We start from the raw sequence: 72,089 nt of genomic DNA, 5'->3' as shown, positions 1-72,089 counted from the left end.
TGTGTTCACCTATGTATCCATTTTATGAATTATGTACGTTATTGTTTAAAATATTAATAAAAATACAAAGTTACTTCAAATAGCATTTAAGTTATGTTTTAAATCATATTATTTAAATACAAAGATTAAAGCTATCATTCTGCATTTTTCTGTTTTTCCTCTACTCTAATGCTTTCTTGTTCCATTTCATCAGTATTGCATAAATAATCAGATATGATTAAATTTCATTTGATAATGCTCAGTCTAGATAAGAGTGAGTAGATAAATATTTTAATTCGTAAACATTAGCTTAGTTTATTTAATCTTCTAAGTATGTTTTCTCCAGATGATGGAACTTACAAATGGGGGTTAGGACTTGGTCCATTAATAAGAGAGAATTGCTGTTCATGATGTTTGTATTTGCTTGAAAATGTTGTCTTTACTCCATTGACTATATAAGCCTATACACCATTACTTCTATTGCCTGTTACTAGACTGCTAGCATCAAGAATGCAATACCTAATGTAAGGTTAAGTTTTTTTAATATTTTTTAAAATATTATATGGACATAAATAAGAGTATGATTAAAAAAAACGCACTTCACTTTTTTTACCTGTTCTTTAAAGCTAAAACACAAATAACTGTTGTTGTGTCTTTCGGTTTTCCTGGTTAGGGGTTGCCACAGCAAATACATAATAGTTGTTTTTTTACTGCTGATCATCCCTCACCTGTAGCTAAGTATGTAGTAGTACAACCGAAACGCTCAGTTCACTAAATAATCATTTTTGATTGAGGTTATGAAAGCACCAATACTTTTTGGAAATGGATGCTAAACTCTCACATTATAGACAAACCTCAAGTTGAAGAATTAATTGATCATAATCGTAATGCTGTTTTGTGTATGTATATATTATATATATATATATATATATATATATATATATATATATATATATATATATATATATAATATGGGTCTACTTCACTTCACTGAAAGCTCATTTGACTGAAACTCATTTCGTTGAAAGGTATATTATAGTGTGATCTTGGAGTTAAATGTAGTTAGTCAAGTGTTTTTGTGTGTTTTACATTATGTAGGAGATGTTCGACATTTCAAAATGTCGATCATATGGTCTCTTCCTTAAGAAAGTCGGCATTTTGGAATGCCAAACATTTGAAGTAGATATATATATATATATATATATATATATATATATATATATATATATAGTCAGAACATCAAAGTATTAAAACTTCCTATGTTCTGATATCGAACAATATTCAGTGAATGCTAAGAATAGTGAAGCTGCGGATCAGCAAATTCTTTCCTCAGGAAAGAATTCAGTTGTCCGTTTCTGTGGCTTCACTATTCTTAGCGCTGTGGTGGAAAGTTAGTGGTTGGGTTCAGGTAAGTGTGCGATTGTTTGAACGTTAGGGTTAGGGCAGGTTAATTGAGTTAGGGTTAGGGTGCGGGTTAGGCATGTATGCGATAGTGACAGACTTTAGGGTTAGGAGTGGTTTAAGTGAGTTAGTGTTAGGGGGCGGGTTAGGTGAGTGTGCGATAGTGACGGACCTTAGGGTTAGGGTTTGGGTTAAAGTAAGTGGGTAGATAGTAGTGTATGTTTAGTTTAGTGTAGCGTTAGATGTAGGAATTTAAGTAAATGTGTGTGGTTGCTGTTTGTTACATGTGCTTGTGTTGTGTGTATGTGTTTCGGAGCAGCAAATTTTTTACATGGGAAAAAATTTGCTGTTCTGAATGTTCGATAATTTCATATTTAGATCTTTTGGGGCCGATGAAATAGCAATTGCTATTTTCATTTTTCGATAACATGATAAAAACACTATATATATGTATATATATATATATATATATATATATATATATATATATATATATATATCTATATATATATATATATATATATATATATATATATATATATATATATATATATAGATATATCTATGGGATCTGGACACATGCTCGACTAGCATATGTCCGAATCATAAAACATTGAACACACTTGCACGAAAGTGCTTAACATCGACAAGCGCTTCCGTGTATGTGTGCCCGTTTTGTAGCTCGGACTACAGTGTGGGTAAGGGAAAATTCCATTTTCCCCACTGCAGTGCGATCTCGGAGTGAGAATAATAAAGTGGGGGGTGTGGGGGGTGCAGGGGGGGCAAAGCCCCCCTGCAGAAATGTAGATTTTTTTTTTTTTTTGAACTACACATACACAGAAGTGCTTTTCGATGTTAAGCGCTTTTGTGTATGTGTGTTCGATGTTTTGTGATTCGGACATATGCTAGTTGAGCATGTTTCCTAGACCCATATACATATATATATATATATATATATATATATATATATATATATATATTACCCCATCCCAAAATGAAACTGAATACAGTTCAGGTTTCACTTAACAATGAACTGAAAGCCTTATTACTTAACCAAGCAATTAATCACAAGAATTTTAAAGTAAGTATCAAGAGAGATTTTATAAATTAGACTGAAATCTTTGAAATTCACAAAATGGTAAATTCCAGTAAGAAGATGTTTCAGAAATGTTATAGGTAGAGTATAGCCCAATATATCTGCTATTGCCTGCCCTTTATAAAAATCTGACAACATAATTCCCTTCCTGCCTCTACCCATTCATAGGCTATTGACAATAAGCACATAAGTATCATTTTGTAAAGTTTCCCCCATTAAAACTACTCACCAGGCTAAAAGAACATTTATATAATTGCTTAATACTGGGTGCATTTATACTAATTGCACTGATTTTAATGTCAAAGTAGTGATTTTTTTACTATAACTAGTTTACAGTTCTTGCTGGTGGCATAAGAAGATTTCCAGACTAGTTTGTTTTGTATCAAAATTTAAATACTTGGTAGTAAGTTCAATCAAACATTATTCTAAAGCTGAACTCCAAGCAGTTATAGTTACCCCTGCCTCCAGAGTCATTCCTGCTGGTATCATGGACCAGTACATCACACCTCTCCAAGGCCATCACAATACACATAATCCATCATATGCTGATGTTCTAAAGATTAACTTGCCTAAAACCTAATAGGGCTCCAAAACACAACACAGGCACAAAGCATATTCAACATATTCAGCCTTCCTCATCAAATAGCAAAAGGAGGCTCAAAGTCACAGATGCTGAGTCTATAAGGCAGGCATTGACCCGACCAAACATTCATGTTATAGGTGACTTCATTGTAAGACATGCAGATGTGCCTCTTACCAAGGAATGATTGTTAGTTGCTTGTCAGTCCAAGGATCCATCAGATCATGCACGTACTCAAGGCTTAAAAAAAAATACCAGCATGACTCTGTCATAGTTCATGCCAGTGTCAATGAAGTAAGGTGTACCTCCCTGGATTATATGTAGAGAGACATGATGGAGCTCTCAGATTATGTATTCAAGGCAGGCATGTGTCTGGCATTGAGTAGCATTCTGCTTTCTCCAAGGATGTTGCTATAATATGAGCAAAAAATAATTCACTTCAATAATTGGCTTAATTTTTGCTGTCAGTCAAAAGGGGTCAAGTATTTGTCAGCCTGGGAGGATATGACTGACAGACCATGCTGCTTTGCAAGGGTGACCTGCATCAATCCCCTTTAGGATTTTGATTATTGCCAAAGACATTGTCCACCCCATAGTGCATTTTTAGGAATGCCAACCTGATAAACCCAGCAACATAATAAAACAAGCAAAGGAAATTGCAAAGGTGTTACTGGTCAATGATAGGATTCTAAATGAGAAACTCCACTCCCTACAAGCTGCTTGTCACCCTGGAAGACATTAACACCTGTGTAGTTATTGGGACATGTTTTAATATAGCAGACAGCACTCTGGCTGTGCAAGGCTATAATACATTGCACATGTTTAGACCAGCTCCTGTGCAAGAGGGGAAAAAAGGTGGAGGCGTATTAGTCTATATTCAAAAGAGACTCACATTAAGGCTGGTAAAGCAGCTTGATGCACTAGAGCTTCTTCACATTGAAATAACAATCAGAAAGGTCCCATACCATATAGCAGCTAGCTATAGAACTCCATCAATGACAAAAGAAAGCCACAATGCCTATATACAGAAATAAGAACCACTCAGTATTAAACCCAGTACCATTTTCCTAGGTGATCTAAACTATCCAGTTACAGACTGGGAATGACAGAACTACAAAAATAAAATTGCCACTAATTCTAAGGACAACTACAAAGCATTCTATAGCTATGTCAAGAATCTCAGTGGCAACACACAGATCTGCTCTGAGTTACAGCACAAAGGCACGAAAATTACAGAACCAACTGATATTGCCAACATCCTGGCAGATAAGTTCAGCACTAACTTTACCCCCCTCACCCCCTATAGGGCCCATATCTATACAGGAAGAATGCAGAGTCCCTGTAATCACAATTAGGCAGATAAAAGCTGCACTCTCTAAAGCCAAAAACACAGCATCCATGGGACTGGTCAACATCCCAGGCTGCATTTTACATGAAGTTCAGAACAAACTGGCTCCCCACTTAAGCCCCATGTTCAATAATAGCCTCGCATCAGGCTTTGTGCCCACTGAATGGCACACAACAACAGTTATCCCACTCCACAAAGGGGGAGCCACCACTGATCCTGGGAACTATTGACCTATTAGCCTGACGAGCCTGGTCTGCAAGGCATGGAACGTATCATCATGGAACTCATAAACAAAGACAATGGTAACCTCCAAACTCTGGATCCCACCCAGTTCAGATTTGTGAAAGGCAGATCATGCCTCCTGAACCTGATCGACTTCTTTGAGACAGTCACCAAAGCCATAGATGAGGGTAAGGTGGTTCACACAGCCTATCTTGACCTCACCAAGGCTTTAGACACCATCCCTCATTCTGGAATTATAGCTAAACACACTAAACTAGATATAAATCCCTACATCACAAGATGGGTTGCCAAATGGCTCACTGACAGAACCCACACTGTAAAAGTTGCAGACTCCAAATCTGACCTCAAAGCAGTGACAAGTGGAGTACCACAGGGTTCCATCCTGGGACCTCTCCTGTTTGGTGTCTACTTCTCTGAAGTACAGGGTAACACAGAAGGCCTCTGGCTAACAAAGTTCACAGATGACTGCAAACTAGGAGCCATAGTCAAGTCCCCAAATGATGTGGACATCCTACAGAAGGGCCTCGCTGAGATAGATGCCTGGTGTCAGAGCCATGGCCTCAAGCTCAATGCCAAAAAGTGCAGTGTCATCCCCTTTTGTAAAAACTCTGTACCCATGAACTACCACATAGGCAGCAATCTACTTAACACCGAATGTGTGATAAGAGACCTTGTTACCCAGGTGGACAGTAGTCTCTCGTTTGATAGTCACATCACCACAGTAGTCAGGAAGTCCTTCTATGTGGTACACCTCATCATAAAAGGGTTCTCATCCAGGAAAAAAGAGGTCATTGTTCCCCTCTACTCGACACTCATTAGACCCATTACAGAGTACAACACCCCTTTTGGAATGTACCTCACAGGACATCTGCAGCAGCTGGAAATGCCACAGAAGTACCTCACAAAGAGGATTACTGGCTTCAAACAAATGCCCTACACTGACCGCCTCAAAAAACTCCAGCTTTACTCCGTAGCATATCGCCTACTCCGAGGTGATCTCTGCCTAACATATAAAGCTATGTCAAACCCAGAGCTGTTGGATATGCTACACCTAAAGAAATCCCAATCCCTCCGAGCTACATGCTCTAGTGACGTAAACCTTGTCACCGCAATAAACAGGACATGCTGGTGGGATAGATTCCTGTCCCAGAGGCTTGCTTTACTCTGGAACAGGCTACCCATCTATGTCAAGCAAAGTTCTTCATTAGCACTCTTCAAGAAAAATCTTGATGAGTGGATGGGAAATAGGAAATACACCCCGGGGATCACTTCTGTGTCTCTGCTCGACAGTGGCACAGGAAAATAACTTTCTTGGGTGGCGTAAGCCAGGGAACCTTGTTGGCTAGGCTTACATAGACCCTTGGGCCAATAGCTTAGTATCTTCCTATGAACCTATGAACCTATGAACCCATCACTACCATTAGTGCACAAGCCAGAGATTCCTGGACTTTGTCAATTTAAATGCCCTGGAACAATTAGTCAGAGTGCAAACTGTGGGGAATAATATCTTGGATGTTGTCTGCACTAATATGGGAGCATCTTGCACAATCCCTTGTATATCTTTATCAATTGTTAGGCCTGATCATAAAGCAGTCTCCTATCAAATAAAACTGAAACCAAAGATCCCTTCCACCCAAGGTACCTTTAGAAATTTCTTTAAGACAAACTATCTACTCCTAAGTGATACATTGGCAAGCTTCAAATCTCCACCAAATTCAGTTAACTCAACTGAATATGCAGAAATGTACACCACCACACTATACCAGCATGTAACAGCTGTACAGATGCAGCTGCACCCCATAGGAACAAGTGCAGGGCAAACCCCTAGAATAACCCTACATGGTGGAACCATAATATCAACAAACTTTATAATAAAAGGAAAAGAATTTTGACCAGAAATAATAACATTAATTCCCAGAATGTCAGAGCCCTTTTTACTGCAATAAACAAACAACTCAGGAGCTTAATAAAATACACGGAAGCCAAGTTTGAGTCTAAAATAACTACCCAAGCCAAAGACAATCACAAGGCATTTTTTAATTATGTTTGTAATATCAAAAGCAAAACACAGCAATGAGCTGAGCTGATTGTGAATGGCATTACCTACATTGAGGGTGAAGATATAGTGAACCTGCAGACTGACAAATTTAGCTCTAACTTTATCCCTCTCTCCTCTTTGTCTGTCCATCAAGATATACCTGAAACTGCCTCACCTCGAGTTATCACAGAAGATAAAGTCTTAAAAGTGCTATCAAAAGCTAAAAATACTGCATTGATGGGTTCTGACAATATCCTCGGATGCATCTTAAATAGCATGAAGCATGATTTAGCTACATTCCTAACAACATTGTTCAATCTCAGCCTTCATACAGGTTTTGTACCAAGTGAATGGAGAACAGTTGCAATCCTTCCCAAAGACCCTGGCAATTACAAACCCATAAATTTGACCAGCTTCATATGCAAAGGTATGGAAAGAATTAATCAATTAGGAAATAAAGAACCTCCGAATACTATAGCTGCCTCAGTTTGGATTTGTTAAGGGCAGGTCATGCTTTCTCATATTGGTGGATTTTTCTGAAAAGGTCATCAAAGCAATGGATGAATACAAAATAGTATGGACAGCTTAGCTCGATCTGGCCAAAGCTTTTGACACAATTCCCCATTAAGGCATAGTAGAAAAGCTAAATAAACTGGAAATAAACCTGTATGTCACCCAGTGGCTTGGCAGCTGACTCATTGATAGGACACAGATCAACAAAATATGGGACGTTACCCCTGCAAAGAGACTAGTCTCCAGTTGAGTCCCCCAGGGTTCTGTGCTGGGACCTCTCCTGTTTTCTGAAGAAAAAGCCAATTCCAAAGGGCTATGGTTGACTAATGACTGCAAGCTAGAAGCAGTCATTGCATCCCCAAATGAAATAGCCATCCTGCAGGAAATATAAATGGTGTCAAAATCATGATATGAAAATAAATGCCATAAAATGCATTAATACATCCTTTAGGAAGTTATCTAACCCAGGAAACTACCACATTGACAGTACGTCCCTAAGAGATGACACAGTTGTTTGAGATTTGGGAACATATGTGCACATTAAGCTAAATTATGGCCACCATGTGTCCATTGTTAGAAGAAATTGCTCGGCTTATAAACAAAGGGATTGTGTCTAGATCTAGGGATGTCATTGTCCCTCATTCCTCAGCCCTCATTAGGACAGTCATTGACTATAATGCTGCTTTTGGCATGTATCTTTCCAGACACATGGAACAATGGGAATGTCAACAGAAATACCTTACTAAAAAGATACAAGGCCTAAACAATTCAAAGCCCTGTCAATATGCTTGGTATCCTACAGACTGCTAAGAGGTGACATATATCTAGTATGCAAGACATCCACTGACTCAAGACTGATGGATTTGATGCACGTTAGCAAATCAAATGGCAGCAGAAATACTTGGTCTAGGGAAATTATCCTGTTTTGCATCATCAACAGAACAGTTTGAAGTGACAGGTATATCCTGCAATGGATAGCTTTGCTCTGGAACAGAGTCCCACTCCATGTAAAACAAACCTCATCCCTGTCCATATTCAAGAGCAACTTGGATCTATGGATGGAAAACAGAAAATTTACCCATAAATGGTCCCCTGCTTTACTAATGGATAGAGGCAGGTCCTAAATGTTTTACGCCATGCATTGATACCCTCAAATTATGTATGGTATGATCCCATTTATTATCATTAAGAGTAATATACAATTATCAACCATAGGATGGGTAAAGTCAATCTATCACTGATTAATAGGTTAATTTAAATGCCAAAACAGAAACTGGCTAGGCTCAAAATGGCCCACAAGGGTAGCTAGATTAATACGAACCTACGAACACATATGGAAGCAAGGAAGCAAGAAGGAAAGCAAGATAATAGAAAACATATACATGAATAAAATGATACTTTAAGTGACCATGAGGGTGAAAGTAATGGAAAAAACAACATACCTATGTTTACATATTCTTTACATGTGATTGTCATGTTTCTAATCTAGAAGACACATGTAACAACCCAACAACACTAAATAATGAGCACAATACTGACTCTGTCATTACTGCGTTAATGTCATATAGTTCCACAATATGTCCTCTGCTTTCTAGTGAGTCAGTCACTGTTTCACTGATTGCCATACCAGATGAAATGCATTGCATCTAAAAAAAACTCCAGGTATACTCTGTCACATATCGTCTACTCAGAGGCGATCTCTGCTTAACATGCAAGGCCATGTCAAACCCAGAGCTTCTGGACATGCTACACTTAAAGAAATCCCAATCCCTCAGAGCCACATGCTCCAGGGATCTAAACCTTGTCATCGCAATGAACAAAACATGCTGGAGGGATAGGTTCCTGACTCAGAGATTCCACACACTTTGGAGTAGACTGCCCATACATGTCAAGCAGAGCGCCTCTTTGGCCTTCTTCAAAAGGAACCTTGACGATTGGATGGGAGATAGGAATTTCTCCCCAGGGATCACATCAGTTGCCCTGCTAGACAGAGGTCCAGGGAAGTAAATATTGTGTGAAGAAATAGCCAGGGAATTGTTATAGCTAGGCTTGTATAGGCTTTAGGGCTGATAGCCTAGTACCAACCTATGAACCTATGAACCTATGAATTATTGAGAAGATTAACTATCTAGCAATGTGTGTTAAAAATATCACTGTCACACTGGAAGTGACACAAGGTCACAAGCTGAGCAGACATCAGAAATGAAGTTAAGTTAGGTTAAACATATTATTTGAGAATTCAGTGAATCATGCAATAAAGGCCAGCAAGATGTGTTAAAAAATACTGTGCATGAATCAATTTTTAGGACATTCAGTCAGGCCCTGTAGGTGGAACATTTGCTTGATATTCCATAAGCTTGGGATAGTGGTGTTGGCATGGAAGATAAACAATTGCTACTTAAATCTGACCTATTCAGAGGGATTGCCGATACAGAGCTCTTGTTCAGAAGGCAGATATAATAAGAAACCAAGATCTGTCAGAGTAAAGTTTTCATGACTGATAGAGCAAGACAGTATTTTTTTTTTTTTTTTTGCCATTTGAGTAAATGTATTCAGCTTGATGAAATGATGTTAATGATGTATGTAAATTGACCAGATGAAGTGTTTTGCCAGAGATCTTTTATTGTAACAAGAAAGGTACTATGCAGCAAAAACATAAGCTCTAATTTCATGCTTGCTGCAGAATTAATAGTAATATGAAAAGGAAGGCCACTCATTTTAGTACAGATGAAGAAAATAAGAATGAATTGTCTAAATGTATGCTAGTCCTTTCTGAATAAGTCACATTTGGACGTTTGCTTTTGGGCATTTCTGTTTTTCCTAAATGCATATTTCTTTTTCTTTCTTTTTCTTCATGATTGTATGAATCTCTTCTGATTCTATGTTAGTCTTTTACTTCATTACTAAGTAACCAAGACATTGAAAAGACTCACTGACTAGGTGTGTTTTTCCAAGGTATAATATAATTTGTTTTTTTTGGCTGAATAAACGATCAAAACAAATACAGTATCTCTTTCCTTAAATGTGAATGGGGTATATATTATTTCAAAACAAAAAAATTTATTATAGCAATAACTCACTGCTAGGTGTAGGTAATACTGGATTTACCCAGAGTTGGTGTGGTTTGATCATGAGGGAGAAACTCAAGTGACCAAACAAAGCCAACCATGGGTAACTCTATCATTACCCACACCCAGCCATGGGTTATTGCTATTATACAATAACATTATTTAAGGAAAAAAGTTACTTGCTTTTCTTAAATAATGTCCTTGTATAATGGTGCCATGCTGCTCTTCATGTTTTTTTACAAGTATCCTGGGGCTTTCTATAGGCATTGCGCATGTGTATGTGACTTTCATTCCCACAGTTATGCAGTACATCTGTTCTGTGTAAAGGAAGCAATGGGAAAAGGAAGATCTCCATTGTTTTGTTTTTTAATTTAAAAGAAGAAATTGGGTGACTTTCAACATACGGGAAAGACGTGACAGAGAAAATAAAAGAATAATCAGTTACCTGATTATCCTTTTATTTTTCTCTGTCCCATCTGTCTCATTCTTTTGAAGTCTCCATTTTTTAAAGTTTATTTAAAAAAAAAATAAAAATAAAAAATAGAGTTTTTGTAGCATATATTAATAGAAGAAAGTCCAGGCAGCCGGATTTTTTTCCATTGGTAAATGCTCGATTTACAACAAGCACGCTGGTTGGGTTGACCATTCGGTGTGCTCGTTTTGGAATGTTAATTGCCAATCATTGTATAATTAGATTTATAGAACAAGAAAAGAGTACATGTTTGTTAAGGAAACACATTTAGAAGATAAACAGATTGAACTGAAAATAAATATATATATATATATATATATATGGATTATTCAAATAATTAGAAACAATGCTGCAAAAATTCATGAGACATTGTAATTGTTGAATTCTCTTAACATAACATCTTTAGGTTATAGTAATTGACAAGTAATAATTGGTTCTGAATATGCCACATTCATTGAATATGAGCTAGTTTAAGTAGTTTACCTGCAGGATTGGAAGGCAAACATTGATGTGATATATGCCAAACTCATAATCCATCTGGAAAACAGTATTCATATATGAAATTTGTAGCTCAGTTATGTTTACCTATAGATTTGTTTCCTGTTTTATCAGGTAGAGTGTATAGCATGTATATTTTTATCTTGTGTAGTATCTGTATTCATATCATTTCATTAGCTCTTGACTATAGATAAGTAAGTAATTGTAAATACATGAGAAAGATGTACTCACATTTGAGATGCTACTGGTCAGTTTCTTGATACAATTAAAATAAGATCAAATAAAGATCATTAGAAAATAAGAACTTGGGATACCCATTTGGTTAAATGAGATGCCTTCAAAGAGACATTACTGAGTTATATGCAGACGTATGTTATAATTAAAAATAGCATTATATGAAGCTAGATTAAATCCTATATAAGCAGATGTTGGTAAGCAAATGAATTTTTATCCAATATGATAACTATTTACAGAGCTTGAAGGCTAAGCCTTTAGAAAAGAATATTCTTCTGCAACAGATTCAGACTAAGAAAGCAAGGCAATTTAAAAAAAATAGAGATTTCAGTTTTTGATAAAGTGGGGAAAAAACTAACATACCAGGTTTGGTCTAAATATTTTGGAGCTATATATATAATGCCAACTTATATTAATGATAAGTGGGGAAATTGGTCCTCAGATTCTTATTTCAGTCATGAAGGGATATGAAGACATTTTCAACATTTATATGATGAGAAATGGTTATTCAATTCAGTAATACTTCAGTGGTGGTTGAAAGACATACCCAATTAAATTTGCCTTAAACCAAGTTTTAATCTTACATTGAAAACATATTCAATAGATAATTACTGCACTCACAATTAGTAAAGCTCCTGATGATCTTGTTGCCTATATTATTGAATTTTATAAGATGTTCCTTGATGTCCTAAGTACTCATCCATAATATATATCCCAGTACATTGCAATTCTGTGGAAGAATATACCCAAGTCAATGAAAGTGACTGAGGTAGCAGTGATATGTAAATAGCGGAAGAAAGGAAATAAATCAAAGCATTTTAGACTTCCCCCAGGATTCAATAACATCTGCACTAAGTGTACACCGTTCTGAGTGAACAGACAACACAGATATAACTCACACCTTCCTCCTAATTTTAATTTTCTTACTGTTATTCTTGCAGTTTTAAATACTGACAGGGATTCGTAATGGTTACCACAAAGTTTAAACTACATGTACACCTAGTTTAATCTTTCTGAGTGACTAGAAAGCACAAAAAAATGTACTAAGAATGTTCTTGAATACATATTGTGTGCACTTAGTGTAGACTTTATTGAATATCTTCTTTCCTTCTGTTCTGCATTTAGATTACAGTAACTTAGCTAAAGCAATAAATAAATCCATAGTTGATTATTTTAAAAATATTGCTCTCAGCCAAATATGCATTGTGTCCAGGGTGACTAATGTATAACACTAATAAATATTTATAAGACATCATATTATTTATAGAATATACAACACATTTTTACTTTAACAACTATTGCTAAATGTGGTTTGCCTAAAGTATTTGGCTTCATGAATTGTAATTGTATCTTTCAGGTTTTGAATCCAATGATACAAAAGTTACCTACATGTTCATGGAATGCCAAACAGCACAGAATAGGTGAGACAGTGCATTAATGGATGGGAACACATTTTTCATAAACCTATAATTTGGTTGTTGGAATTTTTAAGACTAGGCACGGTAACATGGTTTAGATTGTTACTTGCCATAAAATCCAAAATAATTGTTTTAAAGAAATGGAAAAAACATTTTTTCTTTCTCTGTTTTTTTTCCAAGTTGTGGTTAGCACTGTTTAATATATTTATTCTGTATGGTATGTATAAAAACTTAATAAAAATAATAAACACTTAATGAAATAGTTGTATTGCTTATCACCAGGGTTCAACTAGATAATGCCATTGGTTAATAGTTTAAAATTAACTATGACCAGTTATTTAGGGATTTTTTTTAATTAGCCTTGAAGCAATGTGACAGCAAAGAGTGTGCAAGGGTATTGCTTTATAGACTGCCAAAGTAAATGACTAGATATGTACTCCACTGCAAGTCCAAGGTAACTTGAATTGTATTGATATTGTTTGCTTTATGTTCTTATTGCTGCCCATTACTACACAGAGAAAATAATAAGTTGGTTATTTTTACTTGCTAAGGAAGTTAAGCAGAAATGATCCTAAGAAATGATGCATGTTGCACCTTTTTGTGTGCTCTGCCATGTCTTTTTCAAGACATTGGGAACTGCCCTGTACAAGTGAATCTAAGCCTTGTACAATTTCTACAGTCCTGTGAGAAGTTTGGATGGATTACTGAAAAGTCTGCTTTTATTTTTATTATTAATTTGTGTGCCTAATGAATTATACACATAATTAATCTCAAATAATCCCATTTTTATTACAAACTAAAGCAAAATCAACTGAAGAATATTTCATTAAACAGAAGATTTTATGCAAGGAAAGCATGTGTATTTTTAAATATTGTACTCTGATAACTAAGGGGATAAATAGGGAAGTTAATTTAAATATTTGACTCAAAGATTTTATTGTTTTATTGATTAATATCTTCATTGATTATTCATCTATTGTATAAGTACATTTTTTATTGTGACATCACTTCCTCAGAAGATTGTTTAGCTGAGGGATTAGAAGTGATTTTATGGCTGAAGAAAAAAGGCTGCTTTGGATCACATCATAATTTTTGTTTTGTCCTTCATTGTTATCAATGAATAATATTGAAAACTGTCTTGATATCTAGGAATGAAGTCCAAGCTATAAATCAATTTGCTCCTTATGTTCTAACTTACAGCTTTGGGTGACTGACTGGCCTAAAAAAAGTACTGAATAACTTTGACATGGAAATAAGAAAAAATGTTTCATGCTTATCAAAGGACATATAAATATGAGTGTATACCAAGTTTATATATGCCTCACCCTCCACCAAAATTGACTAGAAGTATAGATCTGCTATCATGGGACTATACATATATATATATATATATATATATATATATATATATATATATATATATATATATCTTCTTCTTCTTTTTCTTTCAGCTGCTCCCATTAGGGGTCACCACAGCGGATCATCTGTTTACATTTCTTCCTGTCTTCTCCATCTTGCTCTGTCACACCAACCACCTGCATGTCCTCATAAACATTATCTTAGGCCTTCCACTTTTCTTCTTACTTGATAGCTCCATCCTTAGCATCCTTCTCCTAATATATCCAGCATCCCTCCTCAGCACATGTCCAAACCAATGCAATCTCATGTCTCTGGCATTGTCTCCAAACCGTCCAACTTGAACTGACCCTTTAATATACTTATTTCTAATCCTGTCTATCCTCATCACACCCACCCCAGTGCAAATCTTAACATCTTTAACTCTGCCACCTCCAGCACTGATTCCTTTCTTTTCGTCAGTGTGACTGTCTCCAACCCATATAACATAGCTGGTCTCACTACCATCTTGTAGATATTCTCTTTCACTCGTACTGGTACCCGTCTGTCACAAATCACCCTTGACACCCTTCTCCCACCACTCCACTCTGCCTGCACACTCTTCTTCACCTCTCTTCCTCACTCACTATTACTCTGAGCTGTTGATCCCAAGTACTTAAACTCATCCACCTTTACCAACTCTACTCCCTGCTTCCTCACCATTCCTCTGTCCTTCCTCTCATTCACACATGTATAGTCTTTCTTAGTCCTGCTCATTCCTCTCCTCTCGAGCATATCTCCACATCTCCAGGGTCTCCTCCACCTGTTCCCTACTCTCACTATAAATCACAATGTTGTCTGCAAACATCATAGTCCACTGGGACTCCTGTCTGATCTTGTCTGTCAAGCTATCCATCACCATTGCAAATAAGAAAGGGCTCAGAGCTGATCCTTGATATAATCCCACCTCTACCTTGAATGCATCTGTCACTCCTGCCACAGATCTCACCACTGTCACACTGTCCTTGTACATATCCTGTACCATTCTTACGTACTTCTTTGACACTCCCAATTTCATCATACATCAGCACAACTCCTCTCTAGGTACCCAGTCATATGCTTTTTCTATGTCTACAAAGACACAATGCAACTCCTTCTAATCTTCTCTATAATTCTGCATTGACATCCTCAGAGCAAACATTGCATCCATAGTGCTCTTTCCTGGCATGAAACCATACTGCTGCTCACAAATCATCACCTCCCTTCTTAACCTAGCTTCCAGTACTCTTTTCCATAACTTCATGCAGTGGCTGACCAATTTTATCCCTCTGTAATTACTACAGCTCTTCACATCACCCTTATTCTTAAAAATCAGTACCAATACACTTCTCCACTCCTCAGGCATCCTCTCCCTTTCCAAGATTCCATTAAACAGTCTGGTTAAAGACCCCACTGCCATCTCTCCTAAACACCTCCATGCAGTATGTCATCTGGACCAACAGTCTTCCCATTCTTCAGTCTCTTCATTGCTGTCCTTTCTTCCTCCTTGATAACATGTTGCACTACCTGATTCACTATCTCCACATCATCCAACCTTCTTTGTCCAACCTCTTCAGAGATATGAGGGTAAGTCTAAGATGACATCTTTGCTTAGTTTGGCAAAAGCATTTCAGAATAAATTAGAAATGGAAATCAAAACAGAAGTAGACAAAAGACAGATTGCAACTGAATCTGTCAAAAAATCAAATGAAAGTATATAAGAAAAGGATCAGACAAGAAAAAGTCCACGGGTATAGAGACAAGTATAAAGATCTCCTGGAGCAACATCATGTTGACCATGACTTGACATAGGAATGGTTAAGGAAAGGTGAATTGAAACCAAAAGATGAAAGGCTAATTAAGCCAGCTTAGGAGATTGGACTACTTACACGTTGGTTCCACCTCCATTGAAAATGTAAGAGAAAAAGATGCAGGTTCTGTAAAATGCAACAGGAAACAGTGCATATCTTGTTACGTTGCGTGATGCACATATGGCACAGAGCCTACATACTATGATAAACAATAATGTGGCAAGACAGTTATATTGGAGATTCTGCAAATGCTACAATATAGAACTAGTTAAGAATTATTAGAAACATAAACCAGAATGCATTATAAAGAATGATGATGTTTATATTATATTACATTGGATCACTCACTACCAGCAGTTCAAAAAACACATGCAAGAAAAATACTCCATAAAAAAGATGCAGGTAAACTATTATCTGCTAGGTTATTCAAACTTTATTCTAATAGTATGTGACAACGAAAGGCCTTAGCAGATTTTCTGTTCCTTCAGACTACCCAGATTTTCAATTTATAAACCACTGGCATTATTAGCACCTTCTCTATGATCTCTGTTTTATCTGAGGTGAAACAGTTTGAATCATGTCTTCAGAAGTTAAAGAAGTAAAAAAATATATAAGATAAGTAAATATTCAGACAAATGTAATCTGTCAGATCCATAATCATATCAACAATTGAAGAACCAATTTTATTTTTTTTTTACCTTTTATTTATTTAGCCTTTTCTGATTAGGTTAGTCCCACAAGGGTATTAGCCTCTTTTCAGGAGAGAAACTTCCCAAATTCCTTTTGATAGGTGCCATAAGATCTTTTACATCCACATGAGCTACCACCAAGTCAAGAAGATGGAGCCTCTGTTTGAATATGCATAAAACATGCATGCTGTGCACAAATGCAGTCTGATGTGAAAACCACACTCGGCCATCTCCAGTAATGTAAACATTAAAACCTACTCCAAAAGAAAAGCATTCTATGCAGAACAGTGCCATCTGACAGCTTAAATCAGTTATTAATAGTGCATTGTACTGACTCACTCAGAATACACAGAATGACATGTACAGGAAGATTTCAGGAGTGAGGCTGTCAACAGACAGACAGCGTTTCCCATGGATAAAAGTCACAGCATACTTATTTCAGTTGAATTTCCAGGCAGTATAGTCAGTCACAAAGAATACATTTCCTTGGAAATGTTTTGTTTTAGAAGCTAGGATGCTGTTTCACTGGTTTGTTTAAGAACTTTTAGTGTACCTGTATTCTAAGGAAAATAAAAGCCAAGAAGCTTCTAGTGGAAAAAACAATCCACTGCAAGTTTAAATCTTCTTGTTGTGAGGCAATAATGCTATTCACTGTAACACTGTGCTCCCACCTTCAGCACTACCCAGGTAACATCACAATGGAAGCAGAATATTCCCTGCACTACCCAATGCTATGCTGATGCCACAGCATCAGAGGATTCATAGGAATTACAGGTCAGTTTAGTCTTGTGGCCATCAACACCATCTCAAGTGTTCATCCTCAGGTTGTACTCCATTTCTCAAAGAAGTCTAGGGCAATTATCCCTATGGCAAATGTGAATGCATCAGTCCAATAATCCAAGTTCTGTTGTAAGGATGATAATATAATGCACTGCTTAACCTGCAAGGACAGCTCATTCCAGAGAAACAGAGGTGCTCTATAATGAATCAGTCCCTCCATCATATTCCATTTATCTGCTGGTGAATGTATTGACCTCTGGTACTAGTATTTACTAAGCTATTAGAAATGTGGATATATATGACATCAGGGAGAATAGGGTCTCTTTAGGTGTGGACCATGAGCCACAAATAATTTCTGATGAATCTATAAGATACTGAGTAAAGGGATAGCACCTCTATCCTTTCATGGTAGGCCAGGGTGTTTAAAACTAAAATCCTCTTAGTTAGGAGTCTCTAGGGTTTCTCTAATATTTGATGTGTTGAATGAGGTACATCCCAAAGATGGCATTGTGCTCTATAACTGTTCTCATCATTGCTGAATGTAAGGGAATGTTTGCATCTTTACATCAGGATGACATACCCTGGGCTATTAGTTGTGCTAAGTGGAATAATTCTCTTACTATAATTTCAACTCAGTGATCAAAGTAAAGGAGACTGTCAACTCAGGTATCCAGGTCCCTGACTACATTTTCATTTAGTAGTGGGTATTGTTTTATCTATTGCATATGTTCAGGCTAGGAGATCATTACCAAATGAAACAATACAACACTTTTTCACATTTAATTCCAGCTCATTTTCAGTACACCAGATATTAACAAATGTAAGTTCTTTCCTAAGGGGTAGACGTTGGAGGGGACCATGACAATAGCACCCAGTTTGCAGTCAAATGGAAACTTAGTTAACCAGAGGTCTCAGATCTCCTGAGTCTCAATTTGGAGATCATAGGAGTAAATGCCAAAAAGGAGGAGAGCCAACACAGAGTCCTAAGGGATACCACTAGTTACCTTCATATTTTCAGAAGACACACCTTCTACATAAACTATATGGGTTCTCTTTTAGCCCATTTGAAATGCATCTCACAATGTAATGGTCTACATATAAAGTATTTAGCCTATTTACAATGACCACATGTGGTATGATGTCAAATACTTTGGTTAGGTCAAGACATACTTTGTATATAAAATGACCACTATGAACATTCTATGTAACCCTCTCAAAGAAGTTAATTAGATTTAATAGGCAAGATCTCCCTTTGATGAAGCCAAACTGTTAAGGTTCTAATCTAATTAGATTTTTGATATCATAATTGATGAGATCAGTTGGGATACATCCCATAGCTTTCCAGACCAGGTTTAAAAGGCTGGTGGATCTATAATTACCAGGACTAGTGTTGGAGCCACCCCTGAGGATGGGTATTGCCACTATGGTATGCCATAATTTGGGAGCAAATACAGTGGCTATGCTTAGGTGAAACAAGTTGCAGAGATTTTCATTGAGGGCATGTTTGGTACTGTTTATTAAATATCTAGGTCTGCTGTTAGGAGTAAATATTTTAGGTCTTTGACAGCACTTCTGTAACATGTCCCTTGATGATAATAAAGCATATAACGTATTCTGGTATAAGTGGAGTTTGGATAGATCCTTAGGGGTAAAGTTTGCACTAAATTTGTTTGCTAGCACATTGGCAATGTCATTTATTTCTGAGTGGGTGGCTTCATTTAAGATAAGTTTTGAACATTATTAGTGTTGTTTCTTAGTTTTCTAACATATCTGCAGGGCATGTGGTTATCTTTAGCTTTAAAAGCTAACATATTTATGGGTTGCTTTGCCAGTCCTAATAGCATTTTCATTTCACTAGCAATACTTTTATAGTATTCTTTTTATGAGTAGTTTTAGATCTGCTGAATACTTTTTTCTCTTGTCCTAAGATTTATTTATTTTGGTAGGTAGTTTGTGTAGATCAGAGTGTATGTATGTACTTTTAAGAAGCATTTCCTGATGTAGGTACATGCATATAAATACTGACCATGTGCAGGCAGTAGTGCCAGTTTGAGAGAACAGCCAGAGTGTTAACATGTATGAGTGCAGTAGTCAGTCAGTTTATTATGTTTATTTAAGTTGCAAAGCCTCATTTCTGATGTGTTTGTGTATAATAAAGCTGCTTGAACAGAACCCACGAATGTTCGTCTGCTTTATCCTTACCAGATGAGTGGCATAGTGTCAGAATCAGGATCACTAAAGCTACTTATTCTGAGTTGCAGAGTTGAAGGTGAAAGCAAACCAAGCAGGTTGAGTGAAACAGACCACAGATAAAGAAAACTGCACTAACGACCTATTTGGCAAAGAAAATGAAATGGCGAATTTATAAGGCAGAACACGCATTATTAATCAAATGAGTAGCCCAAAGTGTATTATTAAGCAAACGAAAGGCACAAAACTACATTATTAATTAAACAAAATGTTCAAGACCACAATATTTGATAAAACTAACAAAACTATTCATAAGGGGCTCAGAATTATCTTTGGTTTGCATAATGAGCATGTATAAAGTAAAATAAGCACAAGAAAAACATATTGAGCATGATAAGAGATTAAAAAGGCATAACAAGTACAATAAAAGGGCAAATTAAGCTCAAAGAGTAAGGCAACCACATGTTTTTTAGTAAAATACTGTGTTTGGGTACAAACTACTATTTCACATTGACCGAAGCCATTCAAAGCATAACTAGAGTTGTTCGAAGTATCTAGATCCATAATCATATCAACAATTGGAGAACCAATTTTATTTTTTTTTTACCTTTTATTTATTTAGCCTTTTCTGATTAGGTTAGTCCCACAAGGGTATTAGCCTCTTTTCAGGAGAGAAACTTCCCAAATTCCTTTTGATAGGTGCCATAAGATCTTTTACATCCACATGAGCTACCACCAAGTCAAGAAGATGGAGCCTCTGTTTGAATATGCATAAAACATGCATGCTGTGCACAAATGCAGTCTGATGTGAAAACCACACTCAGCCATCTCCAGCAATGTAAAACTTAAAACCTACTCCAAAAGAAAAGCATTCTATGCAGAACAGTGCCATCTGACAGCTTAAATCAGTTATTAATAGTGCATTGTACTGACTCACTCAGAATACACAGAATGACATGTACAGGAAGATTTCAGGAGTGAGGCTGTCAACAGACAGACAGCGTTTCCCATGGATAAAAGTCACAACATACTTATTTCAGTTGAATTTCCAGGCAGTATAGTCAGTCACAAAGAATACATTTCCTTGGAAATGTTTTGTTTTAGAAGCTAGGATGCTGTTTCACTGGCTTGTTTAAGACCTTTTAGTGTACCTGTATTCTAAGGAAAATAAAAGCCAAGAAGCTTCTAGTGGAAAAAACAATCCACTGCAAGTTTAAATCTTCTTGTTGTGAGGCAATAATGCTATTCACTGTAACACTGTGCTCCCACCTTCAGCACTACCCAGGTAACATCACAATGGAAGCAGAATATTCCCTGCACTACCCAATGCTATGCTGATGCCACAGCATAAGAGGATTCATAGGAATTACAGGTCAGTTTAGTCTTGTGGCCATCAACACCATCTCAAGTGTTCATCCTCAGATTGTACTCCATTTCTCAAAGAAGTCTAGGGCAATTATCCCTATGGCAAATGTGAATGCATCAGTCCAATAATCCAAGTTCTGTTGTAAAGATGATAATATAATGCACTGCTTAACCTGCAAGGACAGCTCATTCCAGAGAAACAGAGGTGCTCTATAATGAATCAGTCCCTCCATCATATTCCATTTATCTGCTGGTGAATATATTGACCTCTGGTACTAGTATTTACAAAGCTATTAGAAATGTGGATATATATGACATCAGGGAGAATAGGGTCTCTTTAGGTGTGGACCATGAGCCACAAATAATTTCTGATGAATCTATAAGATACTGAGTAAAGGGATAGCACCTCTATCCTTTCATGGTAGGCCAGGGTGTTTAAAACTAAAATCCTCTTAGTTAGGAGTCTCTAGGGTTACTCTAATATTTGATGTGTTGAATGAGGTACATCCCAAAGATGGCATTGTGCTCTATAACTGTTCTCATCATTGCTGAATGTAAGGGAATGATTGCATCTTTACATCAGGATGACATACCCTGGGCTATTAGTTGTGCTAAGTGGAATAATTCTCTTACTATAATTTCAACTCAGTGATCAAAGTAAAGGAGACTGTCAACTCAGGTATCCAGGTCCCTGACTACATTTTCATTTAGTAGTGGGTATTGTTTTATCTATTGCATATGTTCAGGCTAGGAGATCATTACCAAATGAAACAATACAACACTTTTTCACATTTAATTCCAGCTCATTTTCAGTACACCAGATATTAACAAATGTAAGTTCTTTCCTAAGGGGTAGACGTTGGAGGGGACCATGACAATAGCACCCAGTTTGCAGTCAAATGGAAACTTAGTTAACCAGAGGTCTCAGATCTCCTGAGTCTCAGTTTGGAGATCATAGGAGTAAATGCCAAAAAGGAGGAGAGCCAACACAGAGTCCTAAGGGATACCACTAGTTACCTTCATATTTTCAGAAGACACACCTTCTACATAAACTATATGGGTTCTCTTTTAGCCCATTTGAAATGCATCTCACAATGTAATGGTCTACATATAAAGTATTTAGCCTATTTACAATGACCACATGTGGTATGATGTCAAATACTTTGGTTAGGTCAAGACATACTTTGTATATAAAATGACCACTATGAACATTCTATGTAACCCTCTCAAAGAAGTTAATTAGATTTAATAGGCAAGATCTCCCTTTGATGAAGCCAAACTGTTAAGGTTCTAATCTAATAAGATTTTTGATATCATAATTGATGAGATCAGTTGTGATACATCCCATAGCTTTCCAGACCAGGTTTATAAGGCTGGTGGATCTATAATTACCAGGACTAGTGTTGGAGCCACCCCTGAGGATGGGCATTGCCACTAAGGTATGCCATAATTTGGGAGCAAATACAGTGGCTATGCTTAGGTGAAACAAGTTGCAGAGATTTTCATTGAGGGCATGTTTGGTACTGTTTATTAAATATCTAGGTCTGCTGTTAGGAGTAAATATTTTAGGTCTTTGACAGCACTTCTGTAACATGTCCCTTGATGATAATAAAGCATATAAGGTATTCTGGTATAAGTGGAGTTTGGATAGATCCTTAGGGGTAAAGTTTGCACTAAATTTGTTTGCTAGCACATTGGCAATGTCATTTATATCTGAGTGGGTGGCTTCATTTAAGATAAGTTTTGAACATTATTAGTGTTGTTTCTTAGTTTTCTAACATATCTGCAGGGCATGTGGTTATCTGTAGCTTTAAAAGCTAACATATCTATGGGTTGCTTTGCCAGTCCTAATAGCATTTTCATTTCACTAGCAATACTTTTATAGTATTCTTTTTATGAGTAGTTTTAGATCTGCTGAATACTTTTTTCTCTTGTCCTAAGATTTATTTATTTTGGTAGGTAGTTTGTGTAGATCAGAGTGTATGTATGTACCTTTAATAAGCATTTCCTGATGTAGGTACATGCATATATATACTGACCATCTGCAGGCAGTAGTGCCAGTTTGAGAGAACAGCCAGAGTGTTAATATGTATGAGTGCAGTAGTCAGTCAGTTTATTATGTTTATTTAAGTTTAAGTTGCAAAGCCTCATTTCTGATGTGTTTGTGTATAATAAAGTTGCTTGAACAGAACTCACGAATGTTCGTCTGCTTTATCCTTACCAGATGAGTGACATGGTGTCAGAATCAGGATCACTAAAGCTACTTATTCTGAGTTGCAGAGTTGAAGGTGAAAGCAAACCAAGCAGGTTGAGTGAAATAGACCACAGATAAAGAAAACTGCACTAACGACCTATTTGGCAAAGAAAATGAAATGGCACATTTATAAGGCAGAACACGCATTATTAATCAAATGAGTAGCCCAAAGTGTATTATTAAGCAAACGAAAGGCACAAAACTACGTTATTAATTAAACAAAATGTTCGAGACCACAATATTTGATAAAACTAACAAAACTATTCATAAGGGGCTCAGAATTATCTTTGGTTTGCATAATGAGCATGTATAAAGTAAAATAAGCGCAAGAAAAACATATTGAGCATGATAAGAGATTAAAAAGGCATAACAAGTACAATAAAAGGGCACATTAAGCTCCAAGAGTAAGGCAACCACATGTTTTTTAGTAAAATACTGTGTTTGGGTACAAACTACTATTTCACCTTGACCAAAGCCATTCAAAGCATAACTAGAGTTGTTCGAAGTATCTCAGAATGTGCGAAGTGTTTAAAGAGTGTGTGGTTTATTATGGTGCAATTATTTCAAAGAGTTTCCTGTATGCTAAGTACAGTTATATTGCAAAGTGCACTCAAAGTGCAGCCATTTCGAAAAGTTTCTTGTGCAGTGTGTATTTATTCCCAGAGAGCCACCATTTAGGTTCATAGGTAGGTACAACACAATCTGCCCAAGGGCATTTATAAGCCTAGCCAGAGTGTGTTGGCTTTCACCGCCCCATTGATTAATTAACTAATCCTCTGTCAAGAAGAGCCAATGAAGTGATCCCAGGGGTGTATTTTCTGTTACTCATCCACTCGTCAAGGTTTTTCTTGAAGAGTATTAGTGAGGGGCTCTGCCTGATGTAATTTGGAATTTTGTTCCAAAGCATGGGGAATCTCTGTGACAGGAATCTATCCCTCCAGCATGTTCTATTTATTGTTGTGGAGAGGTTTAGCTCACTAGAGCGCATGGCTCACAGTGACTTGGATTTCTTTAGGTGGAGCATGTCCATCAATTCTGAGTTGGACATGGCCTTGTAAGTCAGACAGAGATCACCTCTGAGTAAGCGATATGCCACTCAGTGCAGGCAGAGTTTTTTTAGTTGGCTGCATAGGACATATGTTTGAGGCCAGTAATCCTCTTGGTGAGGTACTTTTGTGGTCTTTCCAGCTGTTGGAAGTGTCTTGTGAAGTAGATCCCAAATGGGGCATTGTACTCTATGATGGGTGTAATGAGTGACGAGTAGCGGGGAACTATAACCTCTTTATAATTAGATGCAAAACCTTTAGTAATTAGATGGGCCACATAGAAGTATTTCCTAACTACTTTGGCAATATGATTGTCAAAGGAGAGATTACTATATACCTGGGTCCCCAGATCTCTTATTATCTCTTCTGCATTAAGGGGGCTTCCACCTATGTGGTAATTCGTGGGTGTTTTGTTTTTCCCAAACGGGATGACTATGCATTTTTTGGCATTTAGCTTGAGGCTATGACTTTGACACCAGGTGTCCGTCTCAGTAAGGCCCTTTTGGAGGATGTCCATGTCAGCTGGAGAGTCAATTACGGCTCACAGTTTGTATTCATCGGCGAACTTGGTTAGCCATAGTCCTCCTGTGTTTTCCTGTACTTCTGAGAAGTATATGCTGAACAGTAGGGGTCCCAGGACCGAGCCTTGCAGGACACCACTTGTGACTGGTTTAGAGTCGGACCTAGAGCCCGCTATTCTTACCATGTGAGTTCTGTCTGTAAGCCAGTTGGCAACCCATCTCATGACGTAGGGGTTTATGTTCAAGCTGGTGAGTTTTTCTGTAATAATCAAGTGGGGAATGGTGTCGATAGCCTTGGTGAGGTCAAGGTAGGCTGTGTGAACCACCTTTCCCTCGTCTATGGCCTTGGTGGCTTTCTCGAACAAGTCACCCAGGGTTAGTAGGCATGATCTGCCCTTAACAAAGATGAACTGGGTCATGTCAAGTGTTTAGAGGAGTTTCAGAGTTTCAGAGTGTTACTTACACTGTGCAGTTATTTTGTAAAGTACAGCCATATTAAAAGGTTCCTGTGCTGTGTACAGTTTATTTGCAAAGTGCATTCATCTGAAAGTGTTTCTTACTCTGAGCTTCTTCTGGCGTGTACAGTTTATTTGCAAAGTGCAGTTATTTTGAAGTACTTCTTACACTGATAAGGAGTGGTTTCATAAAGTACAATTATTTCAAAGTGTTCTTGTGCTACGGAGACTTATTTGGCAAAGTGCAGTTATTTCAGACTTTGCTGTGCTATTGGGCATAATTACAAGCACTGTCATAAAGTTCTAGCTTATATTTGTGTGTGTATGTTTGTACATGATTTCAAGCACCTTCACTACTGTGTGTTGATATGCCAGAGGCATTTTGCAGACCATCACTGCTTGTGTTAGATCATAATATAGCAAAAAATTGGAGAGCATTTGAGCAGGAATACAATATTTTCATACAAGCAGCTTTTTCTGACAAAGATGCACATACAAGGGCATTCATTTTGCTTAACTTAGCTGGGTCAGAAGCTATAAAAAGAGAGTATTCATCTGTGTATGCACCAGAAATATATGCAGGAGAAGGAGCAAACCATAATATTGTGGTACCAGCTGAATCAAGGGAAGACCGTGGGTGCTTAAAACATAAATTTAGAAAAATATGCAACCCCTAGAAAAATGTTACAGTAGAGAGGCACTTATTTTATACAAGAGGCCAAAAGCCAGGTGAAACATTTGCAACTTATATCACTGACGAGAAACAAAGCTAAAACTTGCAGACTTGGTGACTTGAAAGATGAGTTAATAAAGGACAGGCTTGTCTGTGCTGTTAATAGTGCTGCAGTGAGAAAGATTTTGCTTTGTGACAGTGATTTATTTATTTTTATTTATTTTATTTATTTATTTATTTAACATTTGTTTACCATGGAAAGTCTGACTTGGAACAAGCCAATTTTCAGTGGAGGCCCAAGGAAAAATGCTCCAGATGCATGTCTTTGTAACATGGAAGGAAACCGAAGTACACGGAGGAAATCCACATAAATGCAGGGAGGACATGCAGACTTCACACAGAAAGTACCCCAGCCGAGAATCAAACCAGAGAACCTCTTGCTGTGAACTGACAATGTTAAGTAAAGCCACAAAGATTTCTCAAATCCATAAGCTCTCGGAAAGGCACACAAGCATGCTTGCAAGTGATAAGAGCATGGTTTTGGCAGCCTCTAGAGCAAACATAGACAGTATGCAACACGTGGCAGGCAGAAGCAGGCCTAAGCACATAGCAGCAGCAATGCCTGAAGGTGTAGCAAGGAGAACCCGGAGCTTCCTATCAAGTTCCAAGACTATTTCAGTTAAAGGTGCATGCTCACTACAGTATAAGGGTGAATCAGCAAAACCCAAGTCAAGTCTTAATGTTAACTGTCGTAATTATGGAGCCAACCATGAGTCTAAAAGAGAAAAGTGCTTAACATTTGGTCAGCAATGCCACAAGTGTAAAAAATGGAATCATTTTCAAAAGTTTTGTAAATCAAGCAAGCATCATTCAGTTATTAAGAGAGGCCACTCAAAAAAGCAGCTGGATCATACCGAAAGCTGCAACCTTATTTTTTATGTAGATGGTGTATCAGTGGTCACTGAAAAGGTTAATGCAGTAGATTTATTGGTAAATAATTAAGTATTTTGTACTGTCCTGATCAATGGTAAACCCACAGAGCTCAAAGCAGACACTGGCTCAAAGTGTAATGTGATGTCAGCAGAATCATTTGATAAAGTGAGAGCTGGAGAGCAACTTAATTTGGCTCAAATTTGTGCACAACGTCTACCATAGGTGTAGCTGACATGCAAAATAGTTGGCATGGCCAGTCTTGAACCACAGACCCTGTCAACCACAGTACTCTACGTACTACCACTAAAACACAACAGCCATCAGTAAAGACTGTCTACTTCCTGACAGTGTTAACCAGGCACAGACATAGCACATTGACCCCTGCATATTATGGACATGAACAAGTTAGCAAGTTGATTGTGACAGCCATGAGAATGTGTGGTCTGAAGCTATTACCCAACAAACATAACTGTTACTGCATTTCTATGGGAACATGGGTGTGTTGGGGGGAGGGGGGCATATCTCTCAATTGTACAAATTTCCACAGACTGTCAAGATGTTTGCTTCATATTTTGGGTCCATTTAGCATAGTATTGCGGTTGTCTTAGAAAATACTGGCATATCATTACAGACCGAGGTTAGAAAGTAATGACAGACCTCTGAGTTTCAGACTTCTCACCCTTCAGAGACTTAATGCAACTGCAAGACCTGTTCTAATATGACTGTCTAAGTTTGTAAGAGCAATAATTCCTAACTGTCCCTATTTTGGGCCTTTGCCACACATTTCTTTATGGCTTTCTACAGACAACTTGCTGTGAGAGACTTAGAGGTGTGTATGGGACTCCAACATAGACATCCATGCCTGTGACCTGTGACCTGTGACCCCGCAGTTTCTTAGTGCCCCACATGTACTGCAGTGAGATTTGGCACCTTGGAGACTACTGCATATTCTGCAGCAGCCAGTATTTGGTGGGCATTTCCTGTTGTCCCACATAGCTGTCTGTTGTCTGCTGCTATCCTGGTAGCCCACCCCATTCCCTTGCATACATGCAGCAATCCCATAGATATGCTACTACAGTCTACTACTCCATTCATTTTTTGTTAAAAAGAGTGACTTACCTTGTGCCTGCAGCAGTTGTGAGGGCAATGCTTCAGGGCTGACTCTGTCAGATGCATGCAGTACACAGCCTATACATGGTAAGGTACAGGTAGTGTGATGTGTGTGGCATCCTTTTTACTGTGTGTAGGTGTCTGAATGAGTTGTCAGTCTCTGGCTCCCTAGGGTGTCAGTGTATGTGGTATGCATTGCCTCTTTGCCAAGGCCAGAGCATACTGGGCATGCCTATGTCTGCCTACAGGGAGAGGCTCAGAGGGCTCCTCATCCGAGTCCCCCTGTGCCTGTGGGGACTTTAGCAATGGTGGTGGGCTGTGTGCCCCTTTCCTGAGATGTTCCTGCTGCAGCTGTTTCCACAGGATCATATTGTGTAGCATGGCAGATACTATAAACATGTGTGCACATGTGGCTGGAGAGTACTGCAGGGCTCCACCAGATATGTCAAGGCAGCGGAACCATGACTTGAGCAGCCCAAACATATGTTCTACAATGTTCCTAGCTTGTGCATGTGCCTCATTGTGGCATTCTTTAGTGGGTGTGTGTACATTTCTGATGGGTTCATCATCCATGGTTCCAGTACGTAGCCAGCATCCCCCACTAGATGGCTGTATGGGATGCCCCCCCCCGGCAAATGCCTGGTTCAAGTGATGCATGCCAGATGTGGGAGTCATGATAACTGCCAGGGCTGCCAGCAGACATATTGATGATAATGCCCTGGGCATTGCACATGACCTGGCAGTTGATGGAGTGATGCCCCTTGTGGTTAAGGTAGACTCTACCCTCCTCACCGCATGGTGCTTTGATGTGTACATGAGTGCAGTCTATGGCACCCGGTACCTCTGGGTAGTGTGCTACATGGTGGAAGAGACTCGTATTGGTGGTCCTCTCCTCAGGGGTGTTGGGGGAAATAAATGTGCTCACTGGCACGTGTTAGCATGACATCCAAGAACTGGTGGAGTACTCTGCATGTGGATGCCTGTGAGATCCCCATGATGTTCCAAGTAGATCTTTGGAAAGTTCCTGTAGCTAGTATTCCTAAGGCTATGCATACCTTTGTTTCCACTGGGATGGGTTATCCTCTGTTGGCTGTGGGTCTGAGGTGATCTCATTGAGTTGCTGTACTATGTCCCTGTCCACCCTGTAATGCTCTACTATCTCCAGCTCATGAAGCCCCTAAAAGGTTACCCTGGGTCCTAACAATCTTATCCTCCTCAGTCTGGGCCAGTTGTCATCATCACTGACCTCAGTCTGTAGCACATAGAGATATAGCAAAGCAGCGGCAGCCCCTATTACTTTTCCAGTTAACATTCCCAAGTGTGTACTCTAGTGGTGCAAAGTATGTGGGGAAAATCAGATTGGAGGGTGTCTGCATATTGGTGTTCTGCAGATGCAGCCTGTATGATTGTCTGACTATAATGCATTCCACCAGCCAGCAACATTATTTAAGGGTTTGACTGGACCAGTGTGAGAAGCAGAAGGCTTATCAGAATAGGCGCTGGAAGCTGTTGAAGACTGGGGGTGGTGGAGGGTGAGAGAGGCACTAAGTGATCTAAAAAGGGCAAATTTTTTAACTATCTACTGCCACAACATTGGTTCACTTGGAGGACATTTTAAGCTTAGCCAATTCCCTTTTGATGCTTGAATTAACATCTTCTGATTTGTCTTACCTATCCCATGGGTGATAATTGTATATTAGCCCTAGTGAGAATAACTGTGATTATACCATAGATAATTTGAGGAGACCTATGTAAGGGATGCAGCATTTAGGAACTCCCTCTATCCATTAGTGGCATGAGTGGCAATCCTGGAGCACATTTTCTATTACCCATCCTTAGTTCCAAGTTGCACTTGAATATGGACAGATGAGCTTTGTTTTATTTTTATGGATAGTCTGTTCTGGAACAGTGGTAGCCTCTATGATATATATATATATATATATATATATATATATATATATATATATATATATATATATATATATATTCATCTCTCCACAACATTCAGTTTAGATATTTAGATACCTGGAGTGCCATTTGACTTGCTGATGTTCAGTAGGTCCATCTGTATTAGGTCAGAGGATGCCTTGTATGCCACAAAAGTCACCTCTAAGCACTCTGTAGGATACTGATTATAGTAATAAATCTTTGAGGTGGTCCATGCAAGACCTATTGTTTAGGATATGTATACTTTTAGTAAGGTATCTCTGAAGGTATTCCAGTTGTTGCATGGGGCTGGACAGATACATGCCAAAGTGGGCATTATACAAAATGGTTATCCTAATGAGAGCTTTGTAAAGGGGGACAACAACATTTCTAGATCTAGTCACAATCAATTTGTTTATAAGCTGTGCAATATAGAATGGCTTTCTTATGACTCTGGGCACATGTTGGTCAAAAGTTAGGTCACTGTACATACAAGTTCCCAAATGCCAAACAACTGGGTCAGTTCTCAGAAGGCATTGTCATTATTTGGACAGCAGTTATTATTTGGGACAATCCTTCCTGCATGATGGTTAAGTCATTTGGGGATTCAATAACTACTCCCAGCTTGCAGTCATCTCAAACTTAGCTAGCCAAAGCCTTCTGGTATTTCCTTTTACCTTTGAGATGTATATGCCAAACAGAAAAGTCTTAGCATTGAACCCTGGGGGACTCCATTGGTTACTGGTCTCTTCACCTATTTTGAACTCCTGCATCCTGTGAGCAAGTTCATAGGTTCATAGGTTTATACTAGGCTATCTGCTCTAAGGCATTTATAAGCCTAGCCCAAAGTTTTGTGGCTTACGCCACCCCTTATGTCAAAAAATACTGTGCCCATTAGTTTGTTGTGCCTCTGTCCAGCAGTGACACAGAGATGATTCCCGGGGTAAACCTATGATCTCCCATCCACCGGTCAAGATTTCTCTTGAACAGAGCCAGCGAGGTGCTCTGCCTCACATGGACCGGGATTTTATTTCACAGCATAGGGAGTCTCTGGGTGACAAATCTATCCCTCAAGCATGACCTATTTATATCCATGCTAAGGTTTAAGTCACTTGCTCTAGTGGATCTGGTAGATTTGGATTTTTTGAGGTGGAGCATGTCCATTAATTCCGGGTTGGACATGGCCTTGTATGTCAGGCACAGATCACCTCTGAGCAGGCGGTATGCGACTGAATAGAGCTGGAGTTTCTTCAGTCTGGCAGCATATGACAGATTTTGGAGTCCCTTTATCCTTTTGGTGAGGAACTTTTGGGGTCTCTTCAATTGCTGCAGGTGTCGGGTGAGATACATCCCGAATGGGGCATTGTACTCAATCATTGGTCTGATAAGTGAAGAGTACAGGGGAACAATGACCTCACTTGATCTGGATGTGAATCCCTTCATGATCAGGTGGGCAATGTAGAAGGTCTTTCTAACCACTTTAGCAATGTGAGTGTCAAAAGAAAGGCCACTGTCAACCTGGGTCCCCAGGTCCCTGATAACCTCTTCTGTGCTTAATGGATTGCCACCTATATGATAGCTTGGGGTTACCTTGTTTTTCCCGAAGGGTATGACTATACATTTTTTTGGCATTTAACTTCAGGCCATGGCTCTGGCACCAGTTATCAGTTTCCGTGAGACCCCTCTGAATGATATCTGTGTCCGATGTACTTTCCACTATGGCGCCCAGTTTGCAGTCATCTGCAAACTTTGTCAGCCATAGTCCTTCTATGTTTGCCTGTACTTCTGAGAAGTAGATGCTGAACAGCAGGGGGCCAAGGACTGAGCCCTGTGGGACACCACTTGTGACCAGCTTGGAGTCTGACATGGCGCCAGCAACTCTAACCCTGTGGGTTCTGTCCTTTAGCCAGTTTGCAACCCATCTTGTGACATATGGGTTTACATTTAAGCTGGTAAGTTTCTCTATAATACCCGAGTGGGGTATTGTGTTGAAAGCTTTTGCAAGGTCAAGGTAGGCTGTATGGACTGCCTTTCCCTCATCAATGGCCTTGGTGACTGTTTCAAAGAAGTCGACCAAGTTCAAAAGGCATGATCTGCCCTTGACAAAGCCAAACTGGGTTGGGTCCAATGTCTGCAAGTCCCCTATGTCTTTGTTTATGAGTTCCATTATGATCCTCTCCATAGCTTTGTAGACCAGGCTTGTTAAGCTTATGGGGTGGTAATTACTAGGGTCCATAGAGGTACCGCCTTTGTGGAGTGGGACCACAGTTGCTGTACGCCACTCCTTGGGCACGTATCCTGTGGTAAGGCTAAGATTAAACAGCTGCCTTATATGCGGGTTTAGTTCCTCGTTGAGTTTGTGTAGCACACAGCCGGGGACACCATCCGGTCCCATTGATGCTGTGTTTTTAGCTTTAGAGAGAGCAGCTTTCACCTGCGCGTTTGAGATGTCTGGGAGGCTACACTCCACTGGGATAGTTATCTCTCCTTTTGGGGGGGAGAGGGGGGTGAAATTTGCACTGAACCTGTCTGCCAGTATGTTGGCAATGTCTGTGGGTTCAGTGATTTTTGTATCATTTTGGACTAATTCTGTGCATATCTGGGAGTTTCCACCCAGGTTTCTAACATAGCTGAAGAAGGCCTTATGATTGTCTTTTGAATCTATTGCAATTTTTCTCTCAAAGTTGGCCTTGGATGATTTTATGAGTGCTCGTATTTTTTTACTAATAATGATCAAGGGTGTCTTCTCTTTATGGATTTTGCTCTATCATGTAACAGCTTTCTCCTCTTATTGTAAAGTTTGTCTATGGCTCCGGTCCACCAGACTGGACGCTTGCCCTTGGTGGAAAGAGTCTTGGTTTTATTAGGGATTGCCTGATCCATGCAGTCCTGGAGGTGTTCATAGAAGGCATTTGTAAGGGCTTCCACAGCTTGGGTTGTGGTTTCCACTGGCTCGGGGGCCTTGAAGGATACCACACCAGTCTTGAGTAGTGTGAAGTTTGCTTTAGAGAAGTTCTTCACTGTGGTCTTTTTTGTTTGGGGTGGGGGCGGGATGTGGATTTCCAGTGAGATAAGTTTGTGATCTGATCTCACCAATGAGGGATATACTTCCGGTGTGGAGCATTTTGTCCCCATGTTTCTGATGATGAGATCTAGTATATTTTCTCCTCTTGTAGGAACGGTGACTAGTTGTTCCATGGCATTTGAATTTATGAACTCCAGGAACCTTTGGGCTAGAAAGTTGGGGCTTGAGTAATGTTCCCAGTCTATATTCGGGTAGTTGAAGTCACCCAATATAATGGTGTTTGGAGATACATTTATACCCTCAAGTGTCTTCAGGAAGGCTGTGTGGGGTTGCTGAGTTTGAGAGGGTGGCCTGTAGCATGCTACAAATTGTAGAGCAGTTTTGCCTATGGTTAATTTCACCTGGATGGTTTCCGATGCTTCGTGCGTTGCCACCAACCTGGAGGTGTGGGTATCCTTGATGAATATGGATACACCCCCTCCTTTTGTGGTGTGGTCCGGGTTTTGGGGCCGGAACACATGATATGAGGTAAAACCTGATAGTGCCAGGGTGCTCTCAGGAGCCTTGAACCAGGTTTCAGTCACAGCACAGACATCGATGTTCTCCATACTGAGAAGGGCCTCGAGTGCATGCATTTTGAGATTTAGACTTCTGGCATTGAGCAGCATTACCCTTAGTTTCTTCCCATTTTTGTTTTCTAGGGTGGTAGGTTTAGAATTTGAGCCTTGCCTAAAAAAGGCACTATGAGGGTGGCAAGAGCCTTAGCCAATATCCGAATCCCAGGGTGACAGGTGCAAGCCGTCCCTTGCGAAGCAGCGTGGCTTGTCAAGCATGTCATCCCAGGCAGACAGACACTGGATCCCCTTTGAATGACACCAGAAATTAAGCCAATTGTTAAAGCTGATCATCTTGTCTCTATGTTGTGGCATCATTCTTGGTGAAGGAAGGATACTGCTCAGGGTCAGGGTCATACCTGCCTGGGCTACATAATCAGAGAGCTCCTCTATGTCTCTTTTCATGTAGTCCAGAGAGGTACGTCTCAGGTCGTTCACACCAGCATGGACAATGACTGTGTCATATTTGTACTTGCTGTGGAGTGACCCGAGTGCTTGTGTTATGTGGTGGATTCTAGCGCCCGGCAGGCAGCTTACTGTGACCCTCTCCTTGTTCAGCCTGGTGAGTGGGACATCAGTGTGTCTGACTATGGAGTCACCTATGACAAGTATGTTTGGTGTTGTATTTGGCCTTAAGGGCTGTGACTGCTTTGCACACTGATTTTGTGGTTTATGTGTTGCCTGTGGTGTGTCATGAGGTGGCAGTTGCTTGGATGTCTGCTTTGGAGGCCTCTGCTGTTTAGGTAAATTTTTGCTCAGAGCCTCCGAGTATGACTTTGTGTGTTTATGTGTTTGATTCAATGTTGTGATAGCTTTATGTGAGACTGGTTTTGTGGTGTGTGTAGTTGCCTTCTCTTCCTGTCTGGTCTTGCCAGTCCTGAGTTGAGAGAGCGCAGCCTCCAGTTTGGCTAAATAGCTGCATCTCTCGCAAGTATTTGTGTTATGTGGGAGGAGGAGAGGGTTGTCAGTGTACATGAGGCAATTGTAACATTGCCTCAATATTCTCAAATTCACCAACTGGACAGGAGAGGACGCCAGCATCTGGCCCTTCGACATGCTAGAGAAATTTAGAAGTTAGGGGTGTAACTAAATAAGAGAGGACTTAGTAAGGAAGTGGGTACTCCTGGGGGGGGGGTGGATGCTAGTGAGGGACTTTGTATAATACAGAAGTGCTAAACCTGAAAAGAAGATGCTTTTAAGTCAAGTAAAAGCTTTTAGGAACAAGTGCTGCACTTTTTAGTTAAGGGATATACTGTTTAGATTACTATATGAGCAGTTCTAAGGGAAAAAATGAAGAACAGACTTTATGGAGCCAGAAAAAGTGTAACCTTGTTAAACCAGCGCTGCCCAATGCTGCTCTAGTGGCAGCTCCGCGCTAAAGCACTCTAAAGCGTGCTTGACAGCAGGGGCTGGAAAGATCTAGGAATTGACCCAAAACAGCCAATAAAACTACAGTTTCAAGTCAGTAACCACTTCCATGGGGGGCAGGGAAGCAGCTCAATGTTTTTCACTGCCACTGATCAACAGAGAGACTTTCCTCTAGCCCAAACAAAAATGGCCTCATAGAAACTTACAAAACAGTTCAAGAACAGCAAGCCTGTAACTTGAACTTTTTTAAATCTCAGAAAAGTGGGGAAAAAAGCAAGATTTTTTTTGTTTTTGTTTTTTCAGAGATAGCAGAGGTTCACAAGTAATATCAAGTTATAACAGTGCAGTAAATGACCCCACACAAGAGTGCTAGGTCAAAGACACAAAATATGCAAGTTTTGAGAAAAAACGATTTTAAAATTAAGTGCAAACAGGAAATTCAGTAAACAGCTTTTGGTTGTGCTCCAAATACAGCTACTAATGCAGAAATCAAGTTTAACAAGCCAGAAAATGCTCAAACTAGGGAATGGATGGCAAACTGATAACAGGTTCATTGTTACTAGGTAACTCCTCTAAAGGAGGACATTCACAGGACTGCAGCATCTACTCTCTTTAAAGTCCAACACAGTGCAGTATCAGCGATCCATTTGCATACTGTGGGAGTAGAACCCACAAACTTCTGCATCAAAAGTAAGGCTACTACCTGTTGTACTACTAACAACGCAAACAGATTTGGAATAAGCAGCACTAAACTTCTCTTCCCATGAAGCTCTCAGCACCTTATAAAAGTTTTTATTTATTTGACATTTGTTTACCGGGAAAGTTCAACTTGAAACAAAGCCAATTTCAGCAGTGGTCCAGGGATAAATGCTCCAGACACATGTCTTTGTAACATGGGAGGAAACCAAAGCGCCCAGAAGAACAGACCAAATGTATGAGCTAAATATTCTGTGAAAATCTAGACAGTTGAGAGCTATGGACTCAACTCCCTGAATCACAAATTTTGATGCAAGTAGAGAGTGCAGGGTTTGAGCCTGGGTCATTCTAACTACCAGTTATAAGTAACTGGAGCATTTTAGGCTTTGGGAAAGAAGTGATGAGGATATAAAAGAAAAGAGATTAGAGGGAGAAAGAAAACATAAAACACTAATGAAAGAAAATGGTTCAGGCATGCTGTTTTTATAGAAAACAGCTACAGTGGTGACAAACAAGAAAGAACATGATATTCTTATGCTGGTTTCAATGTGTAAATAAATAAAATGTTTTAGATATACATATGATAAAAACTGCTTACAATATTCCAACACAGGACTGGTTAACCTTACAAAACATTTTAATGTACATTCAAGATTTATGCAGATTAATTAATAATTCCTCATTTAAAGATATTCCAGATCTAATACGTTTTCTGTATGAATTTATATATAATAGTTGTGAAAAGAAAAATTCCATTTCAAATCTATATAAAGAGTTAATAACATACAAAACAATTCCCAAACCATCATACTGGCAGTTCTTAACAAAAGGTCAGTCATTGCAGTTAACAGAAAAAATTAAAACTAACATCTTACTATCAGTTAATTACACCTCTAATACACAGTACTGGAAAATATTTAACTGGAAATACTTACATAGAACATTTTTAACACCAGATAGAATTAAAAAGATCAGTACTATTACAAATGTTTTTTGCTGGAGGTGTGAAAAGTCAAATAAGGCAGACTGGATTCATATTTTTATGAATGTAATAAAATTAAATCATATTGGAATGGAATCAATATTTTTTTTACAAGCTTTATTTAATGAATCCTTTACCTTAAAATTTTCACACTGAGCTTATTGAAGGAAGGACACTGAGGAAACTCGGAGCTATAATATATAACATTAAGTATCCTGTTTTTTGTTTATTTTGTTCTTTATTTCTTTGTTATTTATAGGACTTTGTGTACTGTGAATTTTTCTAGCTAGTTTCACTGTGTGTGAGGTATTAACTGGAAATTGTCCACTTTTATGAAGCATCTGTTGGGTTGTTTGTTTCTGATAACTTGTTGCAGTTAAAACTCTTTTTTCTAGAGGCTCCTTTAGCTGTTTAAAACTTTAATTTAAAGGCTGACTGCTGCTTTTCAGTTGTGAGAAACATTTCTGCAGTTTGTTCTAAGTAGTGGGGATATTTGTAGCATTTCCATATTCAGGCTTGTATTTGGGCCTAGTGTTTGTGGAGGCTGTGTGTCTGAGCACATATTCAGGGACATCTTGGTTTAGCCAAAACCATCAGGCATTTCAGTGAGAGAGAATTGTTTGAGGTCATTGGCTGACTGAGGTCACCTGGACTACAGCTTAGACTAAGCACCTCATTGGTTCTTTTGAGATTTCTTTCTTAAAAGCTGTCTCAGGTTTCAACTTTCTGTTACCTAAGAAGTTCAGTTGTGAGTGTTCTGTCATTTCACACTGAGCTTATCGAAGGAAGGACACTGAGGAAACTTAGAGCTATAATATATAACATTAAGTATTCTGTTTTTTGTTTATTTTGTTCTTTATTTCTTTGTTATTTATAGCACTTTGTGTACTGTGTATTTTTCTAGCTAGTTTCACTGTGTGTGAGGTATTAACTGGAAATTGTCCACTTTTATCAAGCATCTATTAGGTTGTTTGTTTCTGATAACTTATTGCAGTTAAACTCTTTTTTCTAGAGGCTCCTTTAGCTGTTTAAAACTTTGATTTAAAGGCTCACTGCTGCTTTTCAGCTGTGAGAAACATTTCTGCAGTTTGTTTCCCACCCTCCCTCCCTGTTGGTATAGTGTTTTTATAGTTGTTGGCTTTGCAGTTACCCGCCCCTAGTGTAAATTTGATCTGGGACCCCCCTCCCAGTCTAGTGTCATTACCTCATTCTACCCAGTGCAGGGAGAACATTTGAGAAGGCCAATCAGCTTAGTTTCTGCTACTCCTTTCTCTCTTTCCTTTCTCTCTTTCCACTTAAAAAAATGTATCTGCTTTTACTGTATTTGTGTTTCTTCCTACTTTATTTTGCTTTTACATCATCTTAAAAGTACTCAATTGTATTTATTATGCTTGGTGCAACTCATTCTAAGCCTTTTAGTTTAAGCACTTGGGCTTCAGACTAGTTGTTTTATATTAAGAAAGTTTGTGGTCTGCACTGTAGTGGCAGAACAGGTAGCTTACATCCTTCAATGTTGGGAACTGCTGATTGAGGGCTCAGTGTTATTCTAAAAGTGTATTAATTCTGGTTTAAGCACTTGGGCTTCAGGCCAGTTATTTTATATTAAGAGGGTTCATGGTCTACACTCTTGTGGGAGGAGAGGCTGGACTCTGCCCTTCTGAGCTGGGAATTTCTGGTTAAAGGCTTATAGTGCCTGCATATTTGAACTGCTTCTTACTGGAATTGGTACACCTGGTTTGCTGCAGCATAGACTAAATCCAGGCCTGCTGAATCTAGCTTTGTTTGTATAACTTGAGCACTAACCCAGGCATTCTTTAAAGTATTCAATTGTATTTATTACTGCTTGGTAGTAACTTGATTAAAGTGTAGCTATCATTCTAAGTCTTTTGGATTAAGCACTTGGGCTTCAGACCAGTTGTTTTACATTAGGAAGGTTTGTGGCCTGCACTGTGGTGGCAGGACAGGTAGCTTACATCCTTCTAAGTTGGGAATTGCTGATTGAGGGCTCAGTGTCTGTTATTCTAAAAGTGTATTAGTTCTGGTTTAAGCACTTGGGCTTCAGGCCAGTTATTTTACATTAAGAAGGTTCGTGGTCTGCACTCTTGTGGGAGGAGAGGCTGGAATCTGCCCTTCTGAGCTGGGAATTTCTGGTTAAAGGCTTATAGTGCCTGCATATTTGAACTGTTTCTTACTGAAATTGGTACACCTTGTTTGCTGTAGCCTAGACTAGATCCAGGCCTGCTGAATCTAGCTTTGTTTGTATGCTTGTTGTTTGTTTGCTTGTTATTTCCCTGAAATGCTAATTCCACCTAAAATGCAGCTTTTCAGTGCTTCTGTGGAACCCTAGTGATATCTGCATGCTTACTGTACTTATTTCATTGTTTCACTTGAAAGAACATTACTGTTTGTCATTTTTGCATTTAAGTTACCTGTAACACATTGCATTTAAGTTACCTGGCACTTGCTCACTAAGTCAGCACTAAAACATTAAAAGCACTACACCCTCAAAAACTCCCCATGAGCACCTTGTTCCCCATTGGCCCTTTTTTTCAATTATAAAGGAATTCCCAATACTATTCTAGCATGTCCAAAGGTCACTTGTCAATCTCCTCTCCGGTCCAGCTGGTGAATCTGGGAACCTTGAGGCAATGTTACAACTGCCTCATGTACAAAGACAACACTATCCTCCTCCCAACAAATTCCAACACATGTAAGAAATGCAACCATATAGCCAAACTGGAGGCTAAGCTCTCTCAACTCAGAACTGGCATAACCAGTCAGGAGGAGAAGCAAACTACATTCACTACAATTCCAGTCTCACATAGACCTACCACGACAGCAAACCAAACACATAAACACACAAAAACATACTTGGAGGCTCTAAATAAAAATCTGCCTAAGCAGCAGAGACCTCCAAAGCAAACACCCAAGCAACTGCTACCCCAAAACAAAACATGTGCAACACATAGCTCATAAAGCCAGTGTGCCGAACAGTCACAGCTCTTAAGGCTAAACAACACATCTGATACACTTGTAATAGGTGACTCTATCGTCAGGCACACTGACGTCTCACTCACCAGGCTGAACAAGGAGATGGTCATGGTGAGCTGCCTGTCAGGCGCTAGGATCTGCCACATAACACACACACTCAGGTCACTCCAAGGCAAGTACAAATATGACTCAGTCATTGTCCATGTTAGTGTGAATGACCTGAGACGTACCTCCCTGGACTACATGAAAAGAGACACAGAGGAGCTCTCTGAGCATGTAGCCCAGGCCGGTATGACCCTGACCTTGAGTAGCATCTTACCCTCACCAAGAATGATGCCACAATAAGAAGACAAGATGATCAATTTCAACAATTGGCTTAAGTATTGGTTTCATTCAAAGGGGATCCAATGCCTGTCAGCCTGGGATGACATGCTCGACAAGCCACAATGCTTTGCTAGGGACAGCTTGCACCTGTCACCCCTGGGCTTTTGGATATTGGCAAAGGCTCTTGCTACCCCCATAGTGCCTTTTTTAGACAAGGCTCAAAAGACAAACCCACCTCCATAGGTATCACAAGGGATAAGAAACTAAGAGTAATGCTACTCAACGTCAGAAGTTTAAACCTCAAGATGCAAGCACTCGAAACTCTCCTTAGCATGGAGAACATTGATATCTGTGCAGTAACACAAACCTGGTTCAAGGCTCCTGAGAGCACCCCAACACTACCAGGTTATACCTCATACCAAGCTTTTCGGCCCCAAAGCTTGGACCAAACCACAAAAGGAGGGGGAGTATCAATATTCGTCAAAGATACCCACACCTCCAGGTTGGTGGCATAGCACGAAGCATCAGAGACTGTCCATGTGCAACTAACAGTGGGTAAAACTGCCTTCCAGTTTATAGCCTGCTACAGACCACCCTCCCAAACCCAGGAACCCCACTCAGCCTTCCTGAGAACACTGGAAAATATGAAGGTCTCTCCAAACACCATTATATTGGGTGACTTCAACTACCCAAACATAGACTGGGAGCATTACTCTACCTCCAACACCCTAGCCCAAAGGTTTCCTAGAATTTATAAACTCAAATGCTATGGAACAACTTATTGCCACTCCCAGAAGAGGGGAAAACATACTGAACCTGATCATCACCAACATGGGGACTCTATGCTCCAGACTAATCTCACTGGATATTCACATCCCGACCCCACCCCCTGCACAGAAAACCACAGTGAAAAACTTCTTTAAAGCAAATTTCACACTCCTCAAAACCGAGGTGGAATCCTTCAAAGCCCCCGGGCCTGTGGAGAATACGGCCCAGACCGCAGAATCCTTTATAAATGCATTCTATGAACACCTTCAGGATTGCATGGATCATGCAATCCCAAATAAAACCAAGACCCAGTCCTCCAAAGGCAGACGTCCTGTCTGGTGGACCCCAGCCATAAACAAACTATACAATACAAGGAGGAAGCTACTACATGATAGAGCAAAATCCCCAAAAGGGAAGGCATCTCTGATCAGTATTAGCAAAAAAACTATGGGCACTCATAAAATCATCTAAGGCCAGCTTCGAGAGAAAAATTGCACAGGACACTAAGGATAATAACAAGGCTTTCTTTAGTTATGTTAGGAACCTGGGTGGGAATTCCCAGATATGCTCATAATTAGTCCAAAATGACAAAAAATACATCGAACCCACAGACATTGCCAACATCCTAGCTGACAGGTTCAGCGCAAACTTCTCCCCCCCCCCACCAAAAGGGCGAATATCTATCCCAGCAGAGTGCTGCCCCCCTGACATCTCAGATGCTCAGGTAAGAGCCGCTCTCTCCAAAGCAAAAAACACAGCATCAATGGGACCATACGGTGTCCCGGGCTGCATCCTACATGAACTCCAAGAAGAGCTAAACCCAAACATAAAACTACTGTTCAATCTCAGCCTTACTACAGGATATGTATCCAAAGAGTGGCGTACAGCAACAGTGGTCCTTCTCCACAAAGGTGGTGCCTCAACAGATCCTGGAAACTATCGCCCCATAAGCCTGACTAGCTTGGTCTGCAAAGCTATGGTAAGGATCATCATGGACCTCATAAATAAAGATAGGTGGTAATCCATTAAGTACAGAAGAAGTAATTAGGGACCTGGGGACCCAAGTTGATAGCAATCTCTCATTTGACAACCACGTGGCCAAAGTGGTTAGAAAAACATTTTATATAGCCTCCTAATCATGAAGGGATTCACATCTAGATCAGGGGAGGTCATCATGCCTCTTTACTCATCCCTCATCAGGCCCATAATTGAGTACAATGCCCCTTTTGGGATGTACCTTACCAGACACCTGCAGCAACTGGAAAGACCCCAAAAGTACCTCACCAAGAGGATCAAAGGGCTCAAACAGATGCCATATGCTGCCCGGTTAAAGAAACTCCAGCTCTACTCAGTGGCATACCACCTGCTCAGAGGCAATCTGTGCCTGACGTATAAAGCCATGTCCAACCCGGAATTAATGGACATGCTGCACCTCAGAAAATCCAAATCCCATCGAGCTACGCGCTTGAGAGACTTGAACCTCAGCACTGAAATAAATAGGACATGCTGGAGGGGCAGATTTATAACCCAGAGGCTCCCTTCACTCTGGAATAAAGTCCCAGTCCAGGTTAGGCAGAGTCCCTCATTGACTCTCTTCAAGAGGAATCTTGATGAGTGGATGGGAGATCGTAGGTTTACCACGGGTATCACTTCTGTGTCACTGTTAGACAGAGGCACAGTATACTAACCTCGAAAAAAGGCGTAGCAAAATTAATTTAAAATGGGTGGCGAAAGCCAAACACACTCTGGCTAGGCTTATAAATGCCCTAGGGCAGATAGCCTAGTATGAACCTATGAACCTATGAACCTAAAGTATTGATAATTCTAAATGTAAATGAAGGTCCCTACCTGAAAAAGACAAATATGTATTTGTTATGGACAATACTTGCTATATCTAGGAAATATGTAACCAGAAGGTAGAATTCAAATACATCCCCCAACCTTGGAAGAATTCTACACTTTACTGAAGACAACTGCATTGATGGAAAAAAAAAATCAAAGAACTACGAATCTATCCCATGTCATTGGTAAATAATCCTTGGAAGAAAGTTTTATCTTTGTTGGACACTCGGCGATAATCAATATTGTATCTCTTTTAACTGATCTGTTAATTCTATATTTAATAACATACAGCGTATATAATTGAAAGTCAGGCTATTGTAAATATTGTATATAGTTGTTTAAAATGATATTTAAAAATATTATGTAAATGTTATTTTAATTGAAAATAAAAAAAATATTTGAGAAAAAAAAAAAGAAAGAACATGACTTTGTACGCGGAAACCTACCAGGTAAGTGAGTTAAAAAGCTATTGACTACAGTGACTGATCAATAACACACTATCTGTTCAGATTATTATTTTCAGTAGCTTTGGCAGGATATTTGTGATAGAGAGAGGAAACTGTGACTAATCTTGATAGATACCAAACCATCAAGTGACAGTTCATGGAGGGATTTCTTGATATATAAACTGTTATTTGCAAACATCCCAAAGATCTAAAAGTAGGCCATATTACTTATTATATTAATTTTTCCCATCTGTCACCTAATGTACTGATTTTCATCTTGCTGCACCACCATTGCCTTCTGACCATCAACTTCCACAGACAAGCCTGGTTTGTGAAAGATGTCATTTGGGTAGCTATCAGTCTTTTTCTGCTTACCCTAATACTAGAAACTTCCATACTAACTTGGACAAATGGGACTCCTGGTATGCCAGGCTTGGTAATCCATTTATACTTCTGCAACTGCTTGTGCTCCATTGATACAATTTGCATGGTGCTTGTTTGGTACTGATTGCCAGACATTTAGTCTGCATTTTATTATAACTAGCCTCCACAGGGTGTTAATTATGCAATGGACTGGACTCCCTCTTTCACTCGAGGCTAGATGAGCTGGCTTTGGCTGCTCAACCCCACCCTCTAGGCAGGTTGTTCTTGTGTGTTGTCTGGATCAAAGTAAGGACTTTAACCCCTGCATCATGGAGCTGTGTTAGCTAATATAATTGCATTAACATTTTGTTTTGCAGTTCATCTATAAGTAATCCAGAAACATAATTCTCTTTAAAACTTTTTTCACTTAAAAAATCGTATTAATTTTAGGTGAGATAGATTTTGGACATCTGTATCAAATTCATATTCCTGTTATCGCTGCGGTAGTGTTGTCGCCTCACAGTAAGACTCTGTCTGGTTTGATTCTCAGCTAGAGCGTCTTCTGCGTGGAGACATGTGTGAATGGGTGTGTTGTGCATCAGGGCTGGTAACTCGGTACGTAAAAATCAACTACCAATCATTAGCGGACTGGAGTTCCGCTGTGGCGACCCCTAACCGGGAAAAGCCGAAAAACACAACAACAACAGTACTGATAAAAACACATATGCATGCACACAAAAATACACACAAACACACACACACACACACACACACACACACACACACACACACACACACACACACACACACACACACACACACACACACACACACACACTTTCCTAAACCAGCAACCATATAAATGGAGCTTCTTAAACTAGCAACTATATAAATGGAGCTTCCTTCTAAACCAGCAACCATATAAATGATGCTTCCTTCTAAACCTGAAGCCATATAAACAGAGCTTCATAAACCGTATAAATGGAGCATTTCTTACCGTGGTTGACACTGGCAGCAGGCTTAGCATGCACTAGCAGCAATGAGATCGGGAAAATACATTTTCTGTGCACTTTTATGTTTTAAAATTCACATTAGCGTGCAACGTTCACATGAGTCCTCCGTTCAGTCCTCCTTAAAGAAAAACAGGTCTTGCAGCTGTAAAAGTGAGGGGGTGCTCCCTTCCCCTTTCTCTATGGTCACGGTGCCTATGCTAAGTAGTCATTTATAGTTGATTGGCTTTTCTAAACTATTTCCTTTTATTTTTGTTTTTTTTCAATTACCTCCACTGTTCAGCTCCGCAGTGCTCCTCGCAAACCCATAGAGCTAGTGTAAACATTGCTGAGCAGAAAGGGCCCTCCCCTGTACATGTGCACACATAGCTTTTCTTTAACCAGCTAAGCACAGCTTAGCAGCCTCAGACACACACCCCTGCTTAGCTGTGCTTTAGCTGAGCGCAAACAGGAGCCCCTGAACTCCAATGTGCTTACACAAACCCTGACACCCACCTTTTTCATGTCAGCTGTCTCTTCTGCCTACACTATCATGGTTCTAGCACTTATACAGTTAGTACCTGTGGACATGGTGGCCCATTTTGCTATTCAATAAACTTAGCTCATTTATATACACCTAATTGCGTATACCCCAGCTACTGCGCTACACCAGTGCCTTTGTCTTTAGCAACCACTATAACCTGCCATTGTATGACTCTGCATGCTGGCCAGTATAATGGGAGACTTCAATATAGCTTTAAATATTATATTTTTCTATTTTTATTTTTTTTGCAACCTACTATGTTTGCATGTCACTGCTTTCTGCTTAAATGTGACATATGTGATAAAAAAGTTTTAACTTTTCATTAATTGCATCACTTGTAATGGCCATAGTTTTGGCCATTAGCATGCCTACTGCACCTAATACATGCTTTTATTTGAGTTGTCAAAGCCTCAGTTATATTTTTGCATTCACGGTTAGTAACTGCATATATTTTTCCTGCAGGCACGGCACCTACACAGATGCCTGTCTGCTTCCTAGATCACAAAATCACCTCATTTGCATGGTTTTCACCAACAAGCTGCAATCGCATCCATGTCTGCACAGTGCTGGCAAGCTCATGCACACCCCCAGCCTTGTTTCCTGGATAGCTCGGCGGACATGTTCCGTGTTCAATCAAGTAACACTATTCTGTGTAGGCTTTATTGAATTATCTCCTATGCCTATTTTCTTTTCCTACTGTTGCTGTCTTCTGTATTCCTTTAATGTAGGTGTGAATGTTTATGAGTTCTTCCCATCTTCAGCTTCCTCTCATTTCATAGTAGGGCATATAGCTTGGAATCACAGGAACCAGTATATATAAGTTAATCAAGTTAATTGACCATGCTATGTATCCTGATACAATTTCTGGTGCTTTGGCATCGCCTCATACCTATGGCTGTAGGCTTGCTGCAGGTACTTGCCATTACTACTACAGTGTGTTGATAATTATCTAAAACACTGTAACTGCACTACACAAATATAATTTGAGCTAGTGTTCAGAAATTTTCATGGTATGTGCATAGATGATCTCATTCAATATTTAGTGGGATTTTCTAACCAGTTCCTACATAGTCTGGCATCTTTGTCCATAAAACTATACAATTCTCAAACAATTACAGTACATTGTACTGAAATACGTTGTCAGTTATTCTTATTTCAAGGAAGAACTCATAATACTACATATAAGAAATTACAGAACCTTTAAGTTTTGAGAACGTATTTTAGTTGGAGGTGCTCTACAGTAACCTAATTAATGAGGGAAATGTCTATTATGGATGCAATCAACCTGCACTAAGCTATGATGGGAAACATGATAATATTTTAACTTTGATTTATGTAGTATGTAAGTACAGTATTGACATATTCAGGAAATGCATGATTAGCACACATCGTGTTATATTGCCTGGCATTTTATTACTGCCTCCTGTATTGGGTGACACCTTAAAATATTTACTTTAAAGAATTTACTGTCATGCATTGGAATATACATTGCCGAGTGGTTCCATTTGTACTATTTCATTAAATGAGCATAATAATAATAATAATAATAATAATAATAATAATAATGTCAAAAGGGAAAAAGCCTTCTGCTTCACACAAATTTCCCATGTCTATGCTCTGTACAGTACATGGGTATGACTGCACAACTGAGAAGGTAAAACTTCTTGTACCTTGTGTTGCACAAGCCATACACAGAATAATGGTATACACTCTTGTAATGGGGGCTCTGTGTGAGGCCCAATACATTCTGTAGCACCTTTGCATCTTAACTCTGTACACAATGAAAAAGAATGCATTTTATGCATGTACCTCAAACATTGCACTCTGTACAGAGAATAAATATATGCATTGTGAAAAAACTGCCATTTGATATTAAAAATAAGTAAATAACGTGCCACTTATGGCTCATTTAACAGCATAACTTCTGAAAATCACAGTTATGATTTTTAACAAAGCCACAACTCTCCTGCCCTCCTTCCATACACCCCTATCAAATCTTGCCTACATACAATGAAATTCCATGTGTGTTTGCATAGTAAGTGAACAGCAACACACCACTACGTCTGACAAAAGAAATATTCCATGTGAGTTTCTCTAAATTGTTTTTTATGCACATGCCTTTAAGGAGAAGATGAGCCTGGAGGGATTAGGGAACATGACAGTGCAGTAACAGAATTGTGTTGCTTTCTTACTATGTATATTAGAAATTAGTCAGAGTTCATATGAGGGGTGGATCTCAGCTGTGGATTGAATATGAATGCATGATATGAGTGGGCATGAGCTGAAGACAGGGCATTTTCTATGTTAGGGTAGGAATCACAAATACTAAGTCTTATCAGCACTTCATGGTGCACTAATGCATGTTTTTCACAAATTCTAGACATTTGCATAAGCTACAGCATGTCATATATGAATGTATATGTATGTGTTTGAACTCCACCTCTCACTCCAAAACAAACACACATACACAGTGACGTCTTATCAAGGCTATAACATTTGAATAGTTAAAAAAGCACATGTAACAGTTATTGCAAAGTCTTTTTGTTCATTCTCCTTTTCAAAAACTTCTTTATAGTGAATGATAGAATCAATGTTACAGACACTGACATATTAATCTGCATTGGTCTACTTCAATTAGTATCCCACTGTGTACCCTGAGTACTCTGTCTTGATAAAAGCACATCATAAGTGCATATATTATATGTCACATTTCTCATAAACAGATTTTTTTTTTATGAAGGAAGTGGGTGCATATGAGGTTACACAGGCAGATAAAATGATATGGCTGTCTAATTAAAAGAAAAAAAATACCAGTGGGATTTCATACATAGTAAAATTCAAGGTGGCAACCATTATCTCGGCAGTAAAGCAGCAAGTCTAAATTCTCTTTAAAAATGTATATGGAGCAAATTTTGCCATTTGAGTCACTTGATTTGTTGCCTGGATGGTTTGCTGTTGCTTTAAATATTAATAAGTAGGTCAGTGCCAATCTATACTGCATGATAAAAGCAGACTTCTTTCTCATGAATTTAGAAGAAAATTTCTGGGTACGTCTCGGTTTTGCTTACCCAGGCAAAAAAAGCAGAGCACTACCAGTTTTCATTTTCATCAAGATGACAAGAATGAGTGAAGAAAATGGAAGTGAGGAGATGACAAAAATAAATCTTGAGATGAAATGAAGACCTTTGATGTGGTAAAGGGACATTTACCCCAAATGAAAAGTAGACTATAACAATTTATTTAATTGTACACTGCCAGGAACAACAAGGATTTAATATGAATATTTTCTGCTCCGACACCTTTCTTGTCTCCACACGTTTGCCTCAGGTACAATTATTATTACAGCAAAATTAGTTATTACTTAGTAAGGTGTCACTCAAAAGGAGGATTCAACTTTTGAACTAATCAGTCTTGTCAACTAACATCTCAAAAAAGCTGTGAAATGTATGCTGTTTTGAACAGAGTAGTTTAACCATGCCTTGTTGTCAGATATATCTACTGAAAACAAAAAGATTGGAAAACTGGTAGTACTGAGCAGACACAGGCTGCCAAACTGAACACTGCAAACTAATTTAAATGTTCCTTCATAATTATGTATAAGAATAAAAGGAAATTAAATTGTTATTGTAAACAGTGTGCGTATAGGAGATTATAGGATTCAAACTCAAATGCCCAAACTGCTCAGTTAAGTAGATGAAGCTCCCAGAAGAATAGATCATCAGCGCAGGTTTCTACTGTATGCAATCCAGGTATGCTTTAGTGGCAATGCAGGCAAGCATGAGTTCATTACTGCAGAGACATGTATGAGTTCATTACAGCAGGGGCACGTACGCACACACACACACACACACACACACACACACACACACACACACACACACACACACACACACACACACACACACACACACACACACACACACAGGCACACACTCACAGGCTTACACACACACACACACACACACACACACACACACACTCACAGGCACACACAAACACACACACACACACACACACACACACACACACACACACAAACACACACACACACACACATGCTTGCACAAACCTACACATATGTACACAGCAATACATATAGACGCACACACATACACACACACACACACACACACACACACACACACACACACACACACACACACACACACACACAGACACACAGACACACACACACACACACACACACACACACACACACATATATGCTTGCACAAACCTACACATATGTACACAGTAATACATATAGACACACACACACACACACACACACACACACACACACAGACACACTCACGCACACACACACACACACACACACACACACACACACACTCACATGCATACATACACGCGCGCGCACACACACACACACACACACACATGCTTGCACAAACCTACACATATGTACACAGAAATACATATAGAGACACACAACACACACACACACACACACACACACACACACACACACACACACACACACACACTCACATCCACAGAGACACACACACATACTCACATGCACACACACACACGCATACATGCACACACGCGCACACACACACACACACACACACACACACACACACACACACACACACACACACACACACACACTAAATGCATGAACACAGAACCTGAAGCAGAATACTTATTAACTGGATTAGCAGTCCAAGAATGTCATATGACTGATATGTCTAACTACCCAGCATTATGGCCTTGACAAAGTTATTGACACTCAAAAAATCCATGAAGCTTTTAATGAAAAGGTAGGTGACACTGCAGATCAGTATGTTCAAAAAAGATAAAAGAAATCATGCCTGAAAGGTAACCCCAGAGGTTAGCAATGAGTCCGTCTTCCATTATGTGCCCTAGTGTCATATGCAGAGCTACTGGTACTGCAGACAATGCAGCCTGAAATGGACACGATAATCTGAAGTAATTAATGTGGTGGTCATCTTTGCAGAAGTTGTAATTCCATGTATGCACAGCTATCTTTAGACTTATAAATCATCGATAAAGTCACTCTCTCTGATATTATGTGTAGCATTGAATATGACAGATTATGAAGGTGAAGGTGAGAATGAGCAAGTGAAAAATAAGCCGTCTGAATCCACAGCATGTGAGAAGGAGTGGCATAAAAGTTACGTTCGAGTGTACTGATTGCATTTGTTGGTGTGGTACCCAATGTAAATTAGATTGTACTGTATAGGTTTGTTTTTGAATGACTAATTTCTCTTTACATCTACCAGCAAGTGAAAGGGAAATTAGTATTTTATTTATTTATTTTGTTATTTATTGATATATGTTTTCACTCATTTCACAACTATCATTTCTGTGTGCTTAGCTATGACTTCTGTCACGTGGCCTACCCTTACCCAGTATATTATGTTAGCTTAGTTAAACCTTCATGACTTTGTGAATTTTTTGTAATTTCCCCCTATAAAGTTGTCATCTTTCTCCCATGGAAGACTTCCTAGCATTCCTTTCCTGTTTGTGTCATTCCTGTAATTTCTGCACATATGCCAAGCTGCAGCCATCTCAGTCCTCCACTGCAACACTCCTGCGCCCCAATTTACAGAGACAGTAGAGGTTCATTATCTGAATCAAACTTATGACTTGTAAATTGTCTTCTCATGCAGCCCTGTACTTGCACAACTATCTTGCATCTTAGTTTACATTTATTTTATTAATTGTCCTTTGTGGCCTCTTGCCAGTTCTTACATGAGTAAAGGTGCTCGCTCTTTTTCTTTTTTCGCTCAGGAAACACTTTCTTCTTTTCTCCAGTGACCTGTACAAACCCTTAACTCATGCCAGTTCTGTTAAGTTCTTTGTCATCATGCTTCTCCCCAGAGTTACTTCTCAACAAACTCATGAGTGCTTCCGTCGGCATCGTTTTTAATATTCATTCAGCATTTTATCCATCCAACCTTTGTAATTTCTAATGATTTGTCCCCAGAAATGTATGACAACTAGTCACAGAATCTCATTCATTGTTGCTGATGATCCTCATTTGGGATAGTCTCCTGTTATGTCCGCTCATCTGCATCAGTGTTAGAGTTAGTCAAATGAAGCCCTCAGTCTCGGACACTGTGACAACCCCATGGCACCTCCCTTGGCTTCCTGATGTCTGCTTCTAACTGTAATTCTCCCTCACCTGTTTAAAAAGTTAAATAAAAAAGCAACGTGGTCTTTTTCTTGCAACCTTGACTGTCTACAAGTAACCTTATAAATGGTATAATATGCAAATGCTTGAGGTCAAGGATCACAACTATTGAGTCCTGCACAAGTGAAAGAAAAAAATCATTTCACTTCTCCTAGGTAACAAAAGCAGTTTGAGACACAACATAAAAATATATATCTTGCAATATGCAGAAACCCTACACTCTGCACACAAACATATTGACCTAGCTTACTACAGTGTTCTTTAACAGGTGGTCTGTAGTCAACTGCCCATATTCAGTAACTGTTGTCCTTTGGCATCTAGAGTGATTTCTTTAAAATTATACAAAGTGACAACATTTTAATACCATGACTTAAATTACTCATGCTTTCACTAAACAACTTGAGCTTCACCAAGTAGGATACTCTCACCTTTTGTGAAATGCTACCTTATACAGTACTAAATGAACCATGCTGATATAACCAGCTCTCTCTTATATTGTGCTATAGCAAAATGTTATCATTCACATCTAAACTCCACTACTTTACCACTCTATTGCTATGCCTGCTACTGAGGTGCCACAGCAGAGGCAACAGCAACAATCAAGTCTGTTTGTTACGCTATGGAAGATGTGCATCATCTGGATCTTACCTGGCCTTCTACTTTAAGTGAAAGTCACCTATGTACCCACTTTTATTCTGAAATAAAAGACCCTGTTAGCATAGCTCAGACAAGTGCCCCACAATAAATATGTACATATATATATATATATATATATATATATATATATATATATATATGTATGGAGAGAGATAGAGAAAGAGATCAATGTCTATAAATAATAGGGATAATCCACTGATTGCACTTCACTGACTTGATAAAAAGTTGAAGACTTATGGTAAATCATCCCCTCGCTGGCCTTGGCTGGAAGTCATAGAGAAGCACTGCATGCTGAAGTAAGGCTTGTAACTTGTAATACACTGCAGCATAATGTATACACAAAGATCCAAATGATGATACAGTGTACATCTGCGCAGATAGCTACGCTTTATCATGGAATGTGGAACAATGCTAAGAAGTCTCAAGCTAAGGGCAATAAAGCAGAACAAGTAAGATGTAGAGCAAGGCAACGGCCATGCAGCAGCTAGCACTGGTGATGGGAAGACTGGAAAGGAAGTGCAAGATTGGAAAGGAAGTGCAAGACTGTTGGAAAGAAAGTGCAAGACTGGAATAGAAAGTAAGTGCAAGACTGGAAAGCAGCAAGTACTGTGAGTCAGCACATGGAGGATTAGGCTGTCAGCAAGTGCTGCATAACAGTAACTCAGAGCACAGGATAAAGGCATACTGGCTACTATCCGGTCCGCTAGGCAGTCACTTGTTCCATAAAATGAGACAAAAGGGATGTAGAACAGTAGTGGGTAGAAGAATATAGGAACCAGAGATACACTCAGAAGGGAAGCATAAAGGAAAATGCATTTGGGGACAGGTAAGATTCCTTATTAATGGTGATTGGTAATCTTTATATGTGTGTGTGTGTGTGTGTGTGTGTGTGTGTGTGTGTGTGTGTGTGTGTGTGTGTGTGTGTGTGTGTGTATATATATATATATATATATATATATATATATATATATATATATATAAAATGTATATATAAATATATATATAAAATGTATATATAAATATATAAAGAGTGAATATAAAAGTTTACACACCCCTGGTAAACTGCCAGGTTTTTGTGATATAAAAATGAGACCACAATAAATCAATTCAAAACTTTTCCCACCATTAATGTGACCTGTAACGTGTACAATTCAATTGAAAAACAAACAAATGTGTTAGGGGAAAAAATATAAAAAATAAAAAATGTACAATACACTAGTTGCATAAGTGTGCACACAATTAAACTAATACTGTGTTGTATGTGCACACCCTTAAACTAATACTTTGTTGAAGCACCTTTTGATTTAATTACAGCATTCAGGCTTCTTGGGTACGCACCTGCCATCAATTAAAGAGACACTGATTAACCGCAAATAAAGTTCAGCTGTCCTAGTAGGATTTTCCTGACATTTACTCAGTTGCCTGCTACAGCAAAAGCCATGGTTCACAGAGAGCTTACAAAGCATCAAAGGGATCTCATTGTTGAAAGGTATCAGTCAGGAGAAGGGTAAAAAACATTTCCACAGCGTTAGATATACCATGGAACACAGTGAAGACAGTCATCAAAAAGTTGAGAAAATATGGGACAACAGTGACGTTGTAAAGAACTGGATGTCCATCCAAAATTGATGAAAAGACAAGATGAAAAATGGTCAGGGAGACTGCCAAGAGACCTACAGCAACACTGAAGGAGCTGCAGGAATTTCTGGCAAGTATGGGTTGTGTACTACATGTGACAACACTCTCCCGTATTCTCCACATGTATGGACTATGAGGTAGTGTTGTAAGGTGGAAGCCTTTCCTTACACAGATGAACATCCAGGCCCAACTGAAATTTGCAAAACAATACATAAAGTCTCCCAAAAGCATGTGTAAAAATGGGTTATGGCCCAATGAGACCAAGGTTGAATTTTTTGGCCACAATTCCAAAAGGTATATATGGCACAAAAACAACACTTCGCATCACCAAAAGAACACCACCCCCATGGTGAAGCATGGTGGTGGCAGTATCATGCTTTGTGGCTGCTTTTCTTCAGCTGGAAAAGGGGCTTTAGTCAAGGTGGAGGGAATTATGAATGGTTCACCTTTCAACACGACAATGAAACTAAGCATACATCCAAATCAACAAAAGAATGGCTTCATCAGATTAAAATTAACACTATTGAATGGCCCAGCCACAACCCAGACCTAAATCCAATAGAAAATCTATAGGGTGACCTGAAGAGGGCTATGCACAAAAGATACCCTTGCAATCTAACAGATTTGGAATGCTTTTGCAAGGAAGAGTGGGCAAATATTGCCAAGCCAAGATGTGCTATGCCAATAGACTCCTACCCAAGAAGACTGAATGCTGTAATTAACTCAAAAGGTGCTTCAACAAAGTATTAGTTTAAGGGTGTGCACACACAACAAAGTATTAGTTTGAGTGTGCAAATGTACGCAACCAGCGTATTGTACGTTTTTTATTTTTTATATTTTTTTCCCAAACAGATTTGTTTGTGTTTCAATTGAAATGTACAGGTTATAGGTCAAATTAAAGATGGGAAAAGTTTTGAAATGATTTATTGTGGTCTCATTTTTTTATATCACAAAAAACAGGCATTCTAACAAGGGTGTGTAAAGTTTTTAGATCCATTGTTTATATAAATATGTGTGTGTGTGTGTGTGTGTGTGTGTGTGGATATATATATATATATATATATATATATATATATATATATAAAACAAGAGAGAGAGAAGTGCTGATGGGAAGTGTGACGTGAAAGCAAGAGGAGGAAAGGGTGAGTCAGTAGGGATACGTAAACACAAGGCAGTACAGTCAAGCAGGGGTGAATGTACAAACTCTATGAGTGAGAGACAGAGTACAAAATGATAAACCGAAAGTGGAAAAATACTGAATAAGATGTGTGAACAGTACAGAAGGGGTGGGCTGTAGCACAATATGATGGATACACCTGACTAGGGATAAATTATTGAATGGGCAGCATGCTCGCTGCCAACCATCCTGCTGGGGATTTCAGTGTGGCTCATCAGCTGATTGAGATGTATCAGGGACAACAGTGACAGTGCCATACCCTCTCCTAGTGACCCAGTGGCAGAGGACTGCCAATCAAGTGAATCTGTTCAAGGAGGGTCAAGTAAATGACTACCCAGTGAGCTCTTACCCTGTTCATCATACCATGCACCAGCTACCATCCTGAACAAGGTCAGACCTGTCACCTCAGCAAGACACTCTTAGTCCACTCACCAGCTACAGCTGTAATCAAGCTGGCATTATTGCATGGAAGAGTGAGAAACGTAGGAAGGGTACTGTAAGTGAAAAGGATCTCCAAATGCTACAATGAGTATAGTACAAGTCAAAAGGTAAGCAAAGAAACCCTGCAGTGGTGAATATCTGTGCTGCCTCGTGAAGCAGCCAACATGGTAGGCCTCTAATTCTGGGTGTGTTGAAGAGCAAAGTAGACTGACAACAATGCAAATATACACTGAACATGCAAATTACCAGAAGCTAAAATGGTGACCACAGCCTCTCAGGTAAGCGACAGCCCCAAGTGTGAAGGCAGCAGATGCATGGAAATACAGTATATCCACAGTCTCATAATGAAGCCAGTGTTCTACATACAGTTGCATGATAGACGAAGCCTTACATGGTACCCAGATTCTCACAAATGACCAGTTATACTATAGCCCACAGTATGCAGCAGTCCTATGGCATATAGGCAGGTATCTCTCTTGTTAATTTGCAATATCTGTTAAAGGAAACAGCCTTTATTAGGAATCTTGCTCAAAGTAACATAAGAATTACATTGTGGAAAACAGAAGCAGTGTCAAGCACTTAGATTATCATCCAGGCCATTCCTACCTAACCTCTATTTTCCATGGCTGGAGATCTTTAAGGTGAGTGTCACAGATCATCATAGGTTCATAGGTTCGTAAGAGTGTCTTTATTTCTCTCCAGTATGGGGAATGCCAGTAGCCTGACTAATTAACCCAGCCAGCTGAACCAGGCATCCACATTGCTAAATGGACCCCCACAGGGTCCCAGCAGTCACTTACTAAATGGCTGTGTAGGAGAAAAGGAATGGTTTTACTCTCCTTAGCACACCAAACATGTCCACTCAATAAGGCACTAGCACTGGCAGTCATTGTCATGAAATTACAGTGAAAATTGTAGCACTTTCATGAGGAACAAAACTGTAGTCTGTGATTCATCCTGGAAATTTGATTTCTGAATCATTAGCAGTGCAGTCAAATGCTATCCTGAAGCAAGAAGCATATATATGCACATAGCCTGCATAGTCCCTGTTGTGCAGTATATTGGCAGTTTGAATTACAGAGACTCTCAGATGCATGTAGGCTCTGTCTTCATTTTACTAAGTAAACTGCTATATATTTGCAGCTTTCATAAGTACTTACTAGGCTTGTAGTCCAGGGAACCATTAAGGACCCTAGCCCAAATTCCCAGTTGCTCCTCAGCACTATCTGTAAAGTAAGTGCTGCACATAACTTAATGTCTACTAAAAAAGGAAGTCCATGCATTTCTTCCGATTCTCTTTGTGGGCAATACATCTGAAACAATTTCAATATGTATCACCTCTTTCCACTCAGAACTGTCTGCCAGCAGCAGACTGGTTATCTGGCGGTAGCTTGTAGGCTGCCAGTACTAATTCCATTCAAGCAGCCTACCACCATATATCACATCACATAGTGGGAGTTAGCAGTGGTGAAAGGCAATAAGTTGCACTGCATGAACACTGCTGTTGCTCCTGAGATCTTCCTTTGTTGCAACTCCAGACCTGTGGCATGTCCTTGCCATTACAGTGGCATGCAACTTACAGAGCATCTACTGCAGCCAATGCCTATGACTCGTGGTGTGCTTTTAAAGTTACACATTTGCTTGTCATTATGTTCTTACTTGACCATATGCTTTCATTTGCATGTCACAATATGATTATTTTCATATTTTATATTGCATATTTTATTTCCATGTTGCTTTCATTGCTATTCAGTATCACTAGCTGGTACTGTGACTCTCAAATTGCCTGTATTTGGCCACTTCCTACACAAGAGCTTATTGCATATTATATAAATGAAGTATGACACACAGTACATGGCAAGATGTCTTAAGAGAGGGATTAATCACATCCATCACGTTCTCAGATTTAAAACTCACACCCACATCCCAACCTTCGCTGTGTCCTCTAATAATGGTACCAAAATCTTCCCTGTGACACACACCAAACTACGGGTGACAATAGACCACAAACTTAGATTTGATATACAAAGAGCTTAATAACTATCCACTACCTATAACCACATAGCCAGATTCATTACAGGAATGGACACTGGGGCTAGAACTGCCCAACATTCTTAAAAACCAACCAACTCACTGAGGCATTCAAAATTATTAAACATCCCGATAAAACTAACTTACTTTTGTTTTGTTATCACATGTGTTTTGTACCTTTGTTCTGGCCTCCACTGAAAATGGATATGTATCCAGTTGGACTAACCCGGTCAACAAATGTAAAATAAATAAAATAAAATAAATTAATAAGTAGCTCCTTTTCCCCACTGTTGAATGTTCTCAAAGTTTGATGGTTTAGGATATGAGATCAGCAGACTGGGAGTTCCATCGTTCACTCATGATATAAGAAGATAGCTATGGAGAGCTAGATAGATAGACAGATGGAGAGATGGATGGATAGACAGTTGTGTGCATATTTATGTATATTTATATTTTTATGTATGTGATTATGTGTATATGGGTCTACTTTTCTTTGTTGAAAGATCATTATTTTGAAAAAGAAAAGTACGGAAAGTGCACTTAAACAAAAGTGCAGTTTTTGTGAATACCAGTTCAACGAACTGGTAATAAAAACAAAAAAGGAAACACTGCAGCACTGAAGCATGCTACAGAGGGGATAAGGGAATATTCCTGTTTCCCCAATGTAGTGCGATCTTGGAGTTAGTATATTTAAAGTAGCGGGGGTGGGGGGGGCACCTTTGTAGTGTTTTCTTTTTTGCTTTTATTACCGGTTGGGTAAACCGGTGTTCGTACTTTTCTTTATATATATATATATATATATATATATATATATGTATATATATATATATATATATATATATATATATATATATATATATATATATATATATTCTCTGGTTCGATTATGGGTTGGAGTGCCTTCTTTGTGGAGTCTGCATGTCCTCTCTGCATTCATGTGGGTTCAGAAATTCATAGGTGTGCACTAGGTTAATGGCCCTGGGGCCTTTATGAGCCTAGCCATAGGATTGCCCTGGTATAGTGCCACCCGACCTTAGTTCTGATTGTGTCTGTCAAGTAGAGCCACTGGAGTTATACCCAGGGTGAATTTTCTGTTAACCATCCATTCATCAAAATTTCTCTTGAAGAGAGTCAGCAAGGTGCTCTCTTGACATGTATGGGAAGTCTATTCCATAGCATGGGCAGTCTCTGGATTATGAACCTGTTCCTCCAGCATATGTTAATTCTGGTTATGAGGATGAGGTCTCTGGAGTGTTCATAGGTTTAGGTTCATAGGTTCATACTAGGCTATCTGCCCTAGGGCATTTATAAGCCTAGCCAGAGTGTGTTTGGCTTTGGCCACCCATTTTAAATTAATTTTGCTATGCCCTTTTTCGAGGTTAGTATACTGTGCCTCTGTCTAACAGTGACACAGAAGTGATACCCGGGGTAAACCTATGATCTCCCATCCACTCATCAAGATTCCTGTTGAAGAGAGTCAATGAGGGACTCTGCCTAACCTGGACTGGAATTTTATTCCAGAGTGAAGGGAGCCTCTGGGTTATGAATCTGTCCCTCCAGCATGTCCTATTTATTTCAGTGCTGAGGTTCAAGTCTCTCAAGCGCGTAGCTCAATGGGATTTGGATTTTCTGAGGTGCAGCATGTCCATTAATTCCGGGTTGGACATGGCTTTATACATCAGGCACAGATCGCCTCTGAGCAGGCGGTATGCCACTGAGTAGAGCTGGAGTTTCTTTAACCGGGCAGCATATGGCATCTGTATGAGCCCTTTGATCCTTTTGGTGAGGTACTTTTGGGGTCTTTCCAGTTGCTGCAGGTGTCTGGTAAGGTACATCCCAAGAGGGGCATTGTACTCAATTATGGGCCTGATGAGGGATGAGTAAAGTGGCACGATGACCTCCCCTGATCTAGATGCAAATCCCTTCATGATTAGGTGGGCTATATAAAATGTTTTTCTAACCACTTTGGCCATGTGGTTGTCAAATGAGAGATTACTATCAACTTTGGTCCCCAGGTCGCTAATTACTTCTTCTGTACTTAATGGATTACCACCTATGTGGTAATTTGTGGGCACTTTGTTTTTGCCAAAGGGGATGACTATACACTTTTTGGCGTTTAGCTTGAGGCCATGACTCTGGCACCAGTTGTCTGTTTTTATGAGGCACTTTTGGAGGATGCTTATGTCGGCTGGAGAGTCGATTATGGCACCCAGTTTGCAGTCATCTGCGAACTTGGTCAGCCACAGTCCTTCCATGTTGCCCTGTACCTCTGAGAAATATATACCGAACAAAAGAGGTCCCAGGACTGAGCCTTGTGGGATGCCATTTGTAACTGGTTTGGAGTCTGACATGGCTCCAGCAATTCTGACCATATGGGTTCTGTCCTTGAGCCAGTTTGCAACCCATCTAGTGACATAGGGGTTTATATTTAAGCTGGTGAGCTTATCCATAATGCCCGAGTGTGATATTGTATCGAAGGCTTTTGCGAGGTCCAGGTAGGCTGTGTGGACCACCTTCCCCTTGTCAATGGCCTTGGCGACTGTTTCAAAGAAATCAACCAGGTTTAAAAGGCAGGATCTGCCCTTAACAAAGCCGAACTGGGTAGGATCCAGTGTCTGTAGGTCCCCAATATCTTTATTTATGAGGTCCATGATGATCCTTTCCATAGCTTTGCAGACCAAGCTAGTCAGGCTTATGGGGCAATAGTTTCCAGGATCCGTTGAGGCACCACCTTTGTGGAGAGGGACCACTGTTGCTGTACGCCACTCTTTGGGTACATATCCTGTAGTAAGGCTGTGATTGAATGGTAGTTTTATGTTTGGGTTTAGCTCTTCTTGGAGTTCATGTAGGATGCAGCCTGGGACACCATCTGGTCCCATTGATGCTGTGTTTTTTGCTTTGGAGAGGGCAGCTCTTACCTGAGCATCTGAGATGTCAGGGGGGCAGCACTCTGCTGGGATAGATATTTGCCCTTTTGGTGGGGGGGGGGAGTTTGCTCTGAACCTGTCAGCTAGGATGTTGGCAATGTCTGTGGGTTTGGTGTATTTTTTGTCATTTTGGACTAATTCTGAGCATATCTGGGAATTCCCACCCAGGTTCCTAACATAACTAAAGAAAGCCTTGTGATTATCCTTAGTGTCCTGTGCAATTTTTCTCTCGAAGCTGGCCTTAGACGATTTTATGAGTGCCCATAGTTTTTTGCTAATACTGATCAGAGATGCCTTCCCTTTTTGGGATTTTGCTCTATCATGTAGTAGCTTCCTCCTTCTATTGTATAGTTTGTTTATGGCTGGGGTCCACCAGACAGGACATCTGCCTTTGGAGGATTGGGTCTTGGTTTTATTTGAGATTGCATGATCCATGCCTTCCTGAAGGTGTTCATAGAATGCGTTTATAAAGGATTATGCAGTCTGGGACGTATTTTCCACAGGCCCGGGGGCTGTGAAGGATTCCACCTCAGTTTTGAAGAGTGTGAAATTTGCTTTAGACAAGTTTTTCACTGTGGTTTTCAGGGCAGGGGGTGGATTCGGGATGTCAATATCCAGTGAGATTAGTTTATGGTCTGATCTTACCAATGAGGGATACACTTCTGGCCTGGAGCATAGAGTTCCCATGTTGGTGATGATCAGGTCCAGTATGTTTTCCCCTCTTGTGGGAGTGGTAACAAGTTGTTCCATAGCATTTGAGTTTATAAATTCTAGGAACCTTTGGGCTAGGGTGTTGGAGCTGGAGTAATGCTCCCAGTCTATGTTTGGGTAGTTGAAGTCGCCCAATATAATGGTGTTTGGAGAGACCTTCATATTTTCCAGTGTTCTCAGGAAGGCCAGGTGGGGTTCCTGGGTTTGGGAGGGTGGTCTGTAGCAGGCTATAAACTGGAAGGCAGTTTTACCCACTGTTAGTTGCACATGGATAGTCTCTGATGCTTCGTGCTGTGCCACCAACCTGGAGGTGTGGGTATCTTTGTGAATATTGATACTCCCCTCCTTTGTGGTTCGGTCCAAGTTTTGGGGCCGAAAAGCATGGTATGAGATATAACCTGGTAGTGCTGGGGTGCTCTCGGGAGCCTTGAACCAGGTTTCTGTTACTGCACAGATATCGATGTTCTCCATGCTAAGGAGAGTTTTGAGTGCATGCATCTTGAGGTTTAGACTTCTGGCATTGAGTAGCATTACTCTTAGTTTCTTATCCCTTGTCATACCTATTGAGGTGGGTTTGTCTTTTGAGCCTTGCCTAAAAAAGGCACTATGGGGTAGCAAGAGCCTTTGCCAATATCCGAAAGCCCAGGGGTGACAGGTGCAAGCCATCCCTAGCGAAGCATCATGGCTTGTCGAGCATGTCATCCCAGGCTGACAGGCATTGGATCCCCTTTGAATGACAGCAATACTTAAGCCAATTGTTGAAATTGGTCATCTTGTCTTCATATTGTGGCATCATTCTTGGTGAGGGTAAGATGCTACTCAAGGTCAGGGTCATACCAGCCTGGGCTACATGCTCAGAGAGCTCCTCTATGTCTCTTTCATGTAGTCCAGGGAAGTACATCTCAGGTCATTCACACCAGCATGGACAATGACTGAGTCATATTTGTACTTGCCTTGGAGTGACCTGAGTGTTTGTGTTATGTGGCGGATCCTAGCACCCGACAGGCAGCTCACCATGACCTTCTCCTTGTTCAGCCTGGTGAGCGGGACATCAGTGTGCCTGACAATAGAGTCACCTATTACACGTGTATCAGCTGTGTTGTTTAGCCTTAAGGGCTGTGACTGTTCAGCACACTGGCTTTGTGAGCTATGTGTTGCACTTGTTTTGTTTTGGGGTAGCGGTTGCTTGGGTGTCTGCTTTGGAGGTCTCTGCTGCTTAGGCAGATTTTTATTTAGAGCCTCCGAGTATGTTTTTGTGTGTTTATGTGTTTTGTTTGCTGTCGTGGTAGGTCTATGTGAGACTGGAATTGTAGTGAATGTGGTTTCCTTCTCCTGCTGTCTGGTTTCACCAGTACTGAGTTGAGAGAGCTTAGCCTCCAGTATGGCTATACGGTTGCATCTCTCACATGTCTTGGAATTTGTTGGGAGGAGGAGAGGGTTGTCTGTGTACATGAGGTAGTTGTAACATTGCCTCAAGATTCCCAGATTCAGCAGCTGGACCGGAGAGGAGATTGACAACTGACCTTTGGACATGCTAGAATAGTATTGGGAATTCCTTTATAATTGAAAAAAAAAGGGCTAATGGGGAACAAGGTACTCAAGGGGAGTTTGTGAGGGTGTAGTGCTTTTAATTTTTAGTGCTGACTTATATAATTGCTTTAGTGAGCAAGTGCCAGGTAACTTAAATGCAATGTGCTACAGGTAACTTAAATGCAAAAATGACAAACAGTAACTTTCTTTCAAGTGAAACAAGGAAATAAGTACAGTAAACAATGCAGATATCACTAGGGATCCACAGAAGCGCTGAAAAGCCACGTTTTAGGTAGAATTAGCATTTCAGGGAAGTAACAAGAAAACAAACAACAAGCATACAAACAAAGCTAGATTCAGCAGGCCTGGATCTAGTCTATGCTACAGCAAACAAGGTGTACCAATTTCAGTAAGAAGCAGTTCAAATATGCAGGCACTATAAGCCTTTAACCAAAAATTCCCAGCTCAGAAGGGCAGAGTCCAGCCTCTCCTCCCACAAGAGTGCAGACCACGAACCCTTTTAATGTAAAATAACTGGCCTGAAGCCCAAGTGCTTAAACCAGAATTAATACTCTTTTAGAATAACAGACACTGAGCCCTCAATCAGCAGTTCCCATCTTAGAAGGATGTAAGCTACCTGTTCTGCCACCACAGTGCAGACCACAAACCTTCTTAATGTAAAACAACTGGTCTGAAGCCCAAGTACTTAAACTAAAAGGCTTAGAATGAGATACACCAAGCAGTAACAAATACAATTGAGTACTTTTAAGATGACGCAAAAGCAAAATAAAGTAGGAAGAAACACAAATACAGTAAAAGCAGATACATTTTTTTTTTTTTTTTTAGAAAAGTAGCAAAAACAGTAGTAAAAACAATTCACATGCAGTGCAAGCTGGCACACTTGAGTATGTAGCAATATTAGTCCACACACAGTTTGAAAAAATGTAATTAAATTAAAAAGGACTAAAAGCAAGTGCAGAAAGGGTTTATTAGGTAGAATGTGGTAAAGAGATGGGACTGGGGGAGTGTCCTAGATCAAATCTACAGTGGGGCAGGCACTGCAAAAGCCACCAAATTTAAACTACAACCAAGAAAAGGGGGGGGGGGGCAGTTTCAACAGAGATGATCACAGTGCAAATTATAAAACCAAAAATATATATACTGATCTCTGTATATTTGCAGAACAGTAAGACAACAGATATCTAAGCAACAATTTAGCTCTATAATACAGAAAAATATGCTCAGCTCTATATATTTGCAGATAGTCTTGTAAAGATGTCTCTCAACACACAGGTTTCACTTTAAAATGTTAAAAGAGGCAAAAGCAAAATAAGGTAATAAAGCAGGAAGAAACACAAATACAGTAAGGCAGATGAAGTGCAATTTTTTTTTTTTTGAGATTTAGAAAACAGAGCAGATTAAGATACTATAGGGGAATGCCCTTCCCAAGTGCTCTCTCTGTATACTGCAGAGGAGATGGGACTGGTAAGAGTATCCAAAATCAAAATATGATCTCACTGTACTCAGTTGAGTGAGCGAATGAGATGGGTCTAGGAAGAGTATGCAAAAAGAGATTTACAGTAGGGGGCGGGCAATTCCAAAGCCACCCAAGATTAACACCACAACAAGAAACAGGGAGGGGGTGTGGGGAACTACTGCAGAGATTCAGAGACACACACAATATTTACTGAATCCAAGACACACAATATTTACTCAATCAAATCTTAAATAAGTGCAAAAAATGTACTTAAATCAGCTTATGTCCAGTTGATGTATGCAGTCAAGTCTCAGTAGCCAGCAACTCAATTTAAATTCAGAGACACACACAACATTTACTGAATCCAAGACACACAATATTTACTCACTCAAATCTTAAATAAGTGCAGAAAATATACTTAAATCAGCTTATGTCCAGTTGATGTATGCAGACAAGTCTCAGTAGCCAGCAACTCGATTTAAAATGATTACTAAAAATGTAACCCACACAGATTTTAATGCTAGCAGAAACCCCCAAGCTAATTAACACTTAACAAAGGAATTTCAAAGCAGTCTAACAACTACTGCAGAGATTCAGAGACACACACAATATTTACTGAATCCAAGACACACAATATTTATTCAATCAAATCTTAAATAAGTGCAGAAAATATACTTCAATCAGCTAATGTCCAGTTGATGTATGCAGACAAGTCTCAGTAGCCAGCAACTTGATTTAAAAGTGTGTGGTGGGGAGGGATTAGAATTTCTTTAGATGTAACATTTCTAACAGAGCTGGGTCAGACATGGCTTTGCAAGTCAAGCAGAGATTGCCTCTAAGTAGGCGATATGAGACAGAGAATAGTTGGAGTTTTTTGAGTCTGTCCCTATACGACAAGTGTTTAAGGCCTAGAATCCTATTTGTAAGCTACTTTTGTGGCCTTTCCAGTTTTTGCAGGGGTTTAGAGAGGTACATGCCAAATGGGGCATTGTACTCGATGATTGGCCTAATGAGGAAAGAGTAGAAGGAGACAATGACCCTCTTTCTTCCTGGATGCAAAACCCTTAGTAATGAGATGTGCCACACAGAAGGACTTTCTAACCACAGTGGCAATATGGTGATCAAAAGAGAGGTTGCTGTCAACCTGTGTTCCCAGATCTCTTAAAATGCATTCTGTGTTCAGTGGACTACCATCAATGTGGTAATTCATGGAAACCAGGTTTTTCCCAAAGGGGATGATGACACATTTTTTGGCATTGAGCTTAAGGCCATGGTTCTGACACTAGTCATTTGTCTCAGTGAGGCCAGTCTGTAGGATGTCAACATCACTTGGAGAGTTAATAATAGCTCCCAACTTGCAGTTGTCTGTGAACTTTGTCAGCCAGAGTCCCTTCATGTTGGCCTGGACTTCAGAGAAGTAGATACAAAACAGGAGAGAACCCAGGACCAAACCCTGTGGGACTCCACTCTTAACTAGTTGGCAGCCTGACTTGGAGTCAGCTACCTTCACACTGTGGGTTCTATCTGTGAGCCAGTTTGCAATCCACCTAGTGATATAGGGGGTGATGCCCAGCTTAGTGAGTTTTTCTATGATTCCTGAGTGGTGAATGGTATCAAAAGCCTTAGCCAGATCAAGGTAGGCTGTATGAACCACCTTGCCTTCATCCACACCTGGTGACTGACTCAAAAAAGTCAACCAAGTTGAGCAGGCATAATCTACCCTTTACAAAACCAAATTGTGTGGGATCCAGAGTTTGGAGATTCTCTATATCCTTGTTTATTAGGTCCATGATAATGCGTTCCATAGCTTTGCATATCAGATTCATCAGGGTAATGGGGTGATAGTTCCCAGGGTCTGTAGTCTCTCCTCCTTTGTGGTGAGGGATGACTGTAGCAGTGCGCTATTCGGTAGGAACAAGGCCTGAGGTGAGGCTGTGATTGAACACGGCACACAGGTGAGGTGCCAGTTCACTCTGTAGTTCATGTAGAACACAGCCAGGGATATTGTCATGTCATATAGAAGCTGTATTCTTGGCCTTAGACAGTGCTATTTTAACCTGTGCAGCAGTAACACTGGGTGCCTGGCAATCTACTGGTATTGTGATTTGTCCTTTGGGGGGGGTAAAGTTGGCACTGAATCTGTCAGCCATTATACTGCCAATATCTGTTGGCTCAGTATAGGAGGTACCATTGTACAGTAGTTCAGAGCAAATCTGGGTATTGCCGTGGATATTCTTTACATAACTATAGAAGGCCTTGTGGTTGTCTACTATCTGCTGCAATTCTGTTTTCCTGGCTAGCTTTAGAGGATTTGATGAGGGATCTCAACTTTTTGTTGAGGCTGATAAGGGAGTTTTTCCCAGTCTTGGGACTTCACCTTATTCCACATCAGTTTCCTCCTTCTGTTGTAGTGTTTGTTTATGGCAGGGGACCACCAGATTGGCTTACTTTTTTTGGAGGAGAGCGTCTTGGTTCTATTGGGTATGGTGAGATCCATGCATTTGTGTATGTGTTCATACAGTGCACTGGTGTATGATTTGACAGTCATGTGACTATTCTCCATTTGCATGGGTGCCGTGAAGTTAGCCATCTCTGTTTTTAAGAGCCCAAAGTTAGCTTTGGAGAAGTTATTTATGGTGGTTACCTTTGGGGGGGGTGGAGGATTTCCAAGGTGATTAGTTTGTGGTCTGATCTAACCAGGGAGGAGCTGACTAATGGTGTGGAGCAACAGTCACTCATGTTAGTAATGACTAGGTCAAGGATGTCACTACTTCTAGTTGGGGTAAGAACAAGCTGGTCCAGGGCATTGGAATTAATGAACTCCAGGAAATGATGGGCAAGTGTATTGGTACATGAGTAGTTTCCCCAGTTAATGGAGGGGTAGTTGAAGTTGCCTATTAAGAGAGTGCTAGGTTGGACCCTAATATTCTCCAAGGTGCTTAGGAACATGGAGTGTGAGTCTTGGGACATGGTTGGGGACCTATAGCAGGCTACAACCTGAATCGCTGTCTTACCCAAAGTTAGCTGCACCTGAAGTATCTCTGATGCATTATGTTGGGCTACCAGTCTGGAGATGTGCGCATCTTTATGAATATGGAAACACCACTGCCTTGGGAGCTTCGGTCCAAATTCTGGGGCCAAAAGGTGTGGAATGAGTTTTAGCCTGGTAGTGCTGGGGTGCTTTCTGCTGCCTTGTACCAGGTGTCTGTCACAGCACATATGTCAATGTTCTCCATTTTAAGGAGTGCTTTGAGTGAGTGCATTTTGAGATTTAGACTTCTAACATTGAGCAGCATGACCCTCATTTGTCTGTGGTTGTTACGGTGGTAATTTGGTCTTTGGAACACTACCTAAAAAAGGGGATCTATATTATAATCTTGTTTTACCTCAATCACTAAAGATCGAACTTTAGTGATCGAAGTCTTATACCATCAAAACTAAAAATAAAATACTAAATTAAAAAAAAAAAAAAAAAAAAAAATACTAAGGAGGCAAGCCCTCTGCCCCCCTACTTAAATATACCAACTCAGAGAACACACTACATTGAAGTAAATAGAAATCTCCCCTTATGGAGATTTTCCATTTAAACATTCAATGTAGTACACTTTTGGTATTCTTGTGTCAACAATATCGTATTCAATATTGTCAGACTTTCAGATTTTAATATAGACCCTAAAAAAGATACTATAGGGGTGGCAAGAGCCTTGGCCAGTATCCGGAAGCCCAGGGGTGACAGATGCAGGCTATTTCTGGCAAAGCATCGAGGTATGTCAGTCATGTCATCCCAGGCAGACAGATACTTTCTCTGGCTACTCCGGTTTCCTCCCATGTTACAAAGACATGTGTCTGGAGTATTTCTCCCTGGGCCTCTGCTTAAAATTGGCTTTGTTCCAAGTTGGTCTTTCCCAGTAAACAAATGTTAAAATATATATATGTGTGTGTGTGTGTGTGTGTGTATTATTTGCATGTATATATTTATATAGTAATGGTTGTTCTGGCCCTATAGCCTCTCTACCAGTGCTAGAATCAATGTATCTTTAGTTTCCATGCTGGGGAGAGATCAGATGATATGGTGACCACACCTGCAATGGAAAACAAAGTTTTAGCTGCTGTACATACTACACCTGGAGTGATATTTTTCCAGAGGACATGTCAGTTAATTAGGATATGGTGTATTTCCTGAAGAACGGCAGGCCCAAAATAAAGTCAGACTCCCTAATAACAAACTGACATCAACCTTGTCTAGGCAGTATAACTAAGGTAGTAGAATTAAAGAATTTAAATCCCTACTCAGAGGAGTAGAGATCTCAAGAAAGAGTTATCTGGCTGTATGCTGTTGTTCTACAAGGAAGCTTTCTCACATGGATATTGAAGTATGCTAATGGAGAAATCAGAAAGAATATTTCTACTGCTATGTTAAACTATGCTGATTACTCTAAAGTAGAGCCATACTGTTATGTTATGACAGGAATGGTTATTAACAAAGTACTTATTACCAAGATTTACTCAGCTGTGTAACCAAACAGATTTCACTGTGATTTGTTGGTATAAATGGAACTTATGGAATGAAATTATCACTAATACTCTGTGTATTGAAAGTCATCTCAATGGCCTTTAAAATTATAGCAGGGGATCAGAAACAAAAACAATATTTTTCATGATAGAAGGTCTTCTGGTAGTAGATATCACATAATTAATAATAATCAATCATTGTTGTAGTCATAGTTGAGTTGTTTAATAGTTTTTGCTCCCTTAATAGATTTAACATTATGAGAAACATAAGTAACTCTAAGGAGAGCATCCCTACACATGAGAGAAGAAATCATCCCACTATATGTATATCATAGCAGTTAAGATGTACAGGACTGATGCTAACAGTCAACATCCAACTTCCTTTCTTTTGGTTCCCCCTCCTAGAAGCATGATATGTAATAATTTTGCCTTTAACTTTTGAAAATAAACTGATAATTATAAACTGATGTACTGACACCAGAAATTATTTTATTGTTACAAGCAGCATGTCATTTTTTCCTATAAACTAAACCTGACAATTCCTAGCTGCTTACGTTTTGAATAATTTCCTGAAAATAGAATACAATACTGCTTAATAAGATGGTTGATGACTGTGAATACTGGGGCCTAATTTTCTCATATCCCAGACTGTTGGCTCCTCTGAAACTAGTTCATGAAAGACAACAATTTGTATGAGCATTGCCTTACACATTTTTGAGCCAATACGGAGATTTACTCCAACATAAAATTCACATTGCAATAAGTAGTTATTGCTAAAGACAGAAACAATCATGCCAACATGAGAATTCACTCCAACTAAAGTATCATTATGTCAGTAAAGGGTTTCGGTTTGAGATTATCCTCCAAGTCCTTATGTATCTTAACTGTTGTGTTTAGACTGCATGTGTACTGTAACTACCCATGCTGCTGTCTAAGATGGATAAGCTAACTGAAGCACTTACAGTAAGCCAACAGGCCTCCTCAGTAAGGGTTGCAAAGCTGGCACACTGTGGAAGTAGAAATGTGTGATGGATAATGACGTTGAGGCATATCTGATGGCACACAAGAGATCTGATGTATGAGGATACTGGCCACAGATGGAGAGAACTAGGATATCATCTTCCTATTTAACTGGAGACTCTGAAAGCCTATAAGAACTTGAAAGGTGCCAGCATACATAAATACCAAAAGCTGAAAAAAAGAGATTCTTGCTAGGACTGGTGCTTCACCTGAAGCACAGACATACAAGTTTCACTGCTGGATATTCAGAATGATCAAACTGGTCGTCTCATATATATCTGATTTGCTACATTTCCTGAAATTGTGACTAGAACAAAATGTAAATAAGATAAGAAAAATGTAGAAATATGGCCGTTGATAAATTTAAAAAGACACCTCCAAGTAACTTAGAAAACTGGGTGTCTCAGAGTTACGGTTACCCTACATATTTTGAAGCTCTAGTTATTTCAGCACAATGCCTGTTATTGAGATTGCTACCTCTGATTCTGACTTGCATCTGCCTAGGGTTAATATTAAATCTTCATTTAAGAATATGCCTCTGGTGGCAAACAGGCAAAACGTAATATCATCTGAGATGATTTGTTTTACATGTTTCAGAAAAGGCAACACAACAAAGTACTGCACTATTAATACAAGAAGTATTACATCAGAAAAAAAAAACATTCTTGTTAGTCCGCAGGTTGCTAAACAAGTTGTACCTGAAAATTAACACAGGAAATGTGATAAGACTGTATTTTTAACTAGAGAATCTGCTTTTTCCTATGGTGCTGCAACTAACTTGTTAAGGACACCAGTATAGAAGAAGAAAAAGAATCAAGGTTTGCTAGATCAGGGAGCATGATTACACCAGTGAGATCGCAATTAAGTCTTATTTCCATTTTTGACTTGTATCTCATGCTCCAACTGAAAAAAATAGTTCTTAAGTTGGACAAGGCTAGGTTTTGTGTCTACCTGCATCAGAAACTGTTGCACTTTTATAAGCACAAAGAGAGTGTGTGTGTGTGTGTGTGTGTGTGTGTGTGTGTGTGTGTGTGTGTGTGTGGGTGTGTGTGTGTCTGTGTCACGGGGCCAGGGATTATTGAACTGATTTTGTGCTTATAACAAGGGAATAGTCACTGGAGTTTGTAGTCCAGTAAAAAAAAAAATACCTGTAACAGTTAGGCATGTCTGTCAAAGAAGGCACATAAGAGTGGCAATGAATCAAGACTTATGGTTACAGTTGACAAAGTACCCCGACTTCATGTATAAAAATGGGAAAAAGAGGATTGAGAATAATGACTATACAATCTTTACCTCTGCCCTTTCTGGAGACTGGGATATTAACTGGCCTTTTCTAATCCAATGGTCATTGTTGTGTTTTCTAAATTTGTTGCCAAATTCCAAGCAACAATGTAACAGCATAATTTTGCAAAATGTAAGTAATTCACTTGGAATTCCATTGCATCCTACAGCCTTGTTATATTCAATGCTTTATAGGCCCCATTTAACTTCAAACTCTAGGATGTCTGGCTTTAGATCAGAGAATATTCCATCATATGTATCAGGGATGGCATGACTAAACTTCTTTGATAGTTCTGTTTAGTCCTGCCACCTCTTCTCTAGGTCTTTCTCATCTTTGTTTTTTATCGTGACCATTTTTATCCAGAAATGTTTCTTAGTATGATGATTCTTATTCAACAAGTCTCTTATCTTTCCCATTTTGTTACATTTTCCATCTTCTTTGCACTACTCAATTAAATATGCCTGCTTATATCTTCTTGCTCTTTATCAAAATTTGGCATGTAGTTTGACATATCTTCCTTATCTCCTTTGCCTCATATTGTAGAGCGCACATGTGTGTGTGTGTGTGTGTGTGTGTGTGTGTGTGTGTGTGTGTAGAGATAGATAGACAGACAGATAGATAGATAGATAGACAGACAGACAGATGGACACATGCAGATAGACCGATGGAAAGATAGATAGATAGATAGATAGATAGATAGATAGACAGACAGACAGACAGATAGATAGCTGGATAGATAGACAGACAGACAGACAGACAGACAGATAGATAGATAGATAGATAGATAGATAGATAGATAGATAGATAGATAGATAGATAGATAGATAGACAGACAGACAGACAGACAGATAGACAGACAGACAGATAGATAGCTGGATAGATAGACAGACAGACAGATAGATAGATAGACAGACAGACAGACAGACAGACATATAGATAGATTGATAGATAGATAGATAGATAGATAGATAGATAGATAGATAGACAGATAGATAGATAGATCAACATGCATACGCACACATATACATAAACAGATGCACACAAGAGGCAAACACAAATCTATGATACTGCATTTTTAAGTTACTAGTGTTTGTGGTCTCCAAAGAATGTTTGTGTCCATTACTTTATGGAAAGCTTCACAAATTTTACTGTAGCAAATTCCTGACCATTTCAAAACCAAAACTTTCCACTTACATACTATAAAAACTCCATTGATGTTCTGATCAGTTCAGAGATGTGTTTTGCATTTTTTTTCCTAATTTGGAGGTAGCAAAAATCTTCCCTTAACTAGAATCTGGTTGCAAATCAAACATGTCACAATGAATGGGGCATTCTTCCAATTCAATCCATTAATTTAATAAGTGCTTGCATATGGAGCTATGGATTGTAATTTGCTTAGGTTACTGGAACATGATGCGAGTTCTAACATGTAATCATGTATATATCCAAAAAGGTTAAATTTAAAAAGAAAACACTCAACACAGGTTGAATGACTTGTCAAAAAAGAAAAAAAAGTTAGAAAACAGAACTAA

The sequence above is a fragment of the Protopterus annectens genome, chromosome 7.part0, assembly GCF_019279795.1.
Source record: "Protopterus annectens isolate FY-2018-M chromosome 7.part0, PAN1.0, whole genome shotgun sequence".
NCBI classification, from domain to species: Eukaryota; Metazoa; Chordata; order Ceratodontiformes; family Protopteridae; genus Protopterus; species Protopterus annectens.
The sequence above is the reverse complement of the archived record's forward strand: the minus strand, read 5'-3'. Positions refer to the sequence as shown.